The sequence below is a fragment of the Physcomitrium patens genome, chromosome 8, assembly GCF_059467195.1.
Source record: "Physcomitrium patens ecotype Gransden chromosome 8, ASM5946719v1, whole genome shotgun sequence".
In the NCBI taxonomy this organism is placed as follows: Eukaryota; Viridiplantae; Streptophyta; class Bryopsida; order Funariales; family Funariaceae; genus Physcomitrium; species Physcomitrium patens.
Window position 1 is genome coordinate 13,388,947 of NC_143417.1, and position 70,337 is coordinate 13,459,283.

At 36.2% G+C, this 70,337-nt stretch overlaps 6 protein-coding genes and 1 long non-coding RNA gene across 16 annotated transcripts; 4 read left to right on the forward strand and 3 right to left on the reverse strand.

The window, feature by feature from the left end:
• Window positions 1-23,800: 23,800 nt before the first annotated feature.
• On the forward strand, window positions 23,801-25,655 carry LOC112285291 (xyloglucan endotransglucosylase protein 7). Its single transcript, XM_024525972.3, has 3 exons — window positions 23,801-24,235; window positions 24,448-24,551; window positions 24,718-25,655. Exons 1-3 carry the CDS (start codon window positions 24,049-24,051, stop codon window positions 25,318-25,320), a joined length of 894 nt encoding a protein of 297 aa, XP_024381740.1. The 5' UTR covers window positions 23,801-24,048; the 3' UTR covers window positions 25,321-25,655.
• Window positions 25,656-26,188: 533 nt separating this feature from the next.
• Window positions 26,189-27,699, forward strand: LOC112285381 (uncharacterized). Of its 4 annotated transcripts, none has more exons than XR_012218037.2 (3): window positions 26,189-26,397; window positions 26,937-27,025; window positions 27,274-27,637. It is a non-coding gene; the product is annotated as an uncharacterized LOC112285381 (long non-coding RNA). The 4 variants fall into 4 exon arrangements; XR_012218036.2 differs by having other exon boundaries at window positions 26,203-26,465; window positions 27,274-27,699; XR_012218038.2 differs by having other exon boundaries at window positions 26,223-26,469.
• Window positions 27,700-28,192: 493 nt separating this feature from the next.
• Window positions 28,193-29,647, reverse strand: LOC141045692 (uncharacterized). 2 transcript variants are annotated; one of them, XM_073535734.2, is made up of 3 exons: window positions 29,509-29,647; window positions 28,890-29,162; window positions 28,193-28,639 (listed from the first exon to the last, which is right to left on the reverse strand). In XM_073535734.2, the coding sequence occupies exons 2-3, from the start codon at window positions 29,158-29,160 to the stop codon at window positions 28,620-28,622; spliced, it is 291 nt and encodes a 96-aa protein (XP_073391835.1). In that variant the 5' UTR covers window positions 29,161-29,162; window positions 29,509-29,647; the 3' UTR covers window positions 28,193-28,619. The 2 variants fall into 2 exon arrangements, with proteins under 2 accessions (XP_073391835.1, XP_073391833.1); XM_073535732.2 differs by having other exon boundaries at window positions 28,866-29,162.
• A 453-nt stretch (window positions 29,648-30,100) lies between these two features.
• Window positions 30,101-36,984, reverse strand: LOC112285376 (protein GAMETE EXPRESSED 1). 3 transcript variants are annotated; one of them, XR_016504535.1, is made up of 9 exons: window positions 35,179-36,930; window positions 34,579-34,823; window positions 33,854-34,313; window positions 33,482-33,710; window positions 32,986-33,172; window positions 32,539-32,695; window positions 32,143-32,365; window positions 31,139-31,388; window positions 30,101-30,717 (listed from the first exon to the last, which is right to left on the reverse strand). XR_016504535.1 is itself a non-coding variant. In XM_024526137.3 (9 exons), the coding sequence occupies exons 1-9, from the start codon at window positions 35,697-35,699 to the stop codon at window positions 30,633-30,635; spliced, it is 2,331 nt and encodes a 776-aa protein (XP_024381905.1). In that variant the 5' UTR covers window positions 35,700-36,984; the 3' UTR covers window positions 30,101-30,632. The 3 variants fall into 3 exon arrangements, 1 of the variants encoding a protein (XP_024381905.1); XR_016504536.1 differs by having other exon boundaries at window positions 32,156-32,365; window positions 35,179-36,069; XM_024526137.3 differs by having other exon boundaries at window positions 32,169-32,365; window positions 35,179-36,984.
• Window positions 36,985-39,634: 2,650 nt separating this feature from the next.
• Window positions 39,635-43,271, reverse strand: LOC112285379 (malate dehydrogenase, mitochondrial). The gene is made up of 7 exons (XM_024526146.3): window positions 42,952-43,271; window positions 42,255-42,809; window positions 41,552-41,894; window positions 41,236-41,297; window positions 40,867-40,988; window positions 40,238-40,358; window positions 39,635-39,851 (listed from the first exon to the last, which is right to left on the reverse strand). The coding sequence occupies exons 2-7, from the start codon at window positions 42,636-42,638 to the stop codon at window positions 39,714-39,716; spliced, it is 1,170 nt and encodes a 389-aa protein (XP_024381914.1). The 5' UTR covers window positions 42,639-42,809; window positions 42,952-43,271; the 3' UTR covers window positions 39,635-39,713.
• A 225-nt stretch (window positions 43,272-43,496) lies between these two features.
• On the forward strand, window positions 43,497-46,197 carry LOC112285380 (uncharacterized). 2 transcript variants are annotated; one of them, XM_024526147.3, is made up of 5 exons: window positions 43,497-43,582; window positions 43,946-44,453; window positions 44,752-44,886; window positions 45,072-45,227; window positions 45,478-46,197. In XM_024526147.3, exons 2-5 carry the CDS (start codon window positions 44,043-44,045, stop codon window positions 45,793-45,795), a joined length of 1,020 nt encoding a protein of 339 aa, XP_024381915.1. In that variant the 5' UTR covers window positions 43,497-43,582; window positions 43,946-44,042; the 3' UTR covers window positions 45,796-46,197. The 2 variants fall into 2 exon arrangements, with proteins under 2 accessions (XP_024381915.1, XP_024381916.1); XM_024526148.3 differs by having other exon boundaries at window positions 44,033-44,453.
• Window positions 46,198-46,701: 504 nt separating this feature from the next.
• On the forward strand, window positions 46,702-56,002 carry LOC112285378 (protein VAC14 homolog). Of its 3 annotated transcripts, none has more exons than XM_024526144.3 (22): window positions 46,702-48,055; window positions 48,222-48,442; window positions 48,835-48,948; window positions 49,062-49,127; window positions 49,458-49,547; window positions 49,667-49,786; window positions 49,989-50,017; window positions 50,595-50,737; window positions 50,855-50,949; window positions 51,170-51,256; window positions 51,574-51,681; window positions 51,900-51,991; window positions 52,169-52,250; window positions 52,897-52,962; window positions 53,093-53,208; window positions 53,517-53,637; window positions 53,792-53,953; window positions 54,098-54,226; window positions 54,428-54,496; window positions 54,680-55,045; window positions 55,250-55,368; window positions 55,493-56,002. In XM_024526144.3, exons 2-21 carry the CDS (start codon window positions 48,353-48,355, stop codon window positions 55,349-55,351), a joined length of 2,247 nt encoding a protein of 748 aa, XP_024381912.1. In that variant the 5' UTR covers window positions 46,702-48,055; window positions 48,222-48,352; the 3' UTR covers window positions 55,352-55,368; window positions 55,493-56,002. The 3 variants fall into 3 exon arrangements, with proteins under 3 accessions (XP_024381912.1, XP_090108759.1, XP_090108758.1); XM_090252633.1 differs by having other exon boundaries at window positions 46,864-47,636; window positions 47,879-48,048; window positions 55,250-56,002; XM_090252632.1 differs by having other exon boundaries at window positions 47,282-47,636; window positions 47,879-48,055; window positions 55,250-56,002.
• The last annotated feature ends 14,335 nt before the right edge of the window (window positions 56,003-70,337 follow it).

A 70,337-nucleotide genomic window follows, 5' to 3' on the forward strand; every position in this document is an offset into this window, starting at 1 on the left:
TCTTTTACAGCATATATGAAAGCTTTTGCACCTACTAATAAAGGTTTGGACGTACTCGACTTACATACTTCTACTTTGCTAACGCAATCTTCGATTATACTATCAGAAAAGTTAAGGTTATGAGAAATCTAATCTATTTGAGGATTATATTTTTCTAGCCATGATAATCTTAAAATAACTAGATTAGAGGGAGATTTTATTACATTAAATACTACTACGATGTTATGATCTTTAATTCCTATATCTAAAGGAATAGTTTCATGGGTAATATTTCCAGAAGACAATGAACGACCATCTATGACTTCTACATGTACGGATTTAATTTTCTTCATTAAAGGTATTTTTTGATTTTTGGCAAAATCTTCATCTATAAAATATGTTGAGGCTCTTGAATCTAACAAGATAAAGACTTTATGATTATTAGGTCCTAAGTATACTTCTATTATAAAACAAGGTGATGGATCTAAGGAGAGGATAGGACCTTTACTAGGTGTTATACATGATTCCAACCGCATGATCCCTATTGTAGTTGGAGAAACTTGTTTTTTGACACACTATCTTCTTTGGTGATTGTGCTCCTCATTTTGTAATTGTGTTGCTTCTTTGGACAATATTGAGTAGTATGCTTAGCTTCTCCACAATATAAACACAATCCCTCTTGGTAACATTGAGTCTTTTCTTGCTTTGTGAGAGGTTTAAAACATATTATATCAATTTGCATTGTTTCCAGCTTTGACAAATACATTTCAAAAAACTTGGAAGCTGTTGCCATTACTTGATTTATTCCTCTCCAACTAAATCTTTGTTCTTGATGCCTTTCAAATAAATGATTGTCGCATGCAATGGCTTGAGTAATAAATTATTCAAAAGATTCTACTTTCGGTATTGTTATTAACAAATCTTTGATACTATCCTTCAATCCATATCAAAATTGGTTGATATGTGCTTTATCATTCCAATCCACGTCGCAAGTAAGATTTTGGAATTCGGTAGCATATATAATGGTTGATCGTGATCCTTGTCATAAGCATAGAAACTTGGTCTCTACTACTCGTTCTCGATCACTTTCTCCAAATGTGGCCATAAACACTTCTAGAAATGAATTCAAATCGTAAAGGAGTCATGAATCTTTTTCCATTAAAGGTGTAAACCAAGAGAGAGCACTTTCTAATAGTAGTACGCTTATAAATCCGACTTGAGTAAATCCATCAAGATATTGGAAAGGGTGCAACCTTAGATAAAGCTTGACTTGTTGTAAAAATCCTCGAAATTTTGATCTTGTTCCATCAAACTTCTCAGGCATACTAATCCTTGCCCCTATCATATTTGTAGAAGCAAAACTCCCTAGATTTGGTTGTGACATTGATCTACTTGCTTCTTTCAACTACACAACTTCTTGTCGCAAATTTTGAACTTCTTCCATAGGCATAGGCATAGTACTTCCATGATTCACATTGGAAATACATGACATTTCCACTCTTAGAGTGTTGACAAGCTTATGAAGATCTGCTATAGTTGCAAATCTATTCTCACTTCTATTGAGAGTAGCATCCATAATCTTTCCTTCTATAGACAACTCAAACAAATTCAAAAGTTAAATTAGAGGAGGGTAATCTGCAACTTCTAAAATAAATCTCACAAAGAAAGGTAATCCACTTTCTTTAAGGAAAGGATTAGTGTTAGAAAAATAAGATTTTTTGTTTAAAAGTGGGTAGTCCATAACTTTTAAAATACAATAATAAAAGTGGGATAATCCACTCACTTCTAGAAAAAGACACAAACAATATGTTAGTACTCTTGTCAAACTATCAAGGACATGAATCTCGAAGAAAGGAAATCCTCAATATACTCTTTTATCACTGAAGAGAACTAGAAAGTCACTCAAAAGGTGATGTAATATTAACTAGAATGGCTATTGCCAAAAACAAGAAGACTTGAAAGTTTTAAAATAAGACTAAGACTAGAAAGGTGTTGAGAAGAGTAAAGAGGGCTTCACTCTTGCCTCCATATATACTATCTTACTAAGAGCCACGTAGCAATGTCCTATAGGACCTCCAATATGTGTTGACTTTGCTAGTCGCATGTCTTATCTTGCAAGGCAAGTTATCTATATATGCGCCACGTAGTTCGCTTGTTCCACAAGCTACTACACAGAAGTAGCTTATTCTACAAGCTATCAATACATGGTTAGCTTTTTGGCCAAGTTTCTAACCTACAAATACATCTAAAGTCAAAACCGCATCTATGAAGCTTTTAGGAAGCTTTTGTAGAAGATTTTATGAAATTATTCTATTTTACCTACTTCTACTTAATCATATAAGTAACTATTGAGGTGAATATATATGTCTATGATATAACCCCCCTTTTAGGGACGAGTTCCATGAGGAGCGGTCTTCATATGTTGAAGAAGTCCAAGATGCGGTAAATTATATTTGCTACATACTCCGATCTTTGCTCTCTTCGAAGATGGTTGATAGGTCCTCTCAACCATCTATAGTGTTCCATACAAGGGTGAGAAGAACACCCTGTTATTTGGTCATTGTTAAGGCCTCCATAACTTCCTTCAAATAAAACATTTGGAACACTGTCAGGAGTAGTTCCTACCTCTAATAAAATCACTAAACATCGAGATTCTCTTCCAAGGTTGTCATATCAAACACATTGTATTTCACCATCTATTCGAGGAAGGACATGTCGTTCTTGAGAATCTTCATCTTGATTCCGTCATCTTGAAGGTTATGACAATTATAATGTCTCGTCTGATAAGTCTGCAAATGAAAGCTCTTGAGTTGAATTTGTTAGTTCTTGGTGCTCCATCTCATCACAAATACACAGAAGCTATAATGAAAGTTAAAAGGTAGAATGTTATTTTCTTTTGATCTTGTTTCTTTTATAGCAAAGATTTGTTATTCTTCATCTTGGTTTTGATGGATGTCATTGATGAAAGACTTCAACTTTCTTTGCTGCATTTGCAAGATTCTTTGATGGCTCCCATGTGCATTCACTAATATTGTATCCATGCCAATGAATAAGATATTCCAACCTATTTCGGTGCCACCTTGAGTCTAAGACTTCTTCCACTTCAAACTCTTAGTTATTATCCACTTCTATAGGAGGAGGTGGTATTTGTCTTCTTTCCAAGATATTCACTGTCTTATACGACTCCAGAAGAGACACGTAAAATACAGGGTGGATCTTCATAGACTCCGGTAGATGTAATCAATAGGCAACAGAATTGATTTGTTTACAAATAGAAAAAGATCCGAGCTTAAGATAATCTAATTTATCACAAGGACAAGTAGTCTTAATATTATGACGAAGTAATCATACCTTGTCACCCATATTATATTGTGGTTTTTCCTTGCGATAGGCATCTGCGTTGGTCTTTTGTTGTTCTTGAGCTTCCTTTAATTGTATCTTCATTGTTGTATGTAGCTTTGATAAGTGATTTGTTAAATCTTTCGCCGCAAGATTATCAACTTTTGAAAAGTCAAAAGTATCAAGACATGGATGATGACCATAATTGGCAAAGAAAGGTGTTTGTTGAGTGGAAGAATGTACCAAATTATTATATGTAAACTCTGTCAATGATAAAAGAGTTGTCCAATCATCTTGATGATAGTTGATGGTACATCTCAAATACTGCTCTAAAACTTGATTTACCCATTCTGTTTGTCCATCAATTTGAGGATAAAAAGCTGAAGAAAGCTTTATATCCACCTTTAGAATCTTAAATAGGGTTCTCTAAAATCTTGATACAAATTAAGTCCCCCTATCCGATATAATATCCTTTGGAAATCCATAATAGCGATAGATATTGTTAATGAAAAGCTTAGTTGTTTCTTCACCTATGATAGATTTTGTACATGGTACCAAATGTGCCATCTTGGTAAAACGATCTACTATCACAAATATAGAGACATAAGAACCTGAGATTTGAAGATCCATGATAAAATCCATAGAAACAAAAGACCATGGTTGTTTTGGAATAGGTAACGGCTAAAGAAATCTGTAAAGTCGATGACGAGGAGTTTTTGATCTTGAGCAAACATCACAAGATTGTACAAAATCTTTTACTGCCTTCTATATTTGCGGCCACTAAAAATCCCTGGATATTAGTTTCAAAGTTTTATTGTATCCAAAATATCCTGCTGCTAGAAAGTCATGACAAGCTTCAAGAACACATAATCGGGCTTCACCTTCTGGAACATATAGGCATCCTTCAAAATATAATAGATTATTCTTGAATTCAAATTTGAAAGTATCATGGGACTTAGAGGAAGTATCCTTGATATCTCGAATAAGAAGATCAAAGGACATGCTTGATTGAATTTGCTTCACAAATATTGAATCAATAGTCAATGTTGATTTTATAGCTCAAAGATGAAAATGCTCGAACTTCAAGAGAATTGATCTTTGTTAATTAAAAGATGCATCTCCTTCTTTTGGTAGAAGATAAGAATGTCTAAAAAGAGCATCCGATAGACCTTGTTGTTTCCCAGGTCGATAAGTAATCTTGAAATTGAAACTTGATAAAGACATACTCCAACGGGCTTGATGACGGATCAAGACACGTATTGACATGAAGAACTCGAGGTTCTTATGGTCTATATACATGGTAACTGGACTTGAGGTGTCTTCTAGATAATGACGCCATTCTTGAAATGAATCCACAATTGCAAGGAGCTCTTTATCATGGATCTCATAATTAATCTCGGCTGCTGAAAATTTCTTCAAATGAAAAGCTATTGGATGGAGCTTGTCATCCATTCCTATTTGTATCAACACAGCACCTATAACAAAATCTGACGCATCTGTTTCCATAAAAAATGCCTTAGAAAAGTCAACGTAATATAAGATTGGTGTAGAAGTAAATTCTTTCTTTAAAGCATCAAATGATGCTTCTGCTTCTTTATTCCATTGAAATTTATCTTTACAAGTCAAACGTATAAGTGGAGCTGCAACTTAAGAAAAATTCTTGATGAAGATTCGATAGTAATTAGCAAAGCCCAAAAAGCATTGCACATCTCATAGTGTTCTTAGAATCTTCCAATCTATGATAGTTTGAATCTTCTTGGGATCCATCATATGACCTTTGTTGAAAATGATGTATCTTAAGAAGTCAACTTGAGTAGTATGGAATATAGTCTTTTCCAATTTGGCATATAATCCTGCATCTCTAAGTTTTTGTAATATGTGACGAACATAAAGTTCATATTCTTCTATGTTCTTAGAGTAGATTAGAATGTTGTCTAAATAGCAAACAACAAAATCATCTAAAAACTCACAAAAAATATCATTCTTAAGATATTGAAAAGTGGCTGGTGCATTTGTGAGTCGAAAAGGCATGACATTATATTCAAAATGACCATACTTGGTTCAAAAAGAAGTCTTCCATTCATCTCTTTTTTTTATATGAACTAAGTTGTATGCTCCTCATAGATCTATTTTGATATAGATCTTTGCTTGATTGAGTTGGTCAAGAAGTCTTGAAATCAAAGGCAAAGGATGCCTATTTTTGATGGTGATCTTATTGAGTCCTTAATAATCCACATACATTTGTAGAGATCCGTCTTTCTTCTTCACAAATAAGATAGGAGCCTTGGTTGGAGATTTAGAATGGCGTATGATGTTCTTTGCCCAATTTTCATCAATGTATTCTTTTAATGTAGTCAATTCATTCTGCGATAAGCTATAGATTGGTCCAAATGGTGGTTGAGCTCCTTCTCACAGATCAATTGAACAATCATAAGGTCAATGCTTAAGAAGAATATCTACATTCTTCTTTTCAAAAACGTCTTGGAATTCTTGATATTGCTTAGGAATACCACTCAACGTTGTTTCACCATTAGAAATAGGTGTAGCATATATAGCAAAAGATGATCCTTCTTTTACAGCATATATGAAAGCTTTTGCACCTACTAATAAAGGTTTGGATGTACTCGACTTACATACTTCTACTTTGCTAACGCAATCTTCGATTATACTATCAGAAAAGTTAAGGTTATGAGAAATCTAATCTATTTGAGGATTATATTTTTCTAGCCATGATAATCTTAAAATAACTAGATTAGAGGGAGATTTTATTACATTAAATACTACTACGATGTTATGATCTTTAATTCCTATATCTAAAGGAATAGTTTCATGGGTAATATTTCCAGAAGACAATGAATGACCATCTATGACTTCTACATGTACGGATTTAATTTTCTTCATTAAAGGTATTTTTTGATTTTTGGCAAAATCTTCATCTATAAAATATGTTGAGGCTCTTGAATCTAACAAGATAAAGACTTTATGATTATTAGGTCCTAAGTATACTTCTATTATAAAACAAGGTGATGGATCTAAGGAGAGGATAGGACCTTTACTAGGTGTTATACATGATTCCAACCGCATGATCCCTATTGTAGTTGGAGAAACTTGTTTTTTGACACACTATCTTCTTTGGTGATTGTGCTCCTCATTTTGTAATTGTGTTGCTTCTTTGGACAATATTGAGTAGTATGCTTAGCTTCTCCACAATATAAACACAATCCCTCTTGGTAACATTGAGTCTTTTCTTGCTTTGTGAGAGGTTTAAAACATATTATATCAATTTGCATTGTTTCCAGCTTTGACAAATACATTTCAAAAAACTTGGAAGCTGTTGCCATTACTTGATTTATTCCTCTCCAACTAAATCTTTGTTCTTGACGCCTTTCAAATAAATGATTGTCGCATGCAATGGCTTGAGTAATAAATTATTCAAAAGATTCTACTTTCGGTATTGTTATTAACAAATCTTTGATACTATCCTTCAATCCATATCAAAATTGGTTGATATGTGCTTTATCATTCCAATTGTCAAGGACAAAGACTCGATGAGAGAAAATATATACAAAAAGGCTACCTCGATATAATCAGTCAAAATATAAACAAGTAGGTATATTAAAAGGAAACTGGAATGGCTATTGCCACAAGACAAGAAACTAAAGACTCTTGAACCTAGACTAGAAGCAAGAAAGGAGTTGACAAGAGTGAAGAAGCCTTCACTCTTGTCTCTATATATACTATCTAACTAGGGGCTACGTGGCGACGTTCTATAGGACCTCCAATATGTGTTGACTTTGTAGGACACATGCCTTGACTTACAAGGCAAGTTTTTTTATGTGTGGGCCACATAGTTAGCTTGATCTTCAAGCTAACAACATGTGTGGCACATGGCCAACTTGTTGACCACGTTTCTAATCCAAAAAGTCAATTTAAGACACCTATGAAGTCAAAGCAGTGTCTAGGAAGTTTCTAGGAAACTTTTATATTAAATATTATAGAATTAACTTACTTTTATCTACTTTTACTTATTTCTTCATATTTCTATATGTAATTATTAGCTTACATGATTATGGCCGTGACATTAACCCCCCTTCTAGAGACGAGTTCCACGACGAGCGGTCATCATATGTTGAGGAAATCTATGATGCGACAAATTGTATTCGCCACATACTCTGATCTCTGTTCTCTTCGAAGATGATTGATAGGGCCTCTCAACCATCGGTAGTGTCCCATACCAGGGCGGAAAGACCACCCAGTTATTTGATCATTGTTGAGGCCTTCGTAACTTCCTTCGAATAGAATTTTTGGAACACCATCAGGAGTTGTTCCTACCTCTAGCAAAATCACCAAACATCGAGAGTCCCTTCCCAAATCGTGATACCAAACGCGTTGTATCTCACCATCTATTCGAGAAAGAACATGTCGTTCTTGAAGATCTTCATCTCGATTGCGTCGTCTTGAAGGTTGTGACAATCGTAATGTCTTGTCCGGTAGGTCAGCAAAAGAAGGTTCTTGAATTGAATCCGCTGGTTGTTGGCTCTCCATCTAATTAGCGTCACAAATGTAAAGAAGTTACAAACAAGGATAGGAAATTGAATGTTATCTTGCCTCAATCTTGTCTCTTTTATAAGAGAGATTTTCATCTTGGTTTTGATGGATGTCGTTGATGAAAAACTTTGACTTTAGCTGATGCATTTGCTAGATTCTGGATGGCTCCCATGTGCGTTCACTAATATCATATCCGTGCCAATGAACAAGATATTCCAGCTTATTTCGGCGCCGCCTTGAGTCTAATATCTCTTCCACCACAAATTCTTCATTATTATCTACTTCTATAGGAGGCGGTGGCATTTGTCTTCTTCCTTGTATATCCACTGTCTCATATGGTTCAAGAAGAGACACGTGGAATACAGAATGGATCTTCATTGACTCCGGTAGATGTAACCGATATGCAACTGAGTTGATTTGTTCAAAAACAGAAAAGGGGCCAAGCCTACGATAGTCCAACTTGTCACAAGGTCGAGTTGTCTTGATATTGCAATGAAGTAGCCATACTTCATCACCCACGTTGATTTGTGGTTGCTCCTTACGATATAGATCTGCGTTTATCTTTTGTCGTTCTTGAGCTTCCTTCAATTGCGTCTTCATTATTGCATGTAACTCTGACAACCGATTTGCCATATCTTCTGCTGCAGGATTATCAACTTTTGAAAAATCAAAAGTATCAAGTCGTGGATGATAGCCATAATTGGTAAAGAAAGGTGTTTGTTGCATGGAAGAATGTACCGTATTATTATAAGCAAACTCTGCCAATGGCAGAAGGGTTGTCCAATCATCTTGTTGGTAGTTGATAGTACACTTTAAATATTGCTCCAAGACTTAGTTTACGCGCTCTGTTTGTCCATCAGTTTGAGGATGGAAAGCCGAAGATAGATTTATGTCCACTTTTAAAATCTTGAAAAGGGTCCTCCAAAATCTTAACACAAATTGAGTTCCCCTATCTGATATGCTATCTTTAGGTAATCCATGATAGTGATAGATATTATCAATGAAAAGCTTAGCTGTTTCTTCACCTGTGATAGATTTTGTACATGGCACAAAATGTGCCATCTTGGTGAAACGATCTACTATCACAAATATAGAATCATAAGATCTTGAGCTTGGATGATCTATGATGAAATCCATAGAAACAGAAGACCATGGTTGTTCTGGTATAGGTAATGGCTGAAGAAGTCCGTAAGGTCGATGACGAGGAATTTTTGATCTTGAACAAATATCACATGATTGCACAAAGTCTTTGACTGACTTCCACATTTGTGGCCACCAAAAATCTCTTAATATGAGTTCCAGAGTCTTATTATATCCAAAGTGCCCTGCTGCTGGAAAGTCATGACGTGCTTGAAGAACACGTAAACGTGCTTCTCCTTCTGGAACATATACGCGTCCTTCAAAATATAATAGATTATTCTTGAACTCGAACTTAGAAGGATCATGAGACTGAGAAGAATTATTCTCGATATCATAAACAAGAGGGTCTGAGGACATACTGGACTGGATTTGCTTGAGAAAAGTTGAATCAATAGTCAATGTTGATTTCATTCCTCAGAGATGAAATTGCTCCGGTTTCAAGAGGACCGTTCTTTGTTGCTCAAAAGCTACATCTCCTTCTTTTGGTGCAAAATAAGAACGTCTAGATAGGGCGTCAGATAAACCTTGTTTTTTTCCTGGCCGATAAGTGATAATGAACTCGAATCTTGACAAAGACATACTCCAACGAGCTTGACGACGATTCAACACGCGTGCTGACATGAAATACTCGAGGTTCTTGTGATCTGTATACATAGTGACTGGACTAAAAGCGCCTTCTAGATAATGATGCCATTCTTGAAAGGAATCCACGATCGCAAGAAGTTCTTTATCGTGGATCTCATAATTGATCTCGGCTGCTGAGAATTTTCTTGAATGAAAAGCTATCGGATGAAGTTTGTCATCTGATCCCATTTGTGATAAAACTGCACCCAAGGCAAAATCTGATGCATCTGTTTCCATAAAAAATGCCTTGGAAAAGTCAACACGATATAAGACTGGTGCAGAGACAAACGATATCTTTAAGGCTTCAAATGCTGCTTCCGCTTCTTGATTCCATTGGAATTTATCTTTACTAGTCAAGCGTGTAAATGGAGCTGCAACTCGTGAGAAATCTTTGATGAAGATCCGATAGTAATTGGCAAATCCCAAGAAACATTGGACATCTCTTATTGTCTTTGGAACCTTCCACTCCATGATTGTTTGGACTTTCTTAGAATCCATCATGAGACCATCATTTGAAATGATGTATCCTAAAAAGTCAACTTGAGTAGTGTGAAATACACACTTTTCCATCTTGGCATACAATCTTGTATCTCTAAGTTTTTGTAATACTTGACGAATATGTATTTCATGTTCTTCAACGTTCTTAGAATAGATCAAGATATCGTCTAGATAGTAGACGACAAAATTGTCTAAGAATTCATGAAATACATCATTCATGAGATGTTGAAAAGCAGCTGGTGCATTCATGAGTCCAAAGGGCATGACATTATATTCAAAATGTCCATACCTGGTTCGAAACGCAGTCTTCCATTCATTTCCTTCTTTGATCCGTACTAGATTATATGCTCCTCTTAGATCTATTTTTGTATAGATCTTAGCTTGATTCAACTGGTCAAGGAGCCCTGATATCAAAGGTAATGGATACCTGTTCTTGATTGTGATCTTGTTGAGTCCTCGATAATCAACACACATTCGTAAAGATCCATCTTTTTTCTTTACGAATAGAATTGGAGCTCCTGCTGGAGATTTTGAATGGCGTATGAAATTCTTCGCTAAATTCTCGTCAATATATGTCTTGAGTTCAGCCATCTCATCTTGCGAAAAACTGTAAATTGGTCCAAATGGTGGCTGAGTTCCTTCCTTGAGGTCGATTGAATAATCATATGGGCGATGCTCAGGAAGAATATCTGCATTCTTTTTCTCAAAAACGTCTTGATACTCCTGATATTGACTTGGAATGCCACTTGAAGTCTTTACGTTTTCAGAAATAGGTGCAGCATAAATAGCAAAAGTTGATCCTTCTTTTGCTGCGTGTATAAATGCTTTTGCACCTATCAGTACGGGTTTTACTATACTAGACTTATAATTTTTTACTTGGTTCGTAGAACTATTAATAACGCTCTGGAAAAAGTCAAGTTTACGCGAATTCCAATCTATTCGAGGGTTATATTTTTCTAGCCAGGATAAACCTAAAATAACTGAATTGGACGGGGATTTAATTATGTTAAAAGCTATGTAGCTATCATGACCGTCTATTGTTACTTTTATAGGATGAGTTTCATGAGTGACATCTCCAGAAGACAAGGGACGACCATCTATGACTTCTACATGTACTGGTTTAGGTTTCTGTACAAATGATATTTTACGACTTTTAACAAATTTTTCATCTAAAAAACATGCTGAGGCTCCCGAATCTAATAAGGCAGAGGCTTTGTAATTCTTAGGTCCTAAATATAAGTCTATTATAAAACAAGGAGAGGGTTCTGAGGAGAGGATAGGACCTTCATTAGGAATTGTACAAGGTTCCAGCTGCACGGTCCCTATTGTAGTTGGACGAATCCGTTTTCTGACATGTTGTCTTCTTTGACTGTCGTACCCCTCATTTTATAGTTGCGTCATTTCTTTGGACAATGTTGAGCAGTGTGCTTAGGTTCTCCGCAATATAAACATAATTCTTCTTGACGACGACGAATCTTTTCTTGCTCAGTTAGGGGATTAAAACATACCATGTCAATTTGCATGTCTTCTACTTCCGAATGTATATTTGGCAAAGATGTTGATGTTGCCATTGAGTAATAACATTGAGGTTCCCGTGAATGATTCTCGGATCGAAATTCAAAAAGTCGATTATCACATTTTACCGCAAAATCGATTGCTTGACTCAAAGTTTGAGGATCAGGTAAGTTGAGCATTAATTTCTTTACTTCGTATTGCAATCCATAAAGAAATTGACTGATGAGTGCAACATCATCCCACTTGATGTCAATTGCAAGTTGTCGAAATTGTGAAGCATACACTGTTACTGAACGATTTCTTTGTCACAGAATTCGGATCTTATTTGTTGCAACACGAGTTGCATCGTGTTTACCATATATAGATCGAAACTCTGCCAAAAAAGCTTCCAAATTGTCCAATATTAGATTTTGTTGTTCAAGAAAAGACGAAAACCATGATAATGCAGAACCAGAAAGTAGAGTGCTAATAAATCTGACTTGTGATCCTGGAGTTGGATAGCTTTGCGGTTGAAGTTCAATTGCCAATTGTACTTGATTGATAAACCCTCGAAACTTTGATCTCGTACCATCAAATTTCTCGGGTAAGGCAATTCTTGGTTCTCTAGTGCTTATAAGGTGTTGTACAATTTGAGAAAGAACGTGATTTGTTGTAGATGTTGAAGCAGCTCCGATCATCTCTATATCCCCACTTTCTGCCATTCTTGTTCTTTCCTGTGTTGGTGAATTGAGTTGATGCATCGTAAGCATTAACTCCCTCATTTGCTTTTGCATTTATGCCATTGCACTCTTCATTTCAACAAGCTTTGCCATAATGACACTAAGAAGAAAAATTTGTTTGATACTGCTCAAGACAAAAGAAAAGAAAGACTTGATAACAAAGAAGATACTAAGAACAATATCAGTTTAGAAGTGGATAATCCACAAACTTCTAATACGCTTATGCCTTGTCAAAAGAAAGGGGTAATCCACTCTCACTCAAGAAAAAGAAAGCTCTGATATTGTAAGTGCACTCTTGTCAATCTGTCAAGGATAAGAACTCGATGAAAAAATAGTTCAGACAAGTAAGCCTTCACTCAAAGAAAAGTAACAAAATATGAATAATAAGTATGTATATTAAAAAGAGAAACTAGAATGGCTATTGCCAAAAGACAAGAAAACTAAAGACCCTTGAAACTAGACTAGAAGCAAGAAAGGAGTTGACAAGAGTGAAGAAGCCTTCACTCTTGTCTCTATATATACTATCTAACTAGGGGCTACGTGGCGACGTTCTATAGGACCTCTAATATGTGTTGACTTTGTAGGACACATGCCTTGACTTACAAGGCAAGTTTTTCTACGTGTGGGCCACATAGTTAGCTTGATCTTCAAGCTAACAATATGTGTGGCACATGGCCAACTTGTTGACCACGTTTCTAATCCAAAAAGTCAATTAAAGACACCTATGAAGTCAAAGCAGCGTCTAGGAAGTTTCTAGGAAGCTTTTATATTAAATATTATAGAATTAACTTACTTTTATCTACTTTTACTTACTTCTACCTATTTCTATATGTAATAATTAGCTTACATGATTATGGCCGTAACACCAATCCACGTCGCAAGTAAGATTTTGGAATTCGGTAGCATATATAATGGTTGATCGTGATCTTTGTCGTAAGCATAGAAACTTGGTCTCTACTACTCGTTCTCGATCACTTTCTCCAAATGTGGCCATAAACACTTCTAGAAATGAATTCAAATCGTAAAGGAGTCATGAATCTTTTTCCATTAAAGGTGTAAACCAAGAGAGAGCACTTTCTAATAGTAGTACGCTTATAAATCCGACTTGAGTAAATCCATCAAGATATTGGAAAGGGTGCAACGTTAGATAAAGCTTGACTTGTTGTAAAAATCCTCGAAATTTTGATCTTGTTCCATCAAACTTTTCAGGCATACTAATCCTTGTCCCTATCATACTTGTAGAAGCAAAACTCCCTAGATTTGGTTGTGACATTGATCTACTTGCTTCTTTCAACTACACAACTTCTTGTCACAAATTTTGAACTTCTTCCATAGGCATAGGCATAGTACTTCCATGATTCACATTGGAAATACATGACATTTCCACTCTTAGAGTGTTGACAAGCTTATGAAGATCTGCTATAGTTATAAATCTATTCTCACTTCTATTGAGAGTAGCATCCATAATCTTTCTTTCTATAGACAACTCAAACAAATTCAAAAGTTAAATTAGAGGAGGGTAATCCGCAACCTCTAAAATAAATCTCACAAAGAAAGGTAATCCATTCTCTTTAAGAAAAGGATCAGTGTTAGAAAAATAAGATTTTTTGTTTAAAGGTGGGTAGTCCATAACTTTTAAAACACAATAATAAAAGTGGGATAATCCACTCACTTCTAGAAAAAGACACAAACAATATGTTAGTACTCTTGTCAAACTATCAAGGACATGAATCTTGAAGAAAGGAAATCCTCAATATACTCTTTTATCACTGAAGAGAACTAGAAAGTCACTCAAAAGGTGATGTAATATTAACTAGAATGGCTATTGCCAAAAACAAGAAGACTTGAAAGTTTTAAAATAAGACTAAGACTAGAAAGGAGTTGAGAAGAGTAAAGAGGGCTTCACTCTTGCCTCCATATATACTATCTTACTAAGAGCCACGTAGCAATGTCCTATAGGACCTCCAATATGTGTTGACTTTGCTAGCCGCATGTCTTATCTTGCAAGGCAAGTTATCTATATATGCGCCACGTAGTTGGCTTGTTCCACAAGCTACTACACAGAAGTAGCTTATTCTACAAGCTATCAATACATGGTTAGCTTTTTGGCCAAGTTTCTAACCTACAAATACATCTAAAGTCAAAACCGCATCTATGAAGCTTTTAGGAAGCTTTTGTAGAAGATTTTATGAAATTATTCTATTTTACCTACTTCTACTTAATCATATAAGTAACTATTGAGGTAAATATATATGTTAGTGACACTTTGCGAATAGCAAAAGAATTGTCTAATCAATTTGATGATAGTTAATAGTACACCTCAAATACTACTCTAGAACTTGATTCATCCATTCTATTTGTCGATCAATTTGAGGATAAAAAGTCAAAGAAAGCTTCAAAAGAGTTTTTTAAAATCTAGATACAAGTTAAATCTCCATATTTGATATAATATCTGTAATAGGATATAGATAAAATATTTGTATTATTGACACATAGGGATACATAGTTGGAACCATGTTTGAGAAGTTATAGAAGTTTTTAAAATTTGAGTTAGGTTAGTGGACTATATAGGACCTATTGTATAATATTCTAAAAAGAGTTTAAGATAGTTATATTGGTAGGACTCACCATGGAACCTTCTAGAAAGAGTTTAGGATAGTTATCTAATTAGGGCCTACCATATAATCTTCTAAAAAGAGTTTAAGGTAATTATCTATATAGGATCCATCATCTAAGAATATTCTAGAAAGTCTAGAGTGAAAGAACAAAGTATAAATAGCACTGGTTAGGTACTTTTGGACATCTAATCAAGTATGACTTTATACTTTTTTTCTTAGAAAAATTTGATTTTGTAACTTTTTGTTTAATTTTATTTTGTTCTGTTTTTTTTTGCTTAGTTTTGTCTTTTATGTCTAATCCTATTTAGTTATGTTCAATTTTTTTAGGTCTAATTTTTCTTACCTTGTAATGAAGTTTTATATTGTTGTAGATTAGAAGGTCTTAGACTCTAGAAATAAATCAGTCTTATTCCAATATCCTTAGATAATCCATAATAGCAATAGATATTATCAAAAAAAAACTTAGTCATTTCTTCACTTATCATAGATCTTGTACATACAATCTTGATAAAACAATCTACTAACACAAATATAAAATCATATATATCTAAAACAGAAAGATTTGTGATAAAATCTATAGAAAGAAAAGACCATACTTGTTTCAAAATAGGTAATGACTGAAAAAGTCTATAAGATCAGTAAGAAGGAGTTTTAGATCGTGAACAAATATCATATGATTGTACAAAGTTTTTGATTGCCATCCATATTTCAGGCCACCAAAAATCTTTAAATATTAGCTCCAAAATCTTATTGTACTAAAATGTCTAGCTATTGGAAAGTCATGACAAGCTTAAAGAACATGCAATTGTGCTTCATCTTTTAGAATGTATAATTTTCCTTCAAAATAGAGTAGATTATTTTTCAACTCCAACTTAAAAGTATCATGAATTTTAGAAGAATTATTTTCTTAATATCATGAATAAGAAGATCAAAGAATATATTTAATTGAATTTGTTTGACTAAGATTGAATCAATAATCAATGTTAATTTTATTGCTTTAAAATAAAAATATTTTGACTTCAAAGAAATCATTCTTTGTTAATCAAAAGATACATCTTTTTTTTTGGTATAAGATAAGAATATCTAAAAAGGATGTCTTAAAGACCTTGTTTTTTTTTCAATTCAATAAATAATTTTAAAATCAAATCTTAATAAAAACATACTCTAATAAGCTTAATGATAATATAAAACATATATTGACATAAAATATTTGAGATTCTTAAGATTTATATATATAGTGACTAAATTAAAAATCACTTTTTAGATTATGGTGCCATTCTTAAAATGAATCTATAATTGCAAGAAACTTTTTGTTGTTGATTTCTTAATTAATATTGGGTATTAAAAAAAATTAAAATAAAAAGCTATTAGGTGGAGCTTATTATCTACTTCTATTTATAACAAAACAATATTCATAAAAAAACTGTGATATATTTATTTTCATGAAGAATGCCTTAAAAAAATCAAAGTAATACAAGATTGGTTCAAAAATAAATAATGCCTTCAAGGCTTCAAAAGCTGCTTCATCTTATTTGTTTAACTTAAGTTTGACTTTACAAGTCAAATAAGTAAATAGGACAGTAAGCTGCAAAAAGTTCTTGATGAAGATTTGGTAGTAATTAAGAAAGTCTAAAAAGCATTACATATCTCTAATTATTTTTAAAACTTTCCAATCTATAATAGTTTGGACCTTCTTTAGATCCATTATTAATCTTTTGTTAAAAATATTATAACCTAAGAAGTCAACTTGAGTAGTATAGAATACATATTTTTCTATCTTTGTATATAATCTTGCATCTTTGAGTTTTTATTATACACGACAAACATGAAATTTATCTTCTTCTGTGTTCTTAGAATAGATTAGAATATTTTTTAAATAACAAACCATAAAATCATTAAGAAACTTACAAAAAATATCATTTATAAGATGTTAAAAAGAAGTTGGTGGATTTTTCAATCCAAAAGACATGATATTATATTCAAAATATCCATATGTAGTTCAAAAAAGTAGTTTCCTATTTATCTCTTTCTTTAATATGGACCAAGTTTTATATTCTTCATAGATCTCTTTTTGTATAGATCTTTGTTTGATTAAATTAGTCAAAAAATTCTAAAATTAGAAATAGTAGATACCTATTCTTAATAGTGATCTTATTAAGTCTTTGATAATCTACACATATCCATAGAAATCCATCTTTTTTCTTTACAAATATGATAGGAGCTCTTGCTAGAGATTTTGAATGGCATATGAAGTTTTTAACCAAGTTTTCACTATTATACTCTTTTAATATAGTAAATTCATTTTGAAATAAATTATAGATAAGTCTAAATGGTGGTTAAGTTTTTTCTTTAAAATCAATTGAACAATCAAATGGTTGATGTTGTAGAAGAATATCTGCATTTTTCTTTTCAAAAACATCCTAGAAATCTTGATATTTGCCAAGAATACCACTTAACATCTTTCCACCATCAAAAATGGATGTGGTAGATATATCAAAAAATGGCCCATTTTTCGCAACATGCACAAAAGTTCTTGCATCTACCAGTAAGGATTTGGATGTATTAATATTATATTTTTATTTGACTAATATGATTTTGAATTAAACTACCACAAAAATAAAGAATATAATAAATCTAATCTATTTGAAGATAATATTTTTCTAATCACAATAATTCTAAAATAATCAAATTAAAAGAAGATTTTATCACATTAAATATTATTATGTTATTATAAATTTTAATTGCTATATCTAAAAGAACAATGTCATAGATAATATCTCTAAAAAATAACAAATAATTGCATATGACCTCTACATATTGTCAAGGACAAGAACTCGATGAAAGCTAAAGAGTAAGTGAGACTTTTCTCAAAAAGAAATAGGACAAAATAGAAATATGTATATTAAGAAAGAAACTGGAATGGCTATTGCCAAAATACAAGAAAACTAGAGACCCTTGAAACTAGACTAGAAGCAAGAAAGGAGTTGACAAGAGTGAAGAGGGCTTCACTCTTGCCTCTATATATACTATCTAACTAGAAGCCACGTGGCGATGTTCTATAAGACCTCCAATATATGTTGACATGCCTTTGCTTGCAAGGCAAGTTTTCTATGGATGGACCACGTAGTTAGCTTGTTCTTTAAGCTTCCAACATGTGTGGCACATGGCTAACTTGTTGACCAAGTTTCTAACCTAAAAGTCAACTATAGACTCCTATAAAGTCAAAGCAGCGTCTATGAAGCTTCTAAGAAGCTTCTCTAGAAGATATTACACAATTAACCTACTTTTATCTACTTTTACATACTTTTATCTATTCATATAGGTAATTATATGTATGTCCGTGACACATATATGGATTTAATTTTCTTAACTAAAAATATTTCTTACTTTTTGATAAAGTCTTCATCTATAAAATAGGTTGAGGCTCTTGAATCAAATAATGCAAAGAATTTATAATTTATCGGTCCTAAACACTTATCTATTATAAATACAAGATGATCTAAAGAGAGAATATAACTTTTACTGGGTATTGCAAATGATTCCAACCATATGGTCTCCATTGTAGTAGAAGAGATTTGTTTTTCTATACAATGTCTTTTTTGGCAATTGTACTCTTCATTTTGTAATTGTATTACTTCTTTGGATGATGTTGAGCAATGTGCTTGGCTTCTCTACAATATAAGTGCAAATCTTTTTGATGACATCTAGTCTTTTCTTACTTTGTGAGGGATTTAAAATGTACCATATCAATTTTTATTGGTTTTGACCTTAATAAATAAGTTTCTAAAAACTTGAGAGCTTTTGTCATTATTTGTCTTTAATCAAGTCTTTGTTCTTGATACCTTTTAAATAATCAAATATTGTATGTAATAGCTTGAGCAATAAATCATTCTAAAGATTTTGCTTTTGGTATTATCAATAAAAATTCAAAGCCATTATCTTTAAAGTCATATTAAAATTGATTGATAAGGGCTTTATCATTCTAACCCACTTTATAAGTGAGGTTTTAAAATTTAGCAGCATATATTGTGGCTAATCATGATTCTTATTGTAAAGATAAGAACTTGATCTCTATTATTCTTTCTCAATCACTTTCTCTGAATGTGGCCATTAATATTTCTAAGAATGAATTCAAATTATAAAAGAGTGATGAATTATTTTCCATCAAAGATATAAACCAAAAGAAAATACTTATAAATAAAAGTGCCTCTATAAATCCAACTTGAATAAATCTATGAGGATATTAGAAGGGATATAATCTTAAATACAGCTTAATTAATTACAAAAAACTTCAAAATTTTGATCTTATTCCATCAAACTTCTTAGACCTAATAATCCTTGTTTCCATTATACTTGTGGAAGAAAAATTTCTTAAAATTGGTTGTGAGGTCAATCTACTTATTCCCTTCAAGTACAAAAAATTTTGGCATAGACTTTGAACATCTTCTATAGATAAAAGATAAGTGTTTCCATGGTTGGTGCTGGTGATGCGTGAAATTTCTGTCCTAAGAGTATTAATAAGTTTGCAATACTTGCAAATCAATTCTTATTTTTGCCAAGTGAAGCATCTATGATTTTTCTTTCCATATCAAATAACTTTAAAAATTTATAAGTCAAATTAAAAAGAAATAATCTACAATCTCTAACGTGAAATGAAAATTTCTACAAAGAAAGATAATCCACTTTCTTTAAGAAAAAAAACCAATGTTAAAATACTAAATAGTTTCTTTAAAGATAGATAATCTATAATCTTCTAAACACAACAATAGAAGTGGAATACTTTATATACTTCTAGAAATATGACAAGAATAATAAGTTAGCATTCTTATCAAATTATCAAAGATATGAATTTTGAAGAAAAAAATCTTCAATACATTCTTATGTCACTCAAAAAGACAAAGAAATCATTTAAAGATAGTAATATATTTAATTAAAATGACTATTGCTAAAGACAAAAAGACTAAAAAGTCTTGAAACAAGACTAAGAACTAGAAAGGCATTGACAAGAATGAAGAAAGCTTCACTCTTACCTCCATGTATACTATCTAACTAAGAGCTATATGGATATATTCTATAAAACTTTCAAAATGTGTTGACTCTATAAAATACATATTTTAACTTGTAAGATAAGATTTTTATATATATGCCATATAATTATCTTATTCTACAAGCTATCAACATAAAATTAATTTATTGATGAAGTTTCTAACCTACCAATCTACTACCAACATATGTTGAGTCAAAGTAGCATCTATGAAGCTTTTGGGAAGCTAGTTTAAAAAATATTATGAAATAAATCTACTTTCATTTACTTTTATTTAATCATATAGGTAAATATTAGAGTAAATATGTATATCCATGATACCACCACTTCTTTTTTTCCTTTCAAATTTTGTACTCTAAAGCACTCTTCTACACGGTTATTCTTTTTTGGAACCACCAAATTTCTTGCCCAGCTATGAGTCTTTGTTTTGATAGTTACATTGTACTAATTTTTAGCAACTATGATTTTTCTTCTTAATCAAATATAGGATTCATGACCAAGTTTTGTTCAACTTGTTATAACCATTTTACGAAAACACTTAAATCTATTTCATCTTTGTTGGCTTTAACTCACTCTTAGACCATCAACTGTCCTTCTAATCCAAATTTTCTCCTCACTTCTTAATTGCCAACCAAATGCATATAATTTCTTCCATCAATAAGGTCTTTTTTTTTGCTTGACCTTCAAATAAATACTCATGGTCAAGTCTTCTACCTTCCAACCATCATTCTTAAGTCTCACAATCAACTCTAAGTGACTAAACATACTTTTAGATTAATGAAATTGCTACCTCATAAACTTCTTTATTATCAACATTGAAATTTTCTATAGTGGGCTTTGTTTTTCCACTCTTTCAAGCTCTACTAATCCAACATGATTTGGGTAATGACCAAGATAACAATAAAATTCCTACTAGCAATCTTTATATATTCAACACTTCATAGCATTGATGTCTACTTTATTTTTTATTGTTTGAATCCAGAAGTCTTATAATATCTGTCAATTTCTAGTAATTTCAAAAACTCCAAATAAAACCTAGTTCAAATATACTTGCTTATAGAGCTTATTCTTTTGAATCTAACATTTTTTGCAATTCGCAAACTAATCTAGAATTTGTCCAAATACATCAAGTTGAACCTTTGATTTAATTCTACTTGCCATAGTTTCAAGTTGACTTGTTTCTTAGCTTGTACATCAATACTTTTCTTTTAGCATAAATGTTCTCAATTCAAGCTTGGCTTTGCATGACTACTTCCTCTAAACACTACTCTAGTTTAGCCATGCTACTAAACTAAGGCAATTCTAAATCTCTTTTAAAAAAGAAAACTAAACATTTTAGCAAGACAATTCCTATTGGCACTCATTAATACAACATATCTTCTTAAATCAAATCCTATTCTTAATTAATAATCCCAAATAATAACAGCTTAGCTTCTAATTATATTTAACTAGTTCTCCAAAACTATAAAAGCTTCCTAACTTCACAATAATTTTCTAGCTCTATTAACTTTTTTTAGATAGAAAATATATATATATATATATATATATATAAATATAAATAATAAGGCATTTCTTTACACACACAAAAAAAACAACAAAACAAAACAAAATAAGAAAGGAAAAATGAACTGTATTTCACCAACCTCAAGTTGAGGTCTATTCATTCATAAATTCTAGTGAACATTCATTGATGGATTTAAAACAAACAAATAAGCAAAAGTCAAGAGAAAGTAAGGGAAGAAGGCTAAAAGAGTACCAGAAGGTGCAAAGCAGGAAACGCTTGATCGAGGGGCATGGCAAAATGTCCTTTGTTTGTTTATGGGCATCCATTCCCCGAGCCAGCTCAGCCTGCTTTGCAGTGCTCTACTGTTCTCGGATCAGCATTCCGCATCTCCACCATTTCTAGGCTCCTTTGATGCAATTACACGTTTCATCTTGCCTACAACATATCTGAGATTAGTCTCCTATTTGTGCAATTCCAGCGTTGAAAGCCTATTTCATTCCACCACCACCACTGTCGGCGATTCAGCCAACTTTCCTCGTCATCGACAACTCACCGCTTCCTAACAGGATAAGGAAATGAATCATAATAAGAAAAATAAGAATATTAGTAAAAAAAAGTAACAAACCCAGTTGGGAGATGTGATTTCCCTAAGGAGAACAGCGTGCTGCAAGTGGGAATATAGATGTGAAGTCAAGGGAGAGGAAAAACAGGAACCAATGGAAGGAATAGAAGAAGAGCGCACAGTTTGAGAACCTGAGAACTCCATGCTGTCACTATATTAGGAATTCACCGCAACCTGAATCAGGTGGTTTTGTCAGCTATAGTTTTTAGTTGTTATGTTTTTATATAACTCTCCGAATGTCAGAGTATTTAGATTCCAACCACAGTGAAGGCAAGGCGGCCTTGTGGTTGTAGATGTCCACTTGCAACTGCGCGAGTTGTGAGGCTAGTTGTGAAGCACTCCGATGCACTGCAACGTTTCCCCTTTTCGTGACGAATTTTCACAGGTGATGATTCAACTTTTCGTGGCACACCGCAAGAGACTGACTTTAGAAGGTGCATCCTCTTCAACCGTCCATTGCACCCAATTCAGGAATCAACTAGCATAGAAGGAAAACCAGCTCTGAATGCCGCATTCTAACTCCCATTGCCAAGCTGGGTGTTGGTTGAACTATATTCCAAACTTGTTATTCGAGTATGTCAGTCTCGGCTTTAACTAATCCGAGCAAATTTCCCATATCCAGAAGAACCAGTCTCGTTCTGGAGGTCGTTACTCCCATTCCAGACCATTTCTCTAATACTCTTCAAGTTGTGCAGGGAGATTTTCATGTAATGAACTACTCGAGTTGCTGCCGAAATGAGTTACGCATTTTGTGGTGCTATAGGGTGGCTTTAAAAAAGGGGGGGAAAAATATTAAAAATTTTAAAAAATTGCTCTTAGATAAATCTGCGTGTCCAAGGAACAACGGAACAGTAGCTCCCGGGGTGCCATGTGTGTGTTCAGCAAGGAAGTCCGAAACAGGCTGCAAAATTGTAGGCATGGAGGAAGGTTGAATGAATGGCGCCTCGATTGGAGGCTAGTCATGTTCAGTTAGGACTATATAAAGATATTCTGACAAAAACCTGTTGTGATCGGCGCATTTCTAGGAGCAGAGTAATCGGCCATCGGCGAGACGATAAAGGCTGAGCAGCATATCTGATTACTTCACCACATCGATTGCTATTATATTAACACATTCGCGACCAAATTTCTCAGCAGAAAAATTCTGAGCACAGTAGTAATTTGAGGTGTGACTTGGTAACCAATGGGAACTTTCAAGCATGGTGTAAATGCATACATTGTTTAAAATAATGCTTTGTGCCACAGAATCCATGAAATATCCCTTTTCGAAGAGACAAATTCTGCTTTCGGCCATGAATCTCTTGACTGCGTGTTGGGTTCCGAGGAAGTACTAGGCTCTCAACTTCCTTTCCATGCCCGATAGTAGATTTCTAGTTTTGTTTTCCTTTTTCTGGGATATCTAAAATAGTGCCGAAGAAGCGACTCGATTTGGGGGCGTTCGGCAGGAAAAGATTGATGACGGATGCAAATAGACTGGAGCATGCATGGCCGCGCTCTGCGTGTCGAAGAATAGTGAGCGGGCCGCGTCAAGGAAAATTGAAATTCAACCGAAGATCTGTGCACAATTTTCGCTAGCAGTCACGGCGGCTCCACACCCCTTCACTCCTTCATATACCCCAACCATCACTCAAACTCTCAGTGTGCCTGTCTCGGCTGCTTCCGCAGCTTTAGATTGCAAGAGCAGGTTCCCTCAGGACTTCGAATCTGGATCGCGCTCACAGAAAGTCCACATGTTAGTTGCCTCTCGTAGTCGCGCTGCTTAGTTTCGACAGGTTTCAGGCTCCTGGAAGTCTTTTGCAACCAGGTTTCCGGGCCAGCTTGAACAGCACTTGTTCGGTACTGTTTAGAAGTTGAACTTTGAAGTGCGCAACGAGATAGTATTTCGAGAAGTATCGACAATGGGTTCCTTGGGAAGACAAGGATGTTTATTGGTCGGTGTCTTGTTTTACTTGAGCATGGCTATCGGCGCTCAAGCTCAGAGTTACCCAGGACTTCAGGCTGCATTCAATTCTTGGACGCCGAAGCAGATTATCCCGGATAAGAATGGAAGGAAAGTGCAACTCGTGCTTAACAATTCATCTTCGGGTAAGTCAATCCCTTTCCTACAGTGTGCACTCTTTGCTCACAATCGGGTGGCACACCTCACCTGGTCTCCTATTGTTTCCTCATGTCCCGGGGAGAGTACCATCGTTCATTAGAACAGCTGCACCACTACAACTGTTAATTAAGTTACCAGCGAGCCAGAGTCTGTCTTTCTACAGGACTTCTGAATGTGCATGTTTTGTAATTTGTTGCAGCATATACTGGCATGGGATCTAAGCAATCGTGGCTGTTTGGGGGTATCGGGGCCTGGATCAAGCTCCCCGCTAACGATTCCGCTGGAACTGTCACCACATTCTACGTAAGTGTTTTTTCCGAAACCTTTTGCTACGACCCTTGCTTTTGCTTTATTTAATCAACATAGTTACCACAATCACATGCAATGCCGTTGTGTGAAGCAAATTCCATCAGCGTGGTCAGTGGCAGATACTGACTATACATTCTCGATGGGGTTCTGATCTATGTAGATGTCATCTACTGGGCCGAAGCATTGCGAGTTCGACTTCGAGTTCCTAGGCAACTCCAGCGGCCAACCTTACCTTCTCCATACCAACATCTTCGTCGACGGCGTCGGAGGCCGCGAGCAGCAGATCCGCCTATGGTTTGACCCCACTGCAGCATTCCACTACTACAACTTCCAGTGGAACAACGACGTGCTAGTGTTCTTCATTGACAACACAGCCATCCGCATGTTCAGGAACCTAGAAGGCATCGTGCCCAACTTCATGTACCCCAACAAGTGTCCCATGGGGTTGTACCTGAGCATCTGGGATGGCAGTAGCTGGGCGACTTGCGGGGGTCGCGTGAAGCTCAACTGGGGCAAGGCGCCATTCATCGCGACATACGAGAACTTTCGGCTCAATGGCTGCGTTGCCAAGCAAGGTGACCAAGCTAGCATCACAGCGTGTCAGAACAGTAAGTATGCACTTAGGCCGCGTAATCTGCTCGGCATGTTGCGTATTCGACAGATGCGGCAGGTGAGGCGTGACTTGGTGCACTACAACTACTGCGACGACAAGAAGCGATACAACGAGACCCAGGTTCCGGAATGCAAATACAATGTGTTGTAGCTTCTTAATCGAGGCTAGTTTGGTCTTGTTGTAGCTTAGCACAAGAAAAAAAAATGTGATGAATTGGAAGAAAACTGCGGTAGGGTCGTCAGAGTGGTGTACATAATTCCTTGGCCACCTGTGTGACAATCTCTAAAAATGTAGCGTTGCAAGTCTTCGACGCATCCTAGCTCGTCCCGGGCTTAATCTCCGCCCAAATTCTTCAGAGACGTGGCATTGTGATTCTTTGATGAATCCTGGCTTATTTCAGGATCCATCTCCACTCAATTGATAAAACTTATCTTCGATTGGAAGAAGCAGCGAAATGTGGTTACGCATTTCTGCGTTGTTGATCACCTTATTCTCTAACATGGATATTCATATTTATTATGATATTTTTTCATAATTTTTTGTTGCTTTGTTTTGACAGCACGTCCTCAAAACTACAATATTATCCAAAATAGGTTATAGAAAATGTAAGTTTCCATTTTATATAAAACTGAAAATAAAGTTACTAATCAGAACAGCAAGAAGCCTTCCCGAGATAATCAACAACAATGTGAACTATTTAAGTGAATTGTGAGAAATCACAATTGTGAGAACTCTATCGATGTGACGAAATCAATCTTCTTTGTGTTAGTGTTTCTTCCATCAACATTTTCATGTAAATAAACTTTAAGAATGTGTGCCGATTCCTGTCACAACATGCCCTTTTGAGAAGCTGGGTGCAGAACATACTCCGTTTTTCAAGGACGCAATGAAGATGGACGTCAAGGTCAAGGGCTATGGCACGGTCATAAGCCAATAAGGCCTGTGCATGAACCTCCCCTACTCGATGAAGTTTTTCTATGAGACTAGGTCTTCACCATGAGCATCTCATGTACAGTGTTTGCAGGTCTCCATGATGTAGAGTACATGTTTTTGTGTGCTGATCGGAGGTTGTGGTGGTAACGAGTTTCTTGCCAAAATGAGTGAATGAGTGAACAATTAGTGCTGAAGTTGGTTGACGTTCATGATATTCGGTTTCTTGGAGGTGTGAGAGGACCTGTGCAGATTTTGCTTTGAGATAATCTGCTTAGATTAGGTCAACAACTTCAGGTGGATTGTTTGGGTGTTGGGTTACAGTTTCCCGTTGGATTGCAATACATGTCTGTCTATTTTGAGATGTGGGTGAGCTGTTATTTCCGTTACGCTGTTTAGAATGCTCTCGAAATGCTACGATCATACAACCTAAAATTGATTCATACTAGGATTTGATGCATAGAAATCCAAAACCTCTAGAACCCTAATCAAATCTTTTGGAACCCTTCGAAACCTCCACACAATTGAAGTATACACCAACAACAGTTAACACGGGTTAAGTTCATTCAGGATGTTAAGTTTGTTTTAAGGTGAAATTCACTAAGTTTTGTTCTTATGACATTGATTACTCCGTTGAACACAGGGGCTTGTGTGAGGCTCCTGCAAGACCTTCGTTTAAGCTGATTTAGGAGCAGGATCGTAGGATGTCACTAGTGCTAGAGACTCCATGTGGTATTTTGGCTTGAAAATAGTTTTCTGTTAGAAGTATGGGGATTTTGGTACGTGCACCTTTGTGCATATTTCTCTGATCTAATCTTGTGTGCCACTATCTGTAGAGTATTCTGTTGAGGATGATGATATCATCTGCGAAGGGGGCCAGGGAAGCGTAAGGGCTCTTAACATGCTCCTGAAAGTTGGTTACCAGGTAAATTTTGATATTTGCAATGTTAATTTGCAGGAGGTCAAGTGAAATATCCCTAGTGTCTCTAATGCTGTGATTTGCAGTAGGTACGCAGCACTTTCATCGCTTCAGTGCCATTACTTTCTTTTGTAGACTGTTCCATGATTTTCGTGGTTGTAGGACTCACACTGTTCTCGACTGTCGCGTCATCTGCTGCGAGAACCTTTAATACCAGTGATTCCTTAACTCTATATACTGTTTTCCTTCTTCAGTGGACTACCTCGCGGTGAGGAACCTGATCCCGATGAATCCGCTTCCACAGCTTCAGTTCATATGACCCTACAGTGACAGTTGAGGCAATCAACGAACAAGAGCCTGACCCAGATGATTCTCTTTGCCTCTGGTGGAAAAACCTGATTCTAGTAAAGATTTTGACCCTGGCCGGAATAGGACGCTACATTTCTATCAGAAATGTAGCGACTTTTGCTAGTTTTCGGTACGGGTGACTCCGATAAGTTGCTCTCGCAGTGGCCGAATTGGTGCTTCTCTCAGGTGACCACGACTTGATACATGGGGTGGTCACAATTGATAATATTGCAACTGTTTCAATCCATAGATGACTTCTGCCTAGCACAGTTAAGGATGCTTTTCCGTTCATTAATCGTTTTTCAAAGTTATGCAATTTTTTCGTGACAGAACACTCAGAAAATCATATGACACACACCAACTAAATTCTTCCCCTAAAAATCATGTTCGGTTTTGGGAACCCCAAGAGTAGCTGTAACATTCTTGAGCTCAAGTGCTTTTCATCACTGAATTTAGTGTTACTGGTCTCCATCATTGTGGGTTCCGCTTTGAACCTGGGTAACACAAAGAGTAAGGGTATAAATAATCCGTGACAACACGGACTATCATCGCAACCTTTCCAAAGAGCGTTCCGAATTAATTCCACCCTAACCCGGCAGATTTCTTCCGACACACTGAGATTTAGCAGAACGTCGCTCTCGTAGTGATTTAATCACATAACTCGTGCACTCCGCCATTCTCCAACTCGGCCATTACTGTTGCATCGTGAGAGGTTAGGCCAAATCAGAGATTCTTAATCTGGCTCAAAAGGATGAGAATTCTCGTTTAGGAATCAGGAGTTAGCTACTGCTTTGCATGACCCAATTGAGCAGTGAAGACGCTAGATTGGAACAATAAAAAAATATTTTCAAATACGCTCAGAAAGGTCATATCAATGACTCAATATACAGAACATAAATAAGTTGGCGGATCTACCAGAGATATGCTACACATGTACTTACACTGGAAAGCTTAACCAAAAGCTAAAAAGCTCTAGTAGACAGACCAAAATTTCTGAAGCGATACTTTTCTGAATCCAAGATCACATGTTCCCTGTGCTAATCCTTCGAATTTCCAACAGCATCAATGTTCTCCAGCTGAACCACGCAAAGTCAGTCGCAATCTCCGCAGGTTAAGCAGCTATTTCCATTTCAGGGAAACACGTTATCGAGTTTTCCATTGTTCTTGTAGAGAACACGGCACAACGCTGCCATCCTCAGCTAGCAACGTGAAAACACGTATGTATCATCTTTTTATTTAGATGAACCCCGCTTCAGTTCTTGTTGGTTTTATCTGGGTACCGCAACATGAACCTGTGCGTCAGAAAACAAACCTATCCAACCGAGATAAGCTCAAAAACAAAGAATGAATAAAAACAGATATGCTGCAGAGTAACTCTACAATTCTTTATTTGAATGAAATGAAAGTTAACCCTAGGTTTGAAGCAACAAAGTTCCACAAGATGAGATGAATAAGCAAGGGAGCAATGAGGTCTGAGGTCTGGAGTTTTCTGAGTTACTTTTTTTCCTAGGTGGGGCCGCACCTTCAACTGGCAATGGTTCCTCCTCTGTGTCTTCATCTTCAACATATGTCTCGTCAAGTACGTCCAAGTCAGGTTCATCTAAGGGCACTGAATGCCGCTGCAAATGAGCTCCTAGAATTTGCATACATTTCTCCTTCAGGTCGACTAATGTCGCCGAAAGAAGACTTTCCTTCGAGCACTGCAATGTCACTACCTCGTGCTCTTCTGCCCCTAGGTTGATGGTTGCCGACACCTCACATCCTAATTCGGTGCCGGTCGAAAGATCCTCCATATCTGCGGAAACGACCGGCACTCAACATGTCAATAACGAGTACGAAATCGCAAATTTCACCAAAAACGCATTCGTATACAGAAAGTAGACAAAACACACACACACTCGCAGTTCATTTCATAATCGAAATTATAAGAAGCATCTCATGTCACAGACGTTGGAAGCAACATGCACCTCAACATGCACATTAACATCACAAAAAGACAAAGATCGAAAACAATAGAACCGAACAATCCACAACTAACAGACCACTTAGTACCCAAATGCCTAATCCCCGTAATTTATCAGACTTCACGTTCGCAGTGTGAATTTCAATAGAGCACTGAAAATTTTGTTAACCACACTTACTGCCAAAATATGTAGACAAGCTTGAGCAGTAATGAATTTGAATAGGCAAACGAAGAAAGGGTACAAATCAAAGAAACGACTCCACAGACAGCAGTCGTAGCATCAACTATGTCCCCACAGACAGATTCTCGGCGTGGAAATGGCTCCAGTCCCGGAACAATGCTCGCCAGAATCCTTAAACCCTAATGAAACGAGAATAGAAACGGTCTTTCATCCATGGACTTCTGGCCCCTTCGGTGTCCTTGGCTTTGCTAAACCCGACGAATGCAGATGATGATTTTGACCCTCATCAACTATTCATAGCTCCTGGTTCTCCTCTCCTTCAGTGCACAATTATTCACATGTGCTTTCCCACAGACTGTTCAAGTATCTGCACAGACGAGTGAAGGGTATCATGAGGTTTTCTTAGAGCCTTTCCGAATTAGATAACATTCAAGTGTGCAGGAAATTTCAAGACTGTGGAAATTGAACAGATTAGTGACTGCATAGTTCGCGCTAGCTAGGGTTGGTCGCATTGACAATTTCGGTAACACAGTGGAGATTCCATTCAACAACGCAGAGAAGTAGCTGCTGATGGTGGGTCACGAACAAGTAATTGCAAGATGTGATTCGAGAACGACTCCCGATCTTTATTCTATGTGGCCAATGCCATATGAAAATTGAGTCTATTACAATTTTGTACCATAAGATATTATAGACAAAAGCCAACCAGTAAGGGCTGGGGATAAGTGATTCCATTACATTCGAAGAATGCAATGATTTATCTGCTGAGGCTACCATGACACTAGGATCTCTCTGCAACAATGCCTGAGCTTTAGAAGGTCGAAAAGCTACACATTACATTAGCAGCACTTCTCAAATTTGATGAGGACGGAATCGTCTGGAACTGCCAAAATGATAATTCCGCCGACGTCTATAACGTATTATTGGAGTTGCTTAGTAAGAAGAGTAAACAATCTCAAAATTCGAGGTGCTTATATTAACCACCTGTTTTCTGTCCCGTCATATATTGGGTAATGATGATAGACGATGTCATATACATGACTTGCAACATAATTGTACAATGAACGATCTAATTGGCATGTGTGCTAGGCGATATTTAGCACACCAGCATTGTAAACCTTCTATAATTTTGGAGTTGATTTAGTGTATGAATCCGCCGATTCGAATCGCAAGGAGGACACAGTTTCAGAGCCTACTCGGCTTCTCCTGCATGGAGTAAAAGAGATGCACACATTCAGATCACGGTCGTAGAAAATGAGGATTTGGCTTTGCGGTTTGACAACCTCGCACATCATCAAAAGAGACCTCGTATCATCTTGGTGTATCTCAAAAATAAATTATGCACATTACAAATCATGAAGAACGAAGTGAATCCTTGACGTGAAGTATACGAGAAAGACAAAAAAAAAAAAAAAAAAAAAAAAAAAAAAAGTTGTAACCAACATGAGGTTCGGTCCAGAAAGATTTCCTGTAAAATATTACGGCAGGCCAGTTATTGCAGCTAAAATCACTGAACCTGATGATTTCTATCAAGCAACGGATTTGGTGATCCATCTAAATTCTAGACGGGACATGTGATGAGATACAAACTGACGTAATACATCACAATAATAAAGTCAAGTCATACCTTCGAGGTCGAAGGTTGTAGCTGTGGGTAGGGGATGCCAACGGTGGCGTGTCCGAATCCATTGGTATAGTGTCCAAATCCAACGGTATAGTGTCCAAATCCAACGGTGGCTTGTAATCAGGGTCTTCGCAGCCATCGTCTAACCTTTGTGTCAGGGCATCCAAAGCACCGTCAGGTGAAGTAGGTAGAGGCTCCTGTTTGCACACAGCACTCGAGATCCAGGATGTGCGCAACCATGTAATCAGATTACCTTCAAAACAAACAGCGATCAGGCAAGCTTAGAAATAAGCTCAATGCAGCCTCATCACTACCGAATATATTGTCAATCCCATGACAGGAGGCATGACATGACAGTTCCATTCGAAGTCTGCATTATGGATACCTTACAATCAGCATCCGCTGAAGCGCATGACGCTAAGACTAGGGTGATCATTTTACTCGACACTGAATACATTATTCGAATCGATCACATTGACTCCCTCCGATCCTTCGTCTAAAATTCGGAATTCTAAAACAATCTGGATATATCTAACTCTCGATCACCTTACATCAGAATCAGCCACGGTAAAGAAGCAATGAATATGAAAATTTAAGTACTGACAAAAAACCAAAGGTTGCAAATCAGAAATTGGTGTGGATAAGTTATCTAACGCAACCTAAAATGTTTCCAGAATTCATTTCTGTCACGACTTAATCGAAGGTGATACCCCAGATGATTGTAACAAGACGCGCGTGTGACGGCGAAAAGTATATTATCCAAACGTTACGTTACTTAGCTCGATGACAGACCTATATACGTGATTAAGACATGTGTTTCTCCAGGTGCGCATTCTAAACCCTAGCCAAGCCAACTATATGGAAACACTTATCATCTATCTATAACAACGGCAACTGAAACCTCAGTTTACAAATTCTAAAAGTTATCCTTAAAGTGTGAAACTTATAAAATCAAGTTTCATTACTGTGAATAGAAAATAGGAGATGGGAAGTGATGAAAAGAGCACCACAAGCTTTCACCGCAAATATTTACTTCGACAAGCACGAGCCCGACGCACAATCTTCTTGGCAAGCATCCTCTCGTATGAGTCATTGGAGCGCGAGATTTTAGAGACAGGTGTTGCGGTTTGATGATAAATCTCTTCGTATGCAGCCGGCGAAGTGGAGGGAAGTCCCTTAAGACGTTCTTGCAAATCCAGTAATATCTCGTAACTCATTGTTGAATAATCCCTGCAGCAAGAAGGACTTGATCACATTTAGAACTTCGAAATATTACAATACGAACTGCTCATGAAATAGCTACAGAAGATGTGACGTCATGTCGAAGTGATTGTAGTAGACCTAAACAAACCAGGAACATTTAACTACAAGTGGAACTTGACACTGTGTAAAATGGACAGTACCTGTAGGTGAATACACTATACATAAGAAGGGCGACAGTTGTTATCCCATATGTCCACCGAGGATAAATCAACGACGACAAGATTTGATGCAGTCCTCGTGCAGCAATTTTTTGGCAACGAAGGATCCACAGCTCCACAGCAAACGTGAGAACAAGACCTACAATTTTGCATCAATTCCCACGACCTCAATGGATTTGAAACATTTCTGACTTGAAAGACGTGACAATAAAAGCAAACCTGCTAATCCAGATACACCTGTCGTGATATCTTTACTAAATATTTGATTGAATTGACGACTATTGACTACGTCAGTACTCATTGCAGTTCTGAGAAAATTAATTTTAAATGCGCCCAAAGTTTGGCTACGAAGAAATGTATCATTCGAGAGTAACACAGCTAGATAGAAAAAGTTACTTTTATTTTATGGAGGAGTCTGAAAAGATATACCGCAGTAAAGGAGAGGACGTGCGCTGCAAGTCTGCTTCGCGCTGGTGCTCATGTAGACAAAAATGGAAGTAGCAAAGTAAAATAAGAAGGTCTTCAAAGCCCTGGACTCCAAAAGAATCGCATTATGCAAAGAGAATAGCCGCTCAAGAGATGCAAAAACCGCTGTTTGCTTTGATACAAACGATTCCTGCATGCATCGATCACCACGATTGTTAAGATTGGAACAGTATTTTACAGGTCCTGGGCATCAATATATTGGAAGCACAACACTTATTAGCTTTACAACGAAAGCGAGGACATCCTCAAGATACCGAAGCTGCATTGGCTGTAGAGTAAGCAGGTGGAAAACTATCCTCACATCAAGATAAGGAGGAAAGATGATTCATTTTGAGAGTCATCTGGTGTTCCTTAGTTGTGTAATTGACTTGTAACTGCCCTACAGAAATCGGTGAGTTACAAAATAGTAAGGAGCACAACGTAGGACATATAGAATCACCTGGGCTTCAAGCATTGCATTTGAACCACTTGTCAGCTGTTCATGCATCATCTGAAGTTTAGTCTGCCATGCAAGAAATTCCTGCTGATGCATCTTAGCCTCGCGAGTGAGAGCCAGCACTGCGGCACGGCTCTCTTCCAAGGCATTCTCTTGCAACTCCTTCAGATTGTAAAGTCCTAATTCAGCTTGTACCTGACCATCGAGCAATGCTTTCTGCCCAGTCAAAGACCTGATTCAATAATAAAGTCACTTCGATCAGCACTTCTTTGCTGACTATACAAAACTAAATAGAAACACAGCATCCCATGCGTGTCAACAATGGTTAACGTCAATCGTTCCTCAAGGCAACGGTGAGTGCATCTAAAAACTGACCTTTGAACGCCGTTGTCGATTTCATGTGTAACGTCATGCAGACTGGAGAACTCTGCCGTCAAAGATTCGGCTAATTGGTGAGACCTCTCATGTAAACTTGAGAACTCAGCCGTCAAAGATTCAGTTATCTTTTGAGATTCTTTATGTAGACTAGAGAACTCCCTGACCAAAGAATCGGCTATGACGTGCGATTTTTCTTGCAAACTGCCTAAAGAGTCTGATATCACGTGAGTCTTCTGATGTAAACTTAAGAATTCTTCAGACATGGAAGCTGATATTTCATGAGTTTTTTCATGTAACGTAGCGAACTCTACCGAAAGTGAGTTTGCTAAAGTGCGCTGGTGGTCGGACATGTCCTTTTGCTGGTCTAAGATCTCTTTTTGATGAAAAGACATCTCCTTCTGCAATGATCCAACTCCTTGCAACTGCGCATGAACCTCCTTTGTTGCAAAGCTTAAATCTGACAGACACGATCATCAAATTTGATTTAGAGATTCATCGTACAAAAAAAACTTCATTACCGTCCGCTTGTAAGACTTACTTGAAAAGAAGACAAAAACACCACAAACAACAAGTAAACGAACGCCTGAAGAATGTTCTTGATGTGAAATTCTACACATTCCTTCAGCAGGTTGAAAGATAATGTCTGAGATGCATTGACAGAGTAAACCGACAAATGTGTTCTCAGGGTCATGAAAGAAGGGCTCCCCAATATTGGTACACACCTGAGAAACCGTCCTTAACCCTTTCTCGCAATTCAGAATGCAAGCGATGATATTCTTGTACAAGTTGATTTGAGTGCTCTTGCATTTTGGTCTGCAGCAGCTTTTGCTCAGCAATCACATCTTCGTTTTGTTTAACTATGGTGCTTGTCTGTGATTCCATTGTCTTGAGCTGATCCTCCACCCAATGTGCAGATCCTTTGAGCTCATTGATAACATGCTCCGTTTCCTGCTTGAAAGCTTCGCTCCTATTTTGTGGGAAACAAAAGTAGATTAGTACGTCAGTAGCAGTTCACCAGACTTTTGTAAGGAAAATTGTTCTGTTGATGAGAGGAAAGGGGGGGGGGGGGGGGGGCTTGAGTGGGGATACAAAATCTGCGAAAGCAGTATCTCACTGGCAGTATTGATTATTGAAGTAGATGAGACTTCCTTTTGAGGAATTGGAATGAAGTATGGCTGTAGCTGACAAACCTCACCAACTAAAGAATCCCTACACTGAAAGTTTTACAAGTCATGGATTGAAACGATATAAAATTCGAAGAGGAAATGGAAGCACCCCAATCCAAGTATGACATAAAAATATGGGTAAAAGGAGATACATACTGAAGATGGTGGCACATAGAAGCTGCGTCGATGAAGAAGGCAAGGAAGATCGAATTAATGTGGTCGCTCAGGCCACTGGTACACTTAGAAATGGGAACACTGTCAGGGCAGTGTATTGCATCTCTCTCCGAAACCTTCAGAAAACAATTTGTAAGCCTCATCGCCAGTCGAGCCTTCTTCTCTTCCTCTTTCAAAATTTCTCGGCAAGAGGAGAGCAAATCAGAATACGCATTGTGCCAACAAGAATGCTTCGCAGTTTGGTGACGGGCCTTCTCTACAAGATCTTTGCCCCTGGAGCTGCTCAAAAAGACTCCAGACTCAATGTCGAACTTCGCAAGGTCCGTAGGACGAGAGCCAGAGCGCTGCCGATCCTGTAAAGGCGGCTCGGAATGCACTGCTGCTGGCCCCAAGGGCAACCAATTCCACAAATTCGCCTCTGACGTTGATGGATGCGAGAAGATGAGGGTAAAGACAATAAACAGTTTCCATATCTTCATAAATCTATTACACGATGAGACCATGGCTCATCGCTTGGTTGTGAACCCACAAAGCCGTGGAGGAGGAGTCGGCACACACAGCTATGAACTTGAGTTACAAGAGCTTCCAGGTGAACAGAAAACTCACTCAAGTTACAGACTGACCTCACACCTGTTCGCGCAGCTTTCTTCAGTAGCGCTCCCTATTGACATCTCTACTCCCCAGCTCCACCTGCGTTTGGCTTGTTCTAAGCTCTACTTCCCTCGCGAACGGTTCTTACTCCGGACAATCCAATCGCGGATTGTTCATTAGACAAAGAACTTCGCATGGTCCAACAGATAAAGCAACGATGAGTCTATTGTTACCTCTTCGACGCTCTCGTCAATGCCATCTGCTGAACTTGGGCAATTCATTCAAGAGACGAGCTACGTCTACAGACCCGTTACAGTATAATAACTTATTTTTGAAGAGCTTCCTTCAGAAGCTATTCTTGACAGCACATTGGAGCATCCGAACTACTGCTCAACTGTAACACTGTGCGACCATCCGAAAATTCTGTCCAATATCTTAAAGTGTGATAATTTGATGGTCTGTGCTGTTTTCGTAGGCTGAGAACTTGCCCAATGCTCGTCCACGTCCGTCGCCACTTTGAAAACTAGTCGTTACTACTTTTAAGGCATAATATGCGCTTCATTTCTTCCCCCCTGCTTTTCCTCGCTGGCAAGCCAAATGTCACCCTACCTTCCCAAGCGTACCTCTAGGACGACTACATTCCTCAGTGTCTCATTTCGTGACATGGATTACTCGTCGACAAAGAGCTACCTCCTCTGTTCATTTCTCTTCCTGTCCAATAATCGATTTTTGTGTTCTTGGCAGTAAGAGCATAAGCTTCAACTCATCTTAATTCATTTCTCACGAATAATAATTCCGCTCGTATCAGGATTCAGCGTTACTTTTAAAGGTTTGACACCATGTGCGTCACAACGATTATTCTCTTCTTATCCGAGAACTATTTCACTACCATTCAGCTCTTTTTCGCAATTCATCAAATCTCTGATTCGGCAGCGGATCGTCTTAGTAACGAACAAGGAAACCTATCACTACACTAATATTCAAAAAAACCGCCAGTAGATTCTCCGACAAATGAGCTCCCTGAAGCTGAAACACCCCCCGCAAATATCCTTGAAAACTGATCCAACACACACACACACTCCAGTAGTAGAATTTCCTTTTGCTAAATCTCAAATCGTCATCTCCGCAAACTCTCTCAAATCAGTCGTCGGCAACAAAGATCGCCGCGACCCGCCATTGAACACATCACCTCCACAAGCTCAGTCACCATAACCACAGGGCTCTGCATCCATCCATCCATACATACAAAAAATAATTGAAACCCTACCGCAAGCTTAATTGGAGCTCCGCAACTTAAATATATTAAAATACACGACGGTCTCGAAATAGAAGTGGACCCTTTCGCATTTCTCCTTTCTCCCTTAAGGGGCTTGCGATTGATGCAAGGCGCGGGAACATCGCCATAGCCGCCTTGCTCTTCAAGCAACGAACTCTTTGCCCTTCCCTTTACTTTTTCCTTTTTCCTTTTTCCTTTTACTTTTTCCTTCACTGCCTTTCTGTGTGTCTTGGAAGGCCAAGGGCACAAGGCGGGTCGAAGTCTGTCTCAGCTCTTGGCTGCTGGCTTACCCCCTTCCCCTGATGGATGGATGTCGCCGGATGAGGTTTCGATGGATGAATTACATTCGACTGCCACGTGTATCAATCGTGCGTGATGGATGGATTTTGTTACATGTTTATGAGCTGAATTGTAAAAATAAATAATAAAATTAAAAAGTATAAAAATTACCACGTTTTGTTGATGATTGAAAATAAATAAATAAATAAAATCAAGTCTTTAAAACCATGTAGATTTAATTATTTTACATACAATTTTCAGAATTGTAATACTTCCCATCGTTACATGTTAAGAAAGAAACTTATTACAGTTTAAGGTAAATTAAAACTCATAACCACCGCATCAAATTATTTGTTTGCTTTGTAAAACTGCAAAGATAAAAGAACCTGAAGTTTATGAATTCGTTAGAAAGTGTATTGATTGAATAAACCTAGAAGTTGATAAATAAAGTAAACTTATCAATTAATATGTAACTAATATTTTTTTACAAAATCAAAATATAAAACACTTTATTGAAAATTGAGTTATCGAATTAATAAAATAATCACATAATTTTAAATTTTGTTTGTTTGTTTGTTTTTTTTTTTTTAATCGAATTTTGAAGGCTGTTCCGGATTGTTTTCTTCTTTGCCATGCATAAATTAATATGATCATCCCATTAGCATACATTCATAGTATTTATAATATTCTATAATATACAGATTATAAACTAAATTCTTGCAGATTTGTTTTTTGAAATGATAATAAACTTACAACTAAAATCACTCATAATCTTATATTATATCAGCATGTCTTGCAGTAAATTTCATCTAAGTCATGACAATTTTTGGTAAATATTTTAATTTTAACATAATATTCACACAATTATCTGTTTAGTTTGCAAATCTTGATCATGAAAAATACCAACAATTTTTTTTTAACTGTTGAAAATTCAAGGAAAACACCATGAAACATTTACTAATGCCACCACAACTTGTCATCCATTCAACATGTGTGTGTGTGTGTGTTTTTTTTTTTTTTTTTTTTTTTTTCTTTCTTATTCTAATCCAATAATTTTTTTAACACATTTTATTTTCTTCCAATTATGCAGAAGATAAATTTAATTCAAATAAAAGATAATAATTGAAAGTGAATAAGAATAAATTGTGGTTCCAGTAGCAATATATATATATATATATATATATATGTGTGTGGAATGAGAGATTTTAAGACATATTAATTGATCACAAAATAAAGTTATGTTTGTTGTGAAAATTGAAGGTTTAAATTGTTGCCTTGCTAGTTTTGAAATAAAATAATTTTTGTTCTGCTCTGTGGCTTTGAAGTACTGTTTTTCTCTGATAATGCAGGATTTAGAAAAAAATAAAAAATAAAATAACAGATACTTTTCAGAAAATTAAAAAAATATACGTATTTTGAAACTTGTATCATTATTGATGAAATAAAAATTTGAATGCAATCTATTGATGTACGTAAATTATTGCAAAAACGTTATTATTTGCTGTTATCGGATACACCAAATCGAAAAATATCAGTTTATCAATAAAATATAAACGCCCAAATGTTGCGCCCTCTTTTAAATGTAATGAATGCAAGTTTAGAGAAATTTTCATCAAAAATTATGAATATTCCATTTTAACTTTATACTTATATTTCAAGGTTAACTTATTTAGTGCACTGATTGAAATTAAAGTAATGCCTTATTTTAAGAAATACTGAGTCACACCCATCAGCAACAATAACACAGAATAAGCATCTTGTAAAATGGTTTCTAAATTCTTAAAAATATTGCTTAGCATCAAAGTTTTTAAAAATAATTTATAAGTTCTAAAATAAAATACATAGAAGGATGAAGAGATTTCGACTTCAAAAACATAACTCTATATCACAAAACCATTCATGTGCTCATTTAAACATTTCCTTTACAAACTCCAATTGTTTTTAACACCATTCTTTAAAATTATACTGAATGAATTTCATTCACAAAACTTCAAATAAAATTTTAATATTTAATATTTGTTAATGTATATGAATTTCAATCCAAAATACAAATGAAAAGAATAACAATTGGTGATTTTCTTATCTCAAAGATGTTAACTAATTTAAAAGATATTTTCATATTCAGAAAATTTCAAATTCAAAATATTAAGAATTCTTTTTAATACTTCTTGGATTATTCAAAAAATGAGAAAAGAAGAAGTAGAAATAATTATATTGAATATGTGAACATACAATGTAGTAAAGGGCAACATAACAATTTACAATGATATAAGAAAATTTATTTACTAACAATTGGACAAAAAGAATGGTTGTAATATATTGAATACCATGGATTTAAATGTGTATACAATTTGCAAACGTTTTTTTCTAATCATTTTTTCACAAAATCTATTCCTTTTGTAATGGAATTCAATAACTCTTTTTTCATGGCCTCCAAAGCCTTTTGCTCATAAGCCGAGAGCTCTCCTAAACCTAATATTTTCTCTATGCCATTGGGTCCCAATTGTACCTATCATTAAAAAAAAATCTAGAAATTTGAAACTCATAACCATTGATTTAAGGAAAGTGAAAGAATGTTTTGTTTTATTTCATTCTGTTATGAGATTGGTTATACTGTATAAAGTTGAAGCAAGCAAGAGCTCTTTTTCCCTCCAAAACTAAATTTGTAATGTTTTAGAATTAAATATGATTCATGTCATCAATTGTTTATTCTTTAAAAGAAGAATTACAGAATAAACAAAAGTCTAAAAAATAAGTTGGTTAAGAATTCATTAGATCAGAAATGAGAAACATCAACACTAGAATGAACCGAATTTTTGTAATCTTTTGTTTTGAATTTTTTTACAAAAATAAGGTAGTAAAAAATAAAAATGGCTGTTTAAAAATGTAACTTACCTTTGATGAAAAAAATGGTATGCCTTTGACAACATCTGACTTTACATATGCACATTCCACCACATTTTTTTCACCCTCCAAGCCTTTTATACAAGCCTCTGCAAAGAGAGCTCCAGCAAAGCTGATAGACATTGACAAGAAATAAACGTGTGATTAAATCTTCAAAATCAAATGTACTATTGTACATTGATAATTGTGGCTAATAAGTTTTACATTCCTGTACTGCTCAATTATAAAATCATATCTACATAAATGCTTCACATATACCTTTCAAAAATCATATACATACTTTGGTAAATGTGCTAAATGTAGTTAATCGAAATTATCAATGAAAAGTTGAAGCTTGTAGAAACTTTTTAGGCAACTTATTGTAACGTGGTTTGCGAAAACCCCAAAGACAACATAACTTTAATTTAAAAAAAAAAATTGGGCTATTATTGCTTGGCAAATGTATAATAAAAATTACACAACTACAGTGAAGGATAGTAAATTCTTTCATTTGATTATCTAATTTGTGTTGTATATTTGGTAATTTTGTTTGAAGTGATCAAGTTTTAATTTTCTTTGAGTTCATCGAGAATTTATTTGAAGAGATGAAGTTTAGATTTTTCGAATTTTGCTTTGCTTACGCCATTGATAAAGTGGCAGAGCCTTTTCCAGCTTTGGCTTGCACTACTTCTGTTCCGCCATCTTGAATCCGCTTGGTTAGAGCATCAATGTCCTTTTCTGTCATATTCTTCTTTGGTTTAACCTACAAAAACAATGATCTCACAACCCAGTTCAGTTAGGTATCAAAGAATAAACTGTACACAGAGTTCAACCGAAAAAAGAAAGAAAGAAAAAAGAAACCTTCTACCCTAAAATTTTGCTAAATACTGATATGAAAATGCAGATCAAAAAGAAAAGAACAATAAAAATAACAACATACGTAAAAAGACAGTATGGATCCATGTGTAAAGAAGTGCACAAACGAGGGCAGAGTGTGAGTTGCAGCAAACCTGTGATAACAACGGAAGAATTGTTATTCCCGCGTGGCCACCAATGACAGGCAAATCCACATCTACATCCGCACAAGTAGAAGCCAAATTTTATAACAAAAAGTAATAGTAACAACAATAAACAGACAAAGGAGCACTTTACAATCTCAGTTTGTTTGTTTGTTTGTTTGTTTGTTTGTTTGTTTTTTTTCAATAGGAAAAATAATCACAGTATTGGGTAACCTTAGAAATGATGTTCTGTGAATACTATTAAACATAAGCATTTGGGTCATCGAAGATAAGATTGCAGTAATATTATTTTTGACTTGGGGTTTACCTTTGACGGGAGTTTTCATCCTGGCGGCATAGAAAGTCCTAGCACGCATCACATCGAGCGTTGTCACTCCAAACAGCCTCCTGGGATCAAATACCCCAGCTTTTTTAAGCACCTCAGCAGCAATCGGCACCGTGGAGTTGACGGGATTGCTGATGATGTTCACCAATGCTTTGGGAGCATGTTTGGCGATGCCGATCATTAAACTCTTGACGATGCCGGCGTTGATGTTGAACAAATCGTCACGGGTCATGCCGGGCTTGCGAGGCACCCCAGCAGGGATGATAATAAGATCACATCCTTTCAATGTTTTTTCAAGTTCCGCATCTCCCGCGTATCCTTCCACCTTAACACATGTGGGAGTTAAATTTCAGAAAGAGTGAAAGCAAGGTGTTCTTAATTAAGAAGACTCTACAAGTGATATATATGTATATATATATATATGTATATATATATATATATAAAGCCACGTAACAAACAAACAATCATGGTGACAATAAAACTTAAACAACAGTCATTTTGAAATTTTGGCTCTAATGCAGTTATATCACATATCTACAACTCCACATTCTCCATTGAATTACTAATATATGCAACCTGAAATTCCCAACATGCAAAAACACACACACGCGAGCGCAGGCGGGCGACTTGGGAGTTCAATTCTGGAAGCAGTCAGTCAGTCATTCACTCATTCATGAAGGCTCACTGTTGCTTGAGTATTGACATGGCTGAGGTCACAAGCCACACCGGGAGTGCCGGCAACATCATACAGCCTCAAATCCGATACCAGAGGGTTGAGCTTCAGGAGCAAACTCAAGGGCTGCCCTATGCCTCCAGCGCCTCCCAACACGGCCACGGTCCGCTTGCCCCTTGCCCACAGCTGCTGCCCCTGCAGCCCAGCAGCATCACCACCTACACTGCACGCCCGCATCCTTGATTCCAAATGGCAGCCACACCTGATGAATGCGGCCACCCTCGCCGTCCCCATTCTACAGAAGCTTTCTGCACCCCACATACCGACAATGCAACCCTTGTTTGGCAAAGATGCTGGCTGGTGACTAGGTATAGTTGTGTTGCAATGACTGAGCATTGAAAGCTGTGTCGCATGACATTTAGTTGCTTGGTGCCCAATTCTTCCTCCCCCTTTGAATATAATCTCTCAGATGCTGCCTGCCATGGATATCACCACAGTGCTAACCCAATCCCCGCGGGTCCATTGCTCCTGCTTGCCTTCAGGCTAATAGGCAGCACACACAAAGCCCTGCAAATGGCAACACTTGGTCAGCAGAGTTGTGAGTTCAGAGCATGTTGCAGGCAAGGCTGTGAGGTTTCAGAACTTGGATTACGTGGGAATAGGAGAAAGAAGACGAATGAAAACGAAGGGTAGTGTTTGGACATCTTACGACGTTTTTTTGTGCATCTCCTTCACGCTCACGCGTGATTCGTTTATATCTGAAGGGAAGGTTGAACTGTTCCCCGCATGAAGCTAATGGGAGTTTTGACGTGGGGAGTTAGCAACTATAGGAGTGGTGGTGCACGTGTGGTGTGTCTAAGGTAGCACCATGTGATTCAAAGCACGGAATCTGGATGAAGACGAAAGATGAGGTGATTGATGTGTTTGTAAGTTGGGGCTTGCTCACCTGACCTGCGAAAATAGCACCATATCTAACCAAACCATCGATGCATTTGACCTAAGTAACTGAACCCAAGGTGGGGACTCTCAAGAAACTTAACGATATGTCCACCATCCATCGGCTTCTCAAAACGGAATAGAAACACGTTCGGAGGCCTTACGCATCGGTGCAAGATCCCATTCGTATGCGGTTTGGCAATCCATCCTTGAATGAAAAATTGTGGATGAGAATAATTTACACCGACACAGGGCCTTGTCTGTATGTGTTTGTGTGTATGAGTGTGTTACAGGGAGGAGAAATTTGTTTGGTATTTGGTTCGGTTACAGGCAAGGTTGTGAGGAATTGAAGGTGTAGGAAACCAATTACGAAGTCACATTTTGGCCCCGCCTGTCACATTTTTGTAAGTCTTTGCGTACTTGTATATTACGTTCGAACGCTGCTTTTCCAACCGTAGCTCGTTGCCGAAGTCAAACACTCATGCAACTCCAACTCCCGGATTGCTTTTAGTTTTCTGCTCTTCCGCATTCGCCGAGGAGCTGGGAGAGGGACGGAAAGGGAAATCTGCTCACATTATTGGGTTTATCTCCCAAATGAATTGTGTGGGTTGATATGGATTGAAAGGGCAACACAATTGCTAGGATTTAGGGTTTTGTAGATATTGCTCGGAGGCTCGGTGCGATCAAATGCTTTTACACCCGGTTTCCCATGTTCTTTTCAGGATTAGTTGTTGGGAAATGTATTTCTGATGGTGGATGGTGTGTAGATTGTGATTTGGAGATCTGAACCGGTTACGAATCTTTGGAGGCTGTCTGATTTTGTATTTGGTTCGGTTTGCCCAATTGCCTACTAGCGTGTTCACAATGATAGCTCTGGGTTTCGAGAGCTCGGCGAATAAGATTGGAGTGGGCATCGTGGATGCCGATGGCAACATCCTTGCCAACCCTCGACACACATACATCACGCCTCCTGGACATGGGTTCCTGCCGCGGCACACTGCGGAGCATCACCATGCGCATGTGTTGGGGCTTGTGCATGCTGCGTTGAAGGAAGCAAAGTTGACGCCGGCGTCTATTGATTGCTTGACGTATACGAAAGGCCCAGGCATGGGCGCTCCATTGCAGGTTTCTGCCATTGTAGTGAGGATTTTGTCACAACTTTGGCGAAAACCGATTGTGGGCGTAAACCATTGTGTGGGGCACATTGAAATGGGTAGAGTAGTCACTGGAGCCCAGGATCCTGTGGTGCTATATGTTAGTGGGGGTAACACTCAGGTACGTAATTTGCAATATCACGCGTCCCCCCCATGTCAATGTTAATATCCGAGTTCGATTAAGTCTGACTGCTCTGAGTTTTGTCAATAGAGGTTTACATCAAGGAATGTATCGAGAATCATCTTGGTTCCAATTTGAATTTTGGTTTGAATTTATATTGTTCACTAAGTGAAACTTTAGCATGTTTGTGGGTTAGTAAAGAAGCTATCCTACTATTTTGGTTTGGATTCTGAGTCGGTTTCTTTCACTTTGTGAGATACCAGTTTGGCTGAACCGACAAGTCTTTTATTTCTCACAGGTTATCGCCTACAGTGAAGGCCGATACAGGATATTTGGGGAGACAGTCGATATAGCAGTCGGAAATTGTTTAGATAGATTTGCCAGATGTTTGAAAATTTCGAATGATCCCAGTCCTGGGTATAACATTGAGCAGGTACGTTTATGGCAAGAATGTCAGGATATTGCACCTTTATTTCTTGATGAATTTTGAGAGAGAGAGAGAGAGAGAGAGAGAGAGAGAGATATATATATATATATATATATATATATATACACATTCTGACATTTAAAAGATAAGACTCCTTACGTTTGCTAATTATATGCTGCGAGTTTTTGCAGCTCGCTAAGAAGGGCCAGAAGCTTGTGGAGTTACCGTATGTGGTGAAGGGAATGGACGTTTCCTTTAGTGGACTCCTCAGCTTTGTTGAAGAGCTTGCAGCCCGTACTCTTAATGACAATGAAATCACTCCAGCTGATCTTTGCTTCTCGTTGCAGGTTTAACATTCTTCTTGTCTCCTTTTTTTATTTGTTTGATACATTTTCCTCTTTATTTCCTAGTTTTCTTGAAACTCTCTATGTCGAGCAGGCACTACGTTGAGGTGAGAATCTGGGACTGCTTGTGAATGACTGACGGGTTCTCTTGATTTGCTCCAAAATATTTGGTGGACCGATGATATGTGCTTGGCATCCTGCTGCATGAAGAAATATCTTGCCCCTAACTTTGGTGGCCTTTCTGTATTTTTAGGAAACTGTGTTTGCGATGCTGGTAGAGATAACTGAGAGGGCGATGGCTCACTGCGGCACCGCAGACGTCCTGATAGTGGGAGGTGTTGGCTGCAACGAGCGATTACAACAGATGATGAAAATTATGTGTGAAGAGCGTGGAGGTCGTCTTTACGCCACCGATGAGCGCTATTGTATTGATAATGGAGCTATGATTGCTTACACTGGTCTGTTGGCGTGTGCTCAAGGCGATTACACTGCGATGGAGGACACTACAGTCACGCAAAGGTTTCGCACAGACGAAGTCCATGCTGTGTGGCGAGATACTGCCAGTACATAGTGTTTCTAATTTCTGGATAGTTGTGAAAGCGGATAGAGTTTTCACTCTCATAAACTCAATGTTACGAAGTAAAAAAATATTTGACAGAGTTTTGGAGATTCAATCTGCTTGCATGTAAAATGGAGATAGACAGCTAGAGTGGATCGATGCTTTGTTGCTTTAGCACATAGGACAACACTATGTTTACGGTAACTGCTCCAAAGAAGAGGCTTTTGTGCGCAGCATGGAGTTTGCTTGACCACACAGCCAATGACTATCTTGATAAGTGGACTTTGTTGGGGATAAACTGTCCTGAGTCTCTTACTTTGAGTTCAGATGGACTGGCATGAAAGCCCTTCTTTTTTGTTCTTTCGCCACGGCCTCATACGAAGTGTTTGTAGAAACAAAAAGCAACATTTGGTATTTTTTTGTACTGCATGGTTGCTGTTTTACCAATGGTTTTTAAAAAGCTTTTACAACACTGAATGCACAGTTGAATCGGTATTTGTCCTAGCTTGCTGTGTCACCTTGTTTTGTCTTTGTTGGGAAAAGGATCCCTTGCCACCTGATTACTTGCATCTGCGCTTGCATTAAAACGTTTTATGTATGTTGTTAGTGTGAAACTCGGGTTTACCAGGACAACGCCGACAATTGACTGCGCTCTCAAACAACTGGGATTTTGAACTCATCATTCGAGATTCTATGCGAGGTTCTCACCATGTCACGTTCCATCCAGATTCCGCACTGCACTGCGTTGGGTGATGCTCAACCAATACCGTATTCATAATTTTTTCTTAATACAAACCGGAATGTGAATGTCAGTAAGTTCAGTAGGATTACGGTTCACAGCCTCAGCGCACAACCAGACGTTATGCTCCTCTTTTAATCTTCAGATTTTCCATATTACTATATTTATTCGTTTATTTCTCGTCCTCTAGCTACGTGTTGTCATTCTTGCGCACATTGACTTGTCTATGCCGCTTTCCCAAACTGTTCGAGTTTGTTCAGGATTTGCAGGGGTGAAGTTGGATCACCTCTCCCATGCCGGGTTTTCCTTGTTGACTCTGTCAAGTGGCTATTGCTGTTGTTCGGTTCTGGTCTGTAAGTTGGGGATCACTATGCTTTTGAGGGTCTTCGCTTGCAGTGAAACATCTTGGATTTCTGGGTTTGCTCTGTAATGAGCCAACCCTCCCAGCGATTTTGAATACCCTCTGGACTTCGACACTTGGGTTTCGTGCGATTTTAGAGGGGGTTTTCCTAGTTTCTTTGTGCGGAGGGAGAAATGTTTCTTCCAAGATAATCGAAGGTTCCGTCGAGCAATTTCACTACAGTACCTGGAGCTTACTATTCCCCGTGCCACTCGTCGCTTCATTTAACTCCATGCGACTTGATTTGTCAGATTCTCTCTGGTTTGGGAGTCGCTTTTGAGGGTTTTGAGAGTCCGAGGTTCTGACATGGAGCTTTCTTGGCTCCACCCTGTCTATGGCCCGATTTAATGCATTGCATTTATCACTTTCAGTGGTAAAGCCGCGTATGCCGGTTCGTGGATCAAGCTGCCTCGAAGATTGTGTGGAGAAGTACGATGGGTAGTGTTTGTGCGGATCGTCAAGCGGGGAGGGAGTTAAAATCAGGGCACCTTGCTTGGAAAATCACAGCTGAAGAATGATGGGCTTGGTTTCAAATTTTCTCGAGCCTTTTCTTGATTTGGAAGCTGTGAGTTGTCATATACATCTCGTTTAGGGGATTTCCTCGAGGAAGTCTTTGCGCTTCGGATTAATTCCGCAGGACTTTGTTTGTGGATTTTTGGGGCCGCAAGGAAAGCTGTTGAAGTATTCCATTGTCGATTTCTTATTAGAATCTGGGTATATGTTCTTCACACATCAACTATCTCCTGATTAGTTCGCTTTTACCATGATTGTCATCTCATTTATCCTGTCGAAGAAGAATTCTTCAGGAGCTTGATCTGGTCTGCATCCTTCTGGGAAGCTACTAAGGAAGCACTTAAATCTGTTCAGTGCTTACATGTGCGATCTAGGCCTCTGGGTGCGCAGGATTTGAGCGTGTTCGATTGAAATTAACCGGGCAGGTGTAAGATTTTGAGTAGGGTATTACCTGGGCACGTTGCGGCGGCATGTTACTATCACGAAATTTACAAGAGTTACGCACGAGATTGGACGTTAGTCAAGGGCAACTTAATTGAGCAACCCTTTCTCACAGTCAACCATTCTCAAGCTTTTATTGCAATCTCACTATTGGTCTTTAAGCTTCGAATTTGTATGTGGTAATTTCTCTCAACAAGTTGTTGGTACTTGATTGCAGGGTATGGGCCTTCTGTTTTAGGGTTTATCTCACTTCCTATTCCTTGTGAACATCGGTAACAGTAGCTCACATGTCAAGTTTTTTTAGTTAATTCTGAATTTGACTTCATGCGTCACTCCAATGGTTAGGTTTAAAGTAAACTATTGTAGCTCTTGGGGGAGAGAATCATGGATTGGTAAGATGCGACTTGCTGATGGAGTAAGCGTGATTGTGGAAGACATTTTTGAGCCATAGCCTTCGGTAGTCGACAATTACAAAGATGGCTGATTCAGTCGCTCCACTATCATCGTCGGTGTTGCGCAATCTGGCTGATAAGTTGTATGAAAAACGTAAAACTGCAGCATTAGAGGTACTTATGAACTTTGGCTCGTGTATACCATGAAATGTGCTGTATTCTTCTTAAGCTGGTCGAGAGAATTTTGGCTCAGTTAGCACCTAAGTTGGTGATGTGGGCTATGATGCTTATTGCATCGTCTGGGATATGCTGCAATAAATTTCTATATGCATGTGCGGTTTCATCTCATTTTTGACGTGCTTTCATAATTCTCCATTGATTACCTCCTGATTTCTCATTCAACTTAAATGTTATTCATGTTGTTACGTATTTTGGTCGTATTTGGGTGAGTATCATTCAATTCATCAGCGCCCTGGATGTGGTGTGAGTTTCTAATGTAGTTTGTTCGCTTCTTATTATAGAGACTGTTTGGACCTTGACTGTGTTCAGTGATGAAATTTTCTCAGGTTGAGAGCGTGGTGAAGTCACTCACCGGGGCTCAGGATCATGAGAAGATCTCCAGTATCATCCGCCTTCTTACGAATGACTTCGCTCTTTCTCCTCAGGCCAATCACCGTAAGGTCAGATATTCTCCATCACAATCAAATTATGGAACTTTGTCTTATTGTTTGTTACTTAGGCAACTTTTCGTGTTGTCTACTTTTCGCTTAGTTCAAGTTTCCCCGTCATGCAGGGAGGTCTGATTGGTCTGGCAGCTGCAACAGTAGGTCTTGCATCTGAAGCTGCCCAACACCTGGAGGTACGTACCTTGTTATGTAGCAGCCTAAAAATTAGGCAGTTGTATGGTTTTACGTTTGTTCGGCGCATGAATGCGGTCGACTGTATAAACCAGTTGTCTAATATAAATTTGTATTACCATTATCGAGTGTGGTATAGTGAATAGACAAGTTGGCTTCTCATGGGACCAACTGATCAAAGAATAACCAAAGTTAGTTTCTTTTGTTCCGTAACAGGTTGCAGGAATTTGTAAATTAATCCTGGTCGGTCCTTAAAATGAATGTAATTTTAAGTTTGCAGTTTGGATCACTTGTTCCTGTTTCTAAATTCGATTATTTTTCTTGTTATGCAGAAAATAGTTCCTCCGGTCCTTAGTTCATTCATAGATCAGGACAGCCGTGTGCGGTATTATGCTTGTGAAGCCCTTTATAACATAGCAAAGGTAAGTCTAATGTACATGTTTACTTTCTCAATTTTAGCTTGTTTTTTAGACGTGCAACAAAATTTATGTCGCTGTTTTTAAACGATCCATCTGCTCATGATTTAATACAACTGGGGCAGGTTGCGAGAGGTGATTTCATTGTATTTTTCAATGACATCTTTGATGCGCTTTGCAAACTCTCAGCAGACTCGGATCCCAATGTACAAAGTGCTGCTCACTTGTTGGACCGCCTTGTCAAGGTTGCAACTCTACATATATCTGACTTAAAGCTTTGCCATTTGAGCTTGTATCTTTGAAATGTCCTTCCTTCAGAATGCAAGAATAGGAGGCTGGTTTAGTGAAGACCAAATTACTTGGTTATTCTTTGATCAGTTGGCCTCAGTGTAAATCTTGCTTAGGGATATTACATACATTTAATTTTGTAATTTTTACATTTTGCAGGACATTGTCACTGAAAGTGATCAATTCAGGTTCGCCTCAATTCAGGTTCACTCAGCTTGTTTCTGTAGTATAGTTAGTAACATAATAGTGTTTGTTGTAAGGCGCAGAAACAAAGATCATCTGACTTGTCTAAATTGTTCCTGTGCCTGGTCAATTAATGTAAGTAAACAATTTTCTTCGATCATCTCTTTTTCTCTGTAGTTTTTTATTCGATTTTTATTTTATTTTATTTTATTTTATTTTATTCAAAACATATGACGGCTTAAAATTTTATTCGGTTTTGGTGACTTTAAAATCTAATAATTTCTATCGGACTATCTCAGATGAATCACAATTTGTAGTTAACTAGCGGGTTTATCTAAACTTTAAATCATAATTAATTTGAGGCTATTTAGGTGCTTGGAATAATCTCAGTATGTCATTGCCCTCCATGGACATTGTGAATTGCATCCAGACTCCTTCACTGCTGGCATCATACAATTGAGATGGGAGCAGTTCATGTAAATCAGACGCTTAGAAATTTGAGCTGTGATCACATCCATTTGTTGTAGGCTTGTGATTTCCTAGGGAGTGCCTTGAAATGAATTCATGAGCTCATGGGTGCAGCATTGAGGAGTTCATCCCACTTTTGAGGGAGCGCATGAATGTACTCAATCCATTTGTTCGTCAATTCTTGGTTGGATGGATCACTGTGCTGGATAGTGTTCCAGATATTGACATGCTTGGTTTTCTCCCGGACTTTCTTGATGGTAAACATCTTTCGCAGTGCTATCCCTGATTCTAAACTAATCTGCCTTCTTTCAAAGTTTTGTATTCATGCATGAGACGGTCAAATTGTGCTATTAATTGGTTTCATGTTCCTATAGGGTTATTCAATATGCTCAGTGATAACAGCCATGAGATACGACAGCAGGCTGATCAAGCCCTTGCAGAGTTTCTGCAGGAGATAAAAAATGCACCTGTAAGTTCCTAAATATACTGTATTAGTGAGCACGCTGTCTTAGAGCTTTTCAGAATTATTTATCATACTTACTGCAATGTTGTGTTATTTACGAAAGAATTTGATTATGAATTCGAGATGGGATTATATCACGGCAAGTGTGCATGCACTACTCGGTCCTCTGGATAGTTAAGCATTAGCTTCTTGAACTGAATGTGGGGTCGGGTGATGATTATGACAGTCGGTGGACTATGGTAGAATGGCTGAGATACTTGTACAAAGAGCAAGATCTCTTGATGAGTTCACTAGACTCACCTCTATTACTTGGGTAGGTTTATTTCATTATCTGTTGGGCATGATGTTGAAATCTCACTATTGGTTCTATAATAGATGTCTATGACCACTCTTTGGCACGGATGCTGCTTTCTATGTAGCTTGATGTCTCATACAGATTACATGTAACTATGTAATTTTGGTAATACAGGGTTGTGTTTGACCTCCGACTTCTTTAAGAGGAGTGTTTTGTAGTGGAAACTTTTGACTTGTACAAGCATGACTGATGAGGCACATTATTTTCAGTGTTCTGTAATTTCAAAGTATCTAGGACGAGTTTTGTTCCATTAATGGGTTTTGTTACGGATGTAGGTCAATGAATTTGTGAAGCTGGGGGGAGATCAGCTTGTGCCCTACTACGCTGAAATCCTTGGAGTTGTGCTTCCTGCTATATCTGACAAGGAAGAGAAGATACGAGTGGTGCGTTTCTAGATATCTTCAGGAGCACAATCATTTCTTGTAGCACAAATAGAAAGGACTTATCCTGCCCGAATTTTGAACTATCAAGTTTCTCCAGTTTTACGACCTGTGATTTCAAAAGTTTAATTGAACTCTGCTAGCTTTTTGGCATTTGAATGATGTCAACTTTCCGTTTTTTGTACAAAATTTAAGAGGGCGATGGCTATGTGATATTACAGGTTGCTCGAGAAACAAACGAGGAACTGCAATTGATTAAGGCCGAACCGTCAGAGGGCTTTGATATTGGTGCTGTTTTGGTCATTGCACGGGGGTATTTTCTCAGCTTTTTGCATAGTTTTCCGTCTTTATAGAAACACGCTCAAACTGAATTTTATTGATCAACTTATCCTCATTATTAAGCTTATGTGATACTTATGTTTTCATTTTGATGAAGCCAGTTTTTACAAGATGCTGATTTTCTTATCCGTTCCATCTATTTGATCACCAGGGAGCTTAGAAACGAGTCTGAGGCAACGAGGTTGGAGGCCTTGAGGTGGATTTCTGTGCTATTGGAGAGACACCGAACAGAAGTAAGTTTATTGGCTCTGTCCCTTGAGGCAGAGACCATCATTGTTTTCTCGTTCATTGAGATCTAATTTCTATCAATAACTATTTTACACTTGAAGCCCATTTGCAGCGCAATTTCTCAGAGTTCCATCATTATGAGGTGATTAAAGGGTTCTCAATCAAGGGATTAGATGTTTATTATTAATAATTATTATTATCTCTCCAGTTTTATTTGAAGATTGGTGTCTAATATCTAAATCAATTCACAATATTCCAAATTACATTATCTTTGTTGTACTGCAATAAAAACAAAATCGATCCAAGAATTAAATGTGGGGTTGATCCTCATGGTTCTTCTTATTCTTTATCCAACACCTCATAGCAAACTGGATTTGTCCTGTAGCTCGTTGTCCTGGAGGCAAAGGACATGATCAAATGTCTATGACGCTTACACATTGCCCACATATGCTTGCCAGAACTTATTACCATCATGCAACAAAACTTGTCATGTACTTAATACCTATTTTATACCCATTGTTTCATCTAACATTCAATGTGATATGGAAGTTGTTGGGAGTATGTTTGTTTTGAGGATTGGACGATGTCAAAAGTTGTCACTATGCTCGTCTTTCTTGTTGATCTGATGAAAATGCTCCATTTCTTGTGCAGGTTCTTTCATTTTTGGATGATATCTTTCCTGCCTTGCTGAAAGCACTTTCTGATTCATCTGATGAAGTGGGTTCCTACTTTCCTTTGATGCGATTGGACGGTTGAGTCAGTTTCTAGCCATTTTTTCCCCCGTTGTGGATCTTGGTAGTACTTTAAGTTCTCTTGAAATGAATTATGAGTTACTTGGCTTTCCCAGGTTGCCCTGCTTGTACTGGAAGTGCAAGCCTGCATAGCTCGAGACCCTCAACATTTCCGACATCTTATGAAATTTCTTGTTCATCGGTTCAACTCTGAACATTCTCTTCTTGAAAGGTATTTTCAACATTGCAGTGCTTGTTAACTTATTCAAAATGATGTTAGAGTGAAGGAGTTGGACCTTGTATGCCTTATTCGTCTTGTGACTTATAAAGCTTGTATAATCTTTTGGATATTATTCTTTCTTAGATTTATCCTGATGATTATTGGACTTGGATTATAAGTTATTTTGGAAGGATTTGATGCTGGGCTATTGCTACACTTAATAGCAAGTCAGTCGGTTAAAAGGCAGCGAGTACACCGAAACTTTCTTTAGGTTGGATGCGAAACTCTGATAGTAAACTCTCTGGCTATGTGCTTTTCAGGAGAGGTACATTGGCATTAGGAAGGCTGTGCCAGTTGTTGGGTGCGGAACGAGTTTATCGAGAGTTGGCCACAATTTTGGAAGGAGAAGCGGACTTGGAGTTTGCAACTATTATGGTTCAGGTGAGCTTTGGTTAGTAAATATTGTTGTGAAATTTTCGTGCATAACAACTTAAATACTAAGTGGTACATTCAAAATGGCAGCTTTAAAGCACACTGCTTCTAGGGCCTCAGGGTCTCTGTTGTATGAATTCACTGACGCAAATGTGCGCTGCAGGCACTTAATTTGATACTCTTGACCGCTCCAGAGCTGGCAGAGTTGAGAGGTCTACTGAAAGAGACTCTTTCAGCTCCAGGTGGACGGGATCTGTTTGTTGCCTTGTATTCATCTTGGTGTCACTCATCCATGGCGACTGTTAGTCTCTGTTTGCTTGCCCAGGTACAGCCTTGATCTTCATTGTTTTAGACCAATCGATTGTTGTGATGTCAGTGAATGAGGAGAAACTCTCACACTGACCACGTGGGCACCTCGCATATCCACCTGACTTCACGGTTTCTTTCGTTGGTTTGTGTTGTTTTACAGGCTTACCAACATGCGAGTTCTGTGATTCAATCGCTTGGAGAGACAGACATTAGTGTAAATTTACTAGTACAAGTAGATAAGTTAGTGCGACTTTTAGAGACTCCTATCTTTGCATACTTGAGGTTGCAGGTACATCTTTCTCTTCATTGATTTCCAGTCTTTTAGTGATACAACATTATTTCTATGCAAGTTGGTGTTGTATTATCTAATCTCTAGCAAGTGATGAAGGTGTCGCAATTGAGTATTTGTTAACACTATCGTTGCAGTACTTTCGTTGAATATTAAATTGACTAACCATTTATTGCTAATTTTGTGGGTCATTGCTACTAGTTGTTAGAGCCAGGGCGTTATCCTCACCTCCTAAAAGCTCTTTATGGGCTTCTTATGCTTCTCCCGCAGGTACAAATGTCGAAGTGTCTATTTTCTTACAGTTACTCTACACTTGGTGGTTAGTAAAGACAGTGCTCTGACATCATTTCTAGTCTTCCCTGTTTTGTTGACTTGGTTTCATGATATGTTCCAAGGACCTCGTGAAGGGTGGACTAACGAAACGTTTGGTATTTTTATCTTTGCCTTTTCCAGCAAAGCTCGGCATTCAAGATCTTGCGCACTAGACTGAAGACAGTTCCATCACATTCATTTATGCACGCGCCTCATGGAACATTAATGCCTAGTGAATTCCCTGGTCTTAGCGCAATACGGAGAAGCGCTTCAGTTGGACCTTATGACAAGATTTTATCTCATATTGCACCAATGCCAACTACTCTCAGCCTTCATGCTACTGAGGATGGAGAAAAGGTTGCAGATTCTGCTAGTAATGGAGGTGCAGGAATTAACTTCGCCGTACAGCTGAAACAGTTTGAGCATATGCAACAGCAACATCGAATGCACAGAGTGGTTGATAGTAATTTAAAACCTCCTCGCAGGCCTCCAATTGTCTCAAATCAGGTATCAGTTTGTACTTCCAAATTTTACATCGATCCCTGTGGGATTATCATGGGAATTGTTTGTTGAATTCACGTGGATGTCCAGAGCTGGTTCTTAGGTAACAGCTGTCAGAGGAAGTGAAGAGCTTCATGTTCATTTTTTTTGATATGCAACTCAGAATCGCCATGTTTGTTGATGACATGGTATCATTGAGTGGTGTTTCAGAATGGACAAAGAGCTGAGGATCGACCAGATTCACAATTTCCAAGAGGGTTTGCCTCTGAAGCACGTGTTCCACCACAGTCTCCACGGTCTCCATGGAGCTAATGCTGATCTCATGCTATGTATCTGCCTGCACTATATTCAACCCAATTTAAAGATATAAAAGGAGAATGCAATTTGCTTTCTTTTTGCATTTTGTTTATATTGGATTGGCCACATCTCCCTCATGCACTAAATTTCATGCAGGGATAGCCTTCTGACCCGATGATTGCTCTTTTCGAGGCTCTACGGCTTTGAGGGGGATTCAAAGCTTTACGATATTCACTAGGTGATTGATATTGGACCAGTTTTGGAGCTGGAGGAATAAGATTTGTTCAGATATACGGCTACAGCTGCTAACCCCACAGTGGGTCTAGAACTCAGCTGGGGTTTGATGTGATATAGAATGAAGGGTGTTCACCCTGTTATTCTCCAGATGGAGTTTGTGGACATTGTTTCTGATCCACGCTTGTAAGCAAACACTAGGCATTGTGCAGTGTAACATCGTATGGAGTGATGTGAAAGCTCCTGGTTCGAGTTTGTTTCTTCTTCCACTTCATTCATCTGGTTACGTAGATCACCTTTTAGGTTTCTCGACTGTTGGTAATGTATAGTTTCGATGTATGTGCTTCGGTCATATCTATTACAATTAGAGCAGTTTTGAGCAGATCCAAGTGCTCCTCAAACTATATCCAAAGATTTTCAATTTGTTCACAAGTGTCAAATCCCTGTTTTGGAAGCATGTCCTCTCTGTTCTGGTGATACTGTTAAGCCCTCTCCAATCGAAAATATATTTTTACACTTAATCAAGTATTCTGAGTAACAATCATATTTTGTGATTTATTAATGAAGGTCATTTAACGTTGAAAAATGTATTTTAAAACATTATAATTTCAGAAACGGGACACACAAAGAGATTAGTTAGCCCATGTCAAAGTTTTCGTTTCTGGATATCGTAACTTCAAATGTGTAATTCTGCATATTTATCGACTACGACATTATTAAATGAGCATTACACATGACCCTAAACTTGATTACAAAAAAAAAAAATAAAAATAAAAAACAACTTGTTCAATGTTTTGTTTATCAGGATATTTTGACTACCACGATAAAAAATGGAACAGCAAGGATTAAGTCAATGCCATGTGAATGGGATTACTGATGAAATACATCCCTTGTCCTACTTTGTATAAGTAGATTGGACTCTTGATATACTGCACTTCTTTTGATTCAATAAAGCTCAATCTCTTTGATCTTGAAAGCATGTTGCGATCATCTGATTGCATCATGGTATCAGAGCAGACTTAGATTCTCTTCACTTTGCTCTTGCACTTGTTCTTCCCTTGCTTGGTAATCCACTATCTTCAGTTATTCTATCTCCATCTTTTATTTTTTATGATGGAGTTTGCCATGTTAGATCACATTTTGGAGAACAGAAAGTTGTAGGGCGTCACCAATTACACCATCCAGGCATACAAGCTTTGGACTCTTCTTTAAGACAAACGTCTTTAGAATGTTGTCGATTTTTCCAACGTCCCAACCATAGAGTCTTCTTCAATGAGTTCTCTTCACTTAAAGAAAATGACGAAGGATACTATACATGGTTCTCCTTCTTTATCTGCCCCTATATCAAGCTCTGTTCTTATAGAACAATAATACAAGACAATAAGAATTATTGTCTCAATGGTAAAAGACTCTATCTTATCTCATATTATGCATATTACAAATCCTAGAAAAATCTAGACAAAATTGAGAGACTTGTATCAATCAAATTCCATGAATTAAAGAGTCTTTCTCAAATTTCTATTATACAAAATAAGTATGCTAGACAAAGAAGATATAGAATAACATTTTATAACTATCAACAACCTCATTGGAAAACTTGCAAACATTGGAGTTTTAATAGTAGATGAACTTCTTGATAGAGTCTTGACTAACTTATCTTTAAGTTAGAATACCTTTCATCAAATGATATTTAGTAGAGACCATATTTTGTCTTTCAATGAACTTAAGAATCTCCTCTTACAAGAATATGCTCTTAGAATTATAAATTGCAAAAGAACTGAAGTAGAAGAAGCCTTATCAACTCAACACAAGATACTCTATATATCTAAATCTAACCTTCATGGAAATCAAATCTATATAAGAAGACATTGTAATTCATCAAGTGGACACTCGTTCAATAGAAACTATCAACAATTACAATTTTTATGACAACATCATTGACAATATGACAAAAAAACATAAAATAGATTTAAAAAAGGTACTTGCAATGAATGCAAGAGTTCTTTCCATTGGATAGATAAATGTGAACTAAAATAACTTTGTATCAAGGTTTGCAAGGTAGAAACTAGAAGTAGATCAAATTCGTCTTGATGGTATTCAAATTACTTTGCCAACATTGTCAAATTACCTTTACTTCATAGATCCTTTGAAGAAGCTATACTTACTAAAATACTTGAAGTATGTGCAGCAAAAGCCTTGAACGAATTTCTCTAATGGATGTTAGACTTTGGAGTTAATACACATGTAACATACAACTTAGACTTATTGTCTACTGTAAAGTCTACTTCTCTATCTAATATAATTATTGTTGGTGGAAAAATTCTACCTATTACAACCAAAAGAACTGCATACCTTAGAAATAATAAATATTTGAATCACATTCTTTATATATCTAATATAGTCAAAAATTTGTTATCAATTGACAAACTTGAAGACTTAGGCTACTATATAATTTTTGATTTAAAGGAATGTTGGATATTTAGGATATCCTTTCTAAACAAAATGTGGTTCATAAAAACAAGAAGATTTCAAATCAAATTATTTATCTTGATTAACATCAAACCAACAAAATTATTTTAAGATCTTTCTATCAATACTATCAACTATTCCAAATTAGATATTACAAGACTATGGCACAAAAGAACTACCTATCTCAACTTTCAATCATTCTATAACCTTTTACATAGAGAAATGGCTATAGAAATTCCTATTTTATATCTTCTAAAATCATTATGTGAAGCTTATGTCATTAGAAAACATCATTGACATTTAATTCTACAATCCAATTTGATTCCTACAAGAAAACCATTCCAATTAGTACATTCAAACTTATGTGAAATATTACCTATACAATCTCTCTCTAATTCTAATTACTTCTTAATTTTTATTGATGACTCCTCTAAATGATCTAGATCTAATTTTTCATTTATAAGAGTGAAGTATTTAAAACTTTCAAGAGATTTAAAATAATAATTGAAAAAGAAACAAACTACAAACTATCATATCTAACAAGTGACTATAGATGAAAATAATTGTTAAAAGAATTTATCTCCTTTTGTTCTCAACTTGGCATTTGATGCCAATTAAATACAATACAAATATCTCAAAAAAATACATTGTTGAAAGAAAGAGTAGATACTTGTATAAAACAATGAAAATTCTTTTATTTAATTATTACAAATAATCTTATCTATGGAAAGATGTAGCTTATACATCAAATTATATCTCGAATAGAATTCTATATTAAGCTTTATATAAATCTATTCTATTCTATTTTTTTTGAAGTTAAAAACCTAATTTCTTTTAGTTACAAGTATTTGGTTGTACAGTCTATTATCATTATCTAAGTGGAAATAAGTTATAACCCAAAGTTCAAAAATCTATAGTAGTTGGCTATAACAATAATTCTAAAGCCTATAGGTGCTTTAATTATACTACTAATAAAATTTTTATTTTAAAAGATGTTAAATTTGATGAAGATAATATAGGAATTTCATCCATTACATCCTCTATAACCTCTTGCAATGATATCTTTTGCTCATTTTTTGATTAAAAGGCAAGTATTTCATGCCAAGAAAAACAAACAAATTCAATCACTTCTTTTATGATCCTATTGAAACTCTATCTTCGCTCAAAATGGATATTTAATATTAAACCTAACATGAAGAATAAATTGCTAAAGAAGAAGGCACGTCTTGTTGCTTGTGGATTTGAATAAGAATATAGAATCAACTTCAACAAAGTCTTTCCTCTTATGATATAATGATCTACAATTAAATATTTAGCAGCTAGAGCTATTTTAAAAAATCATCATATTAATCACTTAGATGTTCAAATTACTTTCTTATATAAAAATTTTCTTGATGAAGTCTACATATCGTCAATATATATATATATATATATATATATCTATATTTGCTCCAATAATTATCTATATGATTATATAGAAGTAGATAAAAATAAATTAATTTTATAATATCTTCTAAAAAAGCTTATTAAAAGCTTTATGGACGCTATGTTGACTTTACATGTATTTTTAGTTGATTGATAGGTTAGAAACTTGATCAACAATTTATTCACATGCCACATGTGTTGATAGCTTGTGAAATAAGCTAATTATGTGACATTCATATAAAAAACTTGCCTTGCAAGTTAAGATATATGTCATGCAAAGTTAATACGTTTTGGAGGTCTTATAGAATATCTCCACCTAGCTCCTAAGTAGATAGTATATATAAAAGGAAGAGTGAAGCCTTCTTTACTCTTGCCAATTCTTTTCTTGCTTCTAATTAATTTCAAGAAGTCACTAGTTTTCTTATCTTTTGGGAATAATCATTTTAATTTCTTTTTAATATACATACTTCTTCATTTTTATTTTTTCATACTTCTTTGAAAAAGTCTTATTTATTTATTTTCTTTCATCAAATTTTTATTCTTGAAAAATTAATAAAAATAAACTTATAATATCAAAGCTTTTTCTTTTTTTGATTAAAAGTAGATTATCTTTTTTTCTTAATAAGATATATGTGTACTAAAAATTTTGGATTATTCTTTTCTATATTGATATTATTTTTAGTATTTTTTTAATTTTTAAGTTATTTTTTTTACTTGTCTTAAACAATATTAGACATCTCTTTTTCTCTAAGTGTTATTATGGCAAAGCTTGTCAAAATGAAGAGTGCAATGGCTCAAATGTAAGAATAATTGAAAAAATTAATGCTTGTGATGCATCAATTCAATTTACTACGACAATAAGGAATAAGAATGATAGAAAGTGGAAATATAAAAATGACTAAAGCGGCTTCAACATTTGTACTAAATCATATTACTTTTCTTATAGTAGAATATCATTTAAGTACTAGAGAACCAATAATAGCCTTACTTGAGAAGTTTGATGATACAAGATCAAAGTTTTAAGGATTCATTAATTAAGTACAATTAGTAATTAAACTTCAATTCCAAAGCTATCAAACTCTATGATCACAAGTAAGGTTTATTAAAACACTACTTTTTGATTTTACATTGTTGTATTGTGATATGATTATATGATAAAAATATAATCAAAAATAAATTTTTAATTGATATCTACTCATTTTGATTCAATAGTAGTTTAAGATATTTAAACATGAATTTTATAAATGCTTCTTAGTTTATTTTCTTGTCTTGATAGCTAGTAGATTGAAAGTTGATTAATGATTTTATCTTCTAGGTTGTAGAAACTCTTTTACCACCTTAGAAAGGCCATAAATTGATAAAATCAGATTTAAAGATGTAAATAATTAGCATGGTTGATACTAAGATTAATTTGAGGGTAGGATTGGGCTAAAAATTCCCTAGGATAGATTAGATTGATACGTGAGGGTCGACTATTTGTGAAATAGGATCAAAATCAAACCTCTAGCCATTAAAATAATTGTTTAGGATAAAATAGAGAAATATTTGAAGATTATCAATTAGAATTTGATAGCTAGCTTTAAGCTAATTCTAAAAGTATAAGGCTTATTTTCAAAGAGTTTGAAATAACTTTATAATTATTATCCAGAATTAGAATTTATATTGATGATTTGGAATATATGCAATACAATTACAGCTAGTACTGTTGGCTAGTTTGTGTAATTGGTGTCACATATACAATTCAAAATTTGTTAATACTTGGTTGATTGGATGTGCTAAGTATATGTAATTTTTTTTTATTAATCTAACAATATAATTGGAAGATATCTAAGTTTTGGTACAAGTCGGTGTCGTATTACATGATATCTTGCTTAAGAACACACTGGGTGTCTAGCTGTGGAAGATAAAACAATGTTTTTCAAGTATCCAGGAAGGTTAGTGGGTTTCAACCATCTAAATACAAACTATTTTGGATTTCAATGTAAAAGCTTAATCCCAATACAAAGTGCTTAGAAACACTATTTTTAATAACTTCAAGATATTATAAGCACAAAGTCTTTTGTTATTTCTTAGTTTTTATTTTTATTTTTTTATTTTTTTATTTTATTTTTATTTTTATTTTTATTTTATTTTTAACCCTAACTCTAGACAACGAGCTTCAGTAAGTTGTAATTCTCAATCTGACTGTTCGATTGTTGTAAATTTCTACCACTAGTGTCTTTGCAAGCCTTCTAAATGCTTAAGAATTTTCAATCTAATCTAACTTATAGGTTGCAAGAAAATACTGTTAATCTACACTGATGTATCTTGACCACCGCCTAGAAGTCCTCAACTTACCACGCCAAAAGTCACCTTATTCTAGCAGGTAGAACTCTAGATATTACAAAAATCCTAAACAACCCTAATTTGCTAACTTCCGATACCTCTTTACACTAATGGTCAAATATCTTCTATCTATTTCGTCAGATTAACACAAACTTTTGTATGCACTCAGCATACTCAATTCTGTAGACACCTCTAAATTTCAACTGCAAAAGTTTCTCTAATTTCACAAAATAGTCAAGAGTACCAGCCGTTACTTTATTACAAAAAATCCAATTCACCAATACAAACACTAACTTTTAGCAATGATTGCAAAAGTCCTCCCCAAATCCTATGAACCCAATTCTACACCTTTCGAAGGAGCTTGAAGCTAGCTCTCCGACCCAAAAATCTTAATCTCCAAATTGCCTCTTTCCTTATCCTCCCCTCTCTTTTATCTCCGTGTGGTCCCCCTTTTTTTCTGCTGTTGTGTTGTGACACGACTATATGGTGAAAATATGACAAAAAAATGATATTTTAATTAATATTCTATTATCATGGTTCAACAAGCATTCAATATATTTTACAAGGCTTTTATAAAAGCCTCTAATCCTATTTTCTTCACTTAATAGCTAGTAGATAAAAACTAGTTAGTAATTTTACCTTCTAGGCTGTAGTAACTTTTTTATTGCCTTAGAAAGGCCATAAAATGGTAAAGAAAGGATAAAAAGGATAATTTATTAGCATGGTTGATACTAGGGTTAAGTTGAAGGTAGGATCGGGCTATAAAACCACTAGGATAGATTAGATTGATATCCGGGGGTCGGCCGGATATGAGACAGGGTCGAAATCCGACCTCCAACCACTAAAACGGCCGCCTAGGGCAAAATACGGGGGTTTTTTTCAGATCGGGTTTTTGGATCGAAGAGCTAGCTTCAAGCTCTTTTCAAGGTCACTAGTTCGGTTTCATTAGGGTTTGTGAGGGGAGAGAAATCGCTGTTCAAAGTCAATGTTTATTTTGGTGTTTTGGATTTTATATAAAACATTGATGGTTTGCATTCTCAATTGGTTTGTGCAAGTCGTGTAGCATCTATGGGTCAAAATTTGGTATTGTCTAGATAGTTGGGTGTGCTAAGTGTATACAAAAATTTGTGTTAATCTAACGATGCAATCAAGAGATATCTGGGTTTTAGTACAAAGGGTTGTCGGAAGTTGGCAGTCTAGGGTTGGATAGGGTTTCTGTGATATCTGAAGATCTACTAGTTGGATCGACGTAATTTTTGGCTTGGTAATAGAAGATTTGGAGATCAAGGGGCTATTCAATTTTGAGCTGGAGTTAATGGTTGACAAAGGAGAAATCACTTCTGGAGTTTCTACATCAAATTTTAAGGTTGCGGCCGAGTGTCATCAATGCGGTTTTTGGGCGTTTTCTTGCAATCTGTAAGTTGGGTTGGGCTGAAATTTTTTGAGCATATAGAAGGCTTATACTGGTATTTGGGTGCAAAATTTGACACTAAGTGGATGGTTGGATCAAAAGTTAAAGCTTGTCAAAGCTCACTGGCTAGGGTTAGGACTTGTTAAGAAAAACAAAAACAACTTAATTATAAAAGAAATAAAGCAATTGGAATATTGTATGGTTAAAATGACTATGAGGAGTGTTTTTAAATACTTGAAAATTGATATTTCAATTATATTCTTCATACATGGATAAAATCTATTAGGGTTTCTTTGTTATTTACAAAAACAACTATACCTTCCACAACCAGATACCCAATGTATTCCCGAACAAGACAACACGTAATACAACACCGCCTTGGACTCCGAATTGGAACAGCCGATGGCGCCTCCCCGGAATTCCTGTTTCTAAGAGGATCTTTCCATGGAAAAGACGTTTCCTTTGAAATGGCATAGAAAATAGAACAACTTGAAATATAACCGAAGCCTCCGTATTCGAGACCTCATTGGATTGCCCAACCAAGTCAGGTCTCATATTAGGTAAGAGGCCCATATCAGGACTTGGATTGGATGTCCCTGTAATTGGGTCAAATTGGCCCTTTACATCAAACTCACCCGAATATTGAATTGGTCCTTTTCTCTTTTGTCGATTCCTGGTAAGAACGGCTCGGACTCATTCCACCCGAATTACGAGAGAATCTTGAGGACCTTGATTTATCTCCTCAATTTTTCCTTGGCTTTGCATCTAGTGATCCCGTTTATTGAAATTGGACAGAGCATTACATTGCTGATAAGTATGCCTTGACTGCTTGCAATTCCTTCACACTGGCGCATAATCATCACTGGTTTTGAGATTAGAACATTCACTGACATAATGTCCAACCTGTTTGCAACGAAAACAACGAAGTGGTCTTCTTGCACTCCCATCATGCATATTCGGTGTCTCCACCGATATATACCTACTAGGCTTGTTCTATATAGGGTTGAAAAATGATCCTGGTTATCTTGTTGGTATAGAGGGTACTTGTTTTGATAATGTCGGTGGGGTGACATTAACTGACCTTGAATATTGGCACTAGAATTGGCCATTGTTTCTAACATCCAAGATGACTAAATATTAATAATATATTTTTTATTTATATTTTCACCATATAGTCGTGTTACAACTCGACATCCATCCCATCTAAACCTGTGCATCCTCTGGTATGCACTAAATAACCTAGTTGTTGTTTGATTCATAATACGTTCTCCAAGTCTTCGTTCAAATCCTCTTTTTCATTTTCACTGTCCATATCAAATTCATCTTCCTATTGTCGAATATCTATATCTTCACCAAGGTTTTCTATATTTATTTCTGTGTATCTTTGTTTAAATATTTTTATTCGCTTTCTTGTAGTTGGTATTTTTAACCTTGTTCCATCTAACTCCCGCAATGAGTAAGTTGCATTATCATGAACAGTTGTTACTACATACGGTCCAAACCATTGTTTAGAAAACTTTCTTAAAGCACTATTTTGATTGTCCAAGCTACTATCATAGACCAAACCCCAATCACCTTCTTCAATTGTTTTAAGCCTCAATCGATACTGCTTATCAAATTGTGTCATGTTTTGTAACCTCGCTCTTTTTAACCTTTCTAATGCTATTTACACATCTTTTGTTCTTTGCTCTAATTATTGAATTCTAATAGCTAGAAGTTCTTCTCTTGTCAATCCATCTTCCCATGGTAGCACACTCCAAGTAGGTACTTTTTCTTCAATTGGTATAATTAGTTTTTGGCCTGTCATAAGCTCAATAGGCATATATCCTGTTACTGAGCTATGAGTTGTTCGATCAGCCCTTAATGCAAATGAAAAAAGTCGTGGCCATTCTCTAACCTTTCCATTACAAGTTTTAACTAATGCTTTCACAATCGGTGGATGACCACGTTTACTTTTTGCATTTTCTTCAGGATTATAAGCAGTAGTCAGTGATAGTTTAATTCCACATCTTTCAAAGAATTCACGAGCTTCTTATGCATTTAATTCTCTATGATCTGTAGTGATTTTTTCTACACATCCGTAGCGGCAAATAACATCTTCAAGCAAAAATCTACAAATTATTTCCGTAGTTTTTATTCTTAATAATCTTCTTTTTTTATTTGATAAATCTTCGTGAGCTAAGACCAAATATCTCATTTTCCATAACCAAATTGGTATAATAACCAAATCAAAAATCCATTTAAAATGAATAGCTAAAAGATATGTAGGATGAAGACCATCTTGATGTCGTATATTAGAATACGCTTGACAAAATTCACATGATTCTATAAATAAGAACACATCTTGATACATATTTCTCCACCAATATCGTTCTTTAAGTTTAGCAAAAGTAGCCCAAATTCTTATATGTCCTACCCATAAACTATCATGAATCTCCTTTAATAATTTTTGTTTTTCTTTCTTATTGCCTATCACTCTTTGTGGCATTCCAATTTCTTTCTTTGGTCTCTTCCATAAGAATCCTTTTTGAAGCAAAAATCCATATGTTTTTTTTCTTATTTGTTTAAATTTTTTTGTAGACCAATTTTCTTGCTTAGTCAAGGTATTCAAGTAATGACCAATATTCAATAATTTTCCTTCATAATTTTTTTCAAGAAATAACTTGTCTTCTTTATTAAGATTTAATATTGAATAGAAATTTGATCCAACATCATCAATGTCTTCAACCATTTTGTCTTCTCTTTCATATCTTGCTTTAGATAGCATGTCTGCTACTAAATTATCTTTTTCAGCAACATGCTTAAATTCCAGATTTAATAACTCAATATAAGCAATCCATCTTAACATTGCAATGTCTAATGTTGAACAATTAGTAAACATTCCAAGCAATGGCAAGCAATCTATTTCAATTACTACTGTTGCACCAATCAAATAATCCCTTTCAACTTTCATAGCCAAAACAACTCCCCAAAGTTTTCTTTTGATTTGTAAATATTCACGTTGACGAGTACTTAAAACTTTAGCTCCAAATCGAACTGCAAATCTATTTCTACTTGAATCATCTTGACCCACAGTCCATCTAATAGCAATAGGACTGGTATCCACAGTAAGAATTACTTATCTATTATAGTCATAATCAATTTTTCTTAAAATTGGAGGTATAACCAATAACACCTTTAGCTTCTGCATTGCTTCAGTATCCTTTCTTTCTCATTTAAATTGATAATCGTTATGTAACAATTCATACAATGGATCTGCTACATGAGTATAATGAGGAATCCATATTCAATAAAATACACAAGCTCCTAAAAACCTACGTACTTTTATTAAAGAGTCACATGAATCCTTCATCCTTCCAATTACATCGACTTTGCTTGGATCTAGCTTTCTCCCATAAAACCCACACAAATACCCAACAATAAGAACTTTTTGTACTCCAAATATAGATTTTGCTCCTGAAAGTATAAGATGAACATCTTCAAGTCGAATTAAAATCTTTTTATAATCTTATATATGATCAACAACATATTTGCGACACCCCCTCTCATCTAAAGTTTCATCTTTTTCTCCTTCTTTACATCCTTTGATAGGAACATCATCTAAAAAAGGCATAGTTTTTTCAGGAATGAAGTCTCTTAATACCTTGTTCATCCCATTCATCATATGTGCAATTGAGTTAGTAGCACCTTGAAGGAGAGTACACATTTTAAGAAATCCAAGTGGCGTTCTCATTGTTGTTAGATCTCTATTCCCATGCACAAGTTGAAATTGATCATAACCCGAATATAAATCACCCATTGAATAAATTACCCTTTCTACAAATGTTTTTGCAAACTTGTCTATTAAAGGTCCTATACTTGTATTTTTTATAGTTACTGCATTCATTGGCTGCATATCTTGAATAAAATATAACGATCCATTTTTTTTAGGCATCGTAAATCAACAACTAGAATATGGAGCAAAAGAAGGCTCCAAAATTTTCATTCACATATTTTCTTTCAATAATTCTACCAATTTAGGTAAATATGCCCTTGGCACGGGAATTGGCCTTAAGTTCTAATGCACATGAGGTACTGTAAAGATAACCATAGGAGCAATAGCTTTAGGATCTACACATCTTATTTCACGAGACCCAAAGGCAAATGATTTACTTCATTTCGTAAGCATTTTTTAAAAATATTCAATTTCTATTGGAAATAAAGAACCATCACATCCAATCTTCAATTCTTCAAAAGTCTCCTTTGTAAACTGATGTCCAATCTTCTTTGGATCTCTTAAATTTTCTTCTTTTGATGCTTCTTTTATTTGTTCCTTAGAATCTTCTGGTAAAGGTCCGGCAACAGGTTTCACCTTTTTATCTATTGTTTTATATTTTGTCTCTATAATAACTTCTGGTGCTTGAAAAGATTCAAGCATAGAATAAACCTCCTTTGAATGAATTTCCACAATCTTATCATTATCTCCTAACCCAATAGATGCAATTAATTCTAAAAACTCCTCTAATCCATTTTCTTTATAAATACCTAAAATCTTCTCATCATCTTCTATTGTTCCTAACTTACGTAATTCCTTTTCAATACTATAAAATCTTTTTTTTTTCTTTTCTTTTAAAATCAATAATTTTCTTATACATAATATTTCCATTCTCAAAAATACCAATAAAACTTGCATCAAAAGCATCTTCATCTCACGAGAGTACCTCCTCTTTTGTATCTCTATAATCTCGCTTTATAGTCGGCTTTCCCAAAATCCTTAAATCCTTCAACAATCCTTGGCAATAGTTTCTCTCTCAATCTATCTCGATTCCATTCATGATTAGGAGGTACTGTTAGAAATTGTACAACTTTCCTTCCATCTTCACAATGTATCCTTGCATAAGCAAAACCATCGTCAAGTACTTTTGTTTTCATCCGTATTGCCATAATATAAGGTTGTTCTAAAATCAATGGATAAGAAGTTGTATCTTGAACAAAGAAATATTGTTCTGTTGCAACATCTCCAATCCAAATTTTGACATGTGGATAAGTTCCATATAATTCACCTTGTGTGTTATTAGCTGCTCGGACTGCCATCCATGTTCCATATCAATTGGCCATTTTTGCTTCTTATAAAGATCCTTAGACATAAGATTTATTTAGTACCATGGTCAACTAAAGCAACAATTGGTTCTTCTATATCTCTTACTTTCACCAATACTTCAGTAGTTGCATTTGTCCAATGTTTTTGAGTATAATGGCTTGAAGCTTCTATTTCCTTATCACTATAATCTTTGAAATGTACTCGTTGATTATATCCATTCTTTTCATTTGTTGATTGCTTATAACCATTATCAACCTCTTTTTCATCTTTATATAATCATGCATCAATAGCATGACTCATTCTAGCTTCATCCATTAATTGCTTCTTTTGCTTAATGTTGTCAATGATAACATCATGAAACTCTTTTGCAATTCCCAAAATCTCTTTCAATGTGAATTCCACCTTAGCATTTAATATACGTTCTTCGAGCACCCCTTTTAAATTTATTGCCACTTCAATATTACAAAGTAGCTTATAAGCAATTGATTTATCCTTATCTTTTGTCTCCTTTTTTTTCTTCCAATAATACTGAAGTATCCTTTATAGGTAATTCTTGTGAAACCGCCTCGCGAGCCTTGTTTCCTCGAGTCTGCCTCTTAGAAGAATTTTCTTCTCTTGTATCATCAAAATTTCCTCGTCTCTTTTCTTCCATCAAAGCTTTATATTGGCTTTTAGCAATATATGCATGAACTGAAAGAGAATCAACATGATCTTCTCCACCTGTTGCACCTCATAATATAGCTGCAGTCCTCAATAATGCTTCTCAAGGCATTTTTTTTTTTTGCATTGTAGAAATGGCAGAAGCCCAAAATTCACTAGTTTCTATACTTCCACTAAAGTCATCATCTACTCTAACACCATAACTTGTACTCTCTCGTGATGCTACTCCATGTTCTGTTAAGTAATCTTGAACCAATGCTCTCATACCTCTTTTGCTAAAATTGGTTTGAAAGAGATCCTTTGTATCTTTTAATGCAATCTTTCCATCTTTTGAGCAAATAACTCTTTGGTGTATCATATTATTAAATTCATTACAATCCTTCCTAGTATATGAAGCGTCATCTTATCCTTCCTCCTTTCTCTTTTTGTAAGCAAATCCACCGTATTTTCAATATTTTTCCACTTTGTTGTCAATCCTTCATCTTCTTCTTTGTCTTCAAGAAGCAACTCCAATTTTCCTTGTAATTCTCCATCAGCACCTTGAAGAAATAATTCAACCTTGTTCGGCTCTAATGTCAATTTTTCTACCTTCGATAATTAAGAATACTACCTCTCAAATTCCTTTAGTAGCTCTGTTGCTTCTAAATTCTTATTAGGCCACTCAATCTATTTTAGAAATAGTTTCTTAGTAATACGATCAGTGTCATCTAAGAAATATTCGACTTTTAATGCATATAAAAAAATCTCCCATGAATTTCCATAATGCTCCATAATTGAGGTAATATGTTCTCTTATCTCCGATATCGTGGCTAGTCCAAATAATTCAACCATCTTCTTCTCAGAAACCCGATTTGATTCCATTTCCCAAACATAACATCTTAAATACTTTGAAATATCCCTTCTATCAAACTGGTCAATTTTATTGACAACTGCTTGCAAAGCTTTGGTTGCTAAAGCTTCTTTGTCATCATTGCTTTGTTGTTGTCGCATAGATAATGATAAGGCTTGAAATATACTAATAATGGATGGATCTATATACATACTTTGTCCTTTAGAAGAAACTCCACCAGAAGCCCCACTTGAAGCTCCTCCCAAAGATCCTTCAAAATTTTTATTCTTCTTCTCCATAAAATAAAATGAAAATAAATGAAATCCAATATCTTTCACTTCAAGCTTTTACGTCGGGTTCATTACTTATGTCATATTATGTGCTATCTTGCTTAAGAATGCACCAGACATCTGGTTATGGAAGATAAAATAATTTTTTGTAAGTATCCAGGAAGGCTAGTGGGTTTCAACCATCTAAATACAAACTATTTCGGATTTCAATGTAAAAGCTTAATTCCAATACAAAGTACTTAGAAACACTATTTTTAATAACTTCAAGATATTATAAG

Coding starts and splice junctions, on each gene's coding strand:
- LOC112285376 (XM_024526137.3), bottom strand. CDS start 35,699: ATGGTCTCATCGTGTAATAGATTTATGAAGATATGGAAACTGTTTATT. Junction 32,366..32,538: donor TATAGTGTATTCACCTACAG/GTACTGTCCATT, acceptor TTCTTGCTGCAG/GGATTATTCAACAATGAGTT. Junction 31,389..32,168: donor TCGGGCTCGTGCTTGTCGAA/GTAAATATTTGC, acceptor TTTGTTTTGAAG/GTAATCTGATTACATGGTTG.
- LOC141045692 (XM_073535732.2), bottom strand. CDS start 29,160: ATGGAGGATCTTTCGACCGGCACCGAATTAGGATGTGAGGTGTCGGCA. Junction 28,640..28,865: donor GGCCCCACCTAGGAAAAAAA/GTAACTCAGAAA, acceptor TGCGGTACCCAG/ATAAAACCAACAAGAACTGA.
- LOC112285380 (XM_024526147.3), top strand. CDS start 44,043: ATGATAGCTCTGGGTTTCGAGAGCTCGGCGAATAAGATTGGAGTGGGC. Junction 44,454..44,751: donor TTAGTGGGGGTAACACTCAG/GTACGTAATTTG, acceptor TATTTCTCACAG/GTTATCGCCTACAGTGAAGG. Junction 44,887..45,071: donor CTGGGTATAACATTGAGCAG/GTACGTTTATGG, acceptor GAGTTTTTGCAG/CTCGCTAAGAAGGGCCAGAA.
- LOC112285378 (XM_024526144.3), top strand. CDS start 48,353: ATGGCTGATTCAGTCGCTCCACTATCATCGTCGGTGTTGCGCAATCTG. Junction 52,963..53,092: donor TTTCTGATTCATCTGATGAA/GTGGGTTCCTAC, acceptor TGGCTTTCCCAG/GTTGCCCTGCTTGTACTGGA. Junction 54,497..54,679: donor TTCTTATGCTTCTCCCGCAG/GTACAAATGTCG, acceptor TGCCTTTTCCAG/CAAAGCTCGGCATTCAAGAT.
- LOC112285379 (XM_024526146.3), bottom strand. CDS start 42,638: ATGCTCAGTCATTGCAACACAACTATACCTAGTCACCAGCCAGCATCT. Junction 40,989..41,235: donor TTCTTCCGTTGTTATCACAG/GTTTGCTGCAAC, acceptor TTGTTTTTGTAG/GTTAAACCAAAGAAGAATAT. Junction 40,359..40,866: donor TCTGCCACTTTATCAATGGC/GTAAGCAAAGCA, acceptor AATGTCTATCAG/CTTTGCTGGAGCTCTCTTTG.
- LOC112285291 (XM_024525972.3), top strand. CDS start 24,049: ATGGGTTCCTTGGGAAGACAAGGATGTTTATTGGTCGGTGTCTTGTTT. Junction 24,236..24,447: donor GCTTAACAATTCATCTTCGG/GTAAGTCAATCC, acceptor AATTTGTTGCAG/CATATACTGGCATGGGATCT. Junction 24,552..24,717: donor GAACTGTCACCACATTCTAC/GTAAGTGTTTTT, acceptor TGATCTATGTAG/ATGTCATCTACTGGGCCGAA.